Here is a 72,089-nt window from a genome sequence, read left to right on the forward strand (position 1 = left end):
GCCGTGTCGGACATGGACGGTAATTTTATGATCGCGGTTTTCTCTAATAAAGAAAGTATCTTGATTGAAGAGAATATCTTGAAGAAAATAAATATCATGAATAGAGAAGTATGATTGATTAAAATTTAAAATTTTTAATAAAAAAGAGAAAACGCGAGAGGTTCTGATCATTTTTAAATTTTATATAAACTAAAGAAACAACTGTTTTTTGACATGAAGCATTCAAAAGTTTAATTAGCAAAATTATAGAAATATTTCAACGATGATTTAATTGATAACAGATGGATAAAAGTATGATTGATCGAGGTTTACAATTTTAGATAAAAGAAAAAAATGCGGTAGGAATCTCGATTGTTTTGAAAATTTTACATAAATTAATGAAACAGCTGTTTTTGACATAAAAACATTGAAAAATGCAATTACCAAAATCGTAAAAATATTTCAACAGCTGATTTAATTGATTTTGTGTGAACGAGGAGAATTTTTCTTTAATTTTTCTTTAATTAACGCAATTCATTCGAGACTAATTCTTTAAGAAATAATCAAACGAGTGAGTTTCTCCGCATCTCCTTTTTTTGCGAAAAAACGCTATGCAAAGTTTCGCACGAAAAAAGGAATACGACAGCTTCTTCGGGAATTCTGCGATTGCCTCCGCATCTTCGCGATGTTATAATGGCAGAAACGACAACTTATTCGCTCACGGAAACACGAAAACCCGACAAGAAACATCACTATGATTCTGCCACGACATAATCTTACGATTCAAGTAGGTTTTATTGAAAACTTGTCGCAAGTTTCGATCCTCAATGATTTAAGATAAAACTAAGATATGAATGAGACTATATAAATAATGGTATCTACGATTTCATTAATTTTTGTCGAGTATCGAATCAACATGGAAACAACATAGATATAATAGATATATCCTAGTATAAAAGAGATATTAAATTGTCAAATCACAGTATAAGAGAGATATTAACTTGTCAAATTGTCGAGAATATAATAATCATTTCCCGATAAAGCATGAATGTTAAGAGATAATAAAAATTTCCCAATTATCTTAGCTGTCTTTCGAAATATAGAAACGTGTCGAAATTACTTTGCTTGTAAATTCCAGGGTGTGTTAAAATAGAGACGATTCTCAAATATTCGTCGCGGTTAAACCGATAAAGAGGAGAAAATCTCCGTCGCTTTTTGGCAAGGAAGACGACGCAGAGAGGAGGGAGAAGAGAAAAAAAGGAGAAGAAAAAGAATGCCGCCGCGGGGAGAAGGGGGGAGGGGGAGGGCAAGCTGAATGCGGGGTTTTCGATCTCGTGCCATTCTATCATTGACAATTTCGCGCAAATGGGATGATGGCGGGCGATTGGCGCCGGTGATCGTCGAGGCGTGCGTCGCGCGCTCACATTGGCGTTAAATAAGAGTAAGCCACCCGCGCCATCCGGTCCATGACGACGCGGCATAATTGCCTGTGAAATCACCAGATGGATTTTGCCTCCTTGTTCTGCTCCGCCCCCGCCGGGCTCTTCGTCGGCGCAACAAACTTCGTAATTGTGGACGAGATTGTCGGCCTAAACGGATTGTTTCGGCGCGACTAAGGTAGCGACTATCATTCGGCGCATCGTCGACGACTGATGATCGGGGTTCCGACAATATCTGGCGGATCGATAGATCTTGGTGTACGATACGACTGTAATCGTTAAGTATCTATAACAATGGATCTGTTAAAATAAATAAATAAAAAATGAGAGAAATACTTTTATCTTAAAAATGTTAATTTTAATAAAAATGATATTCGATTAAATCCGATAATAAAATTGATCCTCGAGCGGCAGCTTCTTCTGTTCTCTTTATTGTATCGAGAGAAAATAATATATCAATTGCGCTCTCTCGTGATTAGATTCTCGGAGATACGTCGAGGTATCGATGCGAATCGAACTCGTTAGCGGGTGAGACGTCGTTCGCAAACACGCGGAATTCCCACGATAAATTGCACCGGGAGTGTTCCATTTCTCGAAAGTATCCGCCGCGCGTCCCTCGACAATCGAATCGAATGGAAAGAAAGCAGAATCATCCGTACGATAACTCAATTATCAGAAATGCTAGATAAATACACGCGAGCTCTTCCCTTTCCGGAATGATCTCGTTTCTTCGAGCCACCGGATCTTTTCCAAGTGCACCTGCGGAACAAGATGCCCTTCTTTTCCATCTCTTTATACTTATAATAGCAACATTCTTGATTTTATTCATTTCATTCTTACGTAAATTTCTAGTACAAAGTTGTCCCTGTTATCCTACGCTATCTCTCATTACTTAATTTTCGTATCATAAGTTATATACGCTCTTACAAATTGTTTATTTCTGTTACATTTCCATTAGAGTGTTTTAAGATATTCCAGCTTGTTAAATCAGAAATTCTTTTCAGCAATTGCGTCACAAACAATTACGTCAAAAGGGCAAGTCTCAGCGACCTACGGCGTGACGATGACTCGTCGGTACTCACCGAAGCGTCTCTCTTTGAGAACCTCGCAAGGAGAGGAGAGGCGAGGCGCCCCGCGCCGTTGGCGACGACGACGACTTTATCCCCACAGCCAGCCGACGTGGTTGCTGCGATATTTACAGGGCGTCGAGGCGTGGGTAACGCAGTTTGCCGCAATTTCTTGTTTCCATTAGGTTGGCCGGCCTGCGGGGTAAATTCCACCCTGCCCCTTTCCCGGGGTGAGAAGGGTGCGCAACTTCGATGCTCTTTCTCGCTCGCTCTTCGGGACGCCCTAGAGATGGGTCAGGGAGAGAGACAGAGACCCGGTCGTCGTCATCATCGCCGTAGCTTGGGAAACGGTGCACATACAACCGCGGCTCTTCCTCCCACTGTGCCAGATCAAATGACGCGCGCCAGCGCCCACAATAACGGCCTCTTCACGCTTCAACCCCTATCCCATTCCGGCCGAGGCCCGGGACCTCTGTCTACCGATCACGATAGTTTGCTGAAAGCGCGTCTGAGGGTGCGAATTCGATATCGAAGCTTAGACATCAAAAGTTCCGAGCTTGAAGCTTGAGAATTGGAGAACGTGAATTTAAACCGAAACTAGAACTTTTAAACATTGACAGATCTTTATCAAATTATTCTTTTATTGTTTCGCTCTAGTCGATTTGTATTTATATTGCATACAGAATCTGTCCTAAAAATATATTGAAAAAATTATAATGTAACGAAAATATAATAAAAATTTAAAATTTAAATTAATCACAAAATGGTCAATTCTATATTACTAGAATTAAGCCTTGCTAATTCTGTATCAGTAGAAATAGCAATAACATAACAGCATAACAAGAATAAAGGAAAATCGTAAAAAATAAAAATATTAAAGTAAAAAATCTTAGCAATTCTAACAAAAATTTGGAAAAAATTTAACGTTTCAAGTTTTGAATCGATGTAAATCTCAGTGAGAAACTTTGCATTCGAAAGTTCAAAGTATCAAGTTTAATATTAAAAAATTAATATCAAGTTTAATATGAATAAATTCTAATATAAATGAAATATCTAAATTTTTAGAAGGCATAAGCAAACGTGAAACTTGTCGCTTCCGGCAGACGAGACGATGAGACGGAACGCGATGCGAAACGATAGAATTATTAGTTCGAAAAGGGATGCGGTGCCCGCGCGCGGGGTTTCCATCCCGGGTACGACATCCGGATTAAGCGCGTCCCTTTTTTTTTCCCTGCTCGGGGAAATGATTTGCCCGGTCGGTCTAAGAGGACACGGGCCCGACGATGTGATTCGGATTCGCGAGTGCTATTCGGATGCAGACGTGCGGATAAGCCCCTCAAAGGTCTCCCGTGTCCCCTTCTTCAAAGGTATATCAACTTCTCCCTGGTTATACTTCGCGTACCACCTCCATGCCATCGCCGCTACCCATATCGGAGAACACTTCTCCATCTCCCCGCCACCCTATTTGTATTCAAACCACTCCGGACACGTCCTCGTGCATTTTGCACATCCCGATTGCGCGACTCTCTCCGCGCTGATAAGCGTCCCTTTTATATTCCCGGGCTGGGAATGGAAGAAATAATTGCGTAACGCGCGGCCAATTGTCAATGTGTATTCTGAAATGATTGGACACGATCGTCCCGCTAGAAAACAGCCGTGGGTTCTCAATTTCCCTCGCGAATAAGGGGTGAGATGAGAAGAGAAAAGTAGAGACTCAATTAATTGGAATAAATAGGTGGTGATCGAGTCAAATCTAATAGAGTCCGATGCTCTAAGATTTCTGATTTTTAAAGCAAAGTTAAAATTAACCGGATGTGTTGTTAAGAAGATAAGACACTCTGAAACACGCAAAACTTGAGGAATTTAATAAACGGACTCGGGAGACTCTCTATGAGATCGCATGCATTATTAATCGCATACGCGTGCACAAGTATACACGTACACGTTCACGTGCTCGCGAATCGCTTTACTTTAACTTTTCAAACTATCTGACACAGTTGGAGAGCCGTTAATTTGCGCGATCTTGGATAAGACGTGATGAATTAATGAAAGACTTGGACAATTAAAAGCCGAGTTAATTTGTTGCGCGCAATCAGATAAACCGAATTAAAAATCTTAAAAATTAATTTCAAAAGACTATAAAAGATATGAAATATGTGTTAAATAAAAGATATCAAATATATTGTATGTCGAATAAAAAATATCAAATATGTGTTAAAATTTTACTCGATTTCCAATGAGATGAGCCAACACGACGTTCTTCAGGAATTTGAAGAAGATTCGAATCGTGCGGAGAACACGCTTCTTTTTCGCGCAGGGATGCGAGATCGCGCTAATACGCGAATCACGGCGAGCATAATTTCTGTTTTTAAATCTCACTCGCTCTCGCACTCAGTAATTGAATCCTTCGTCGAGATTACTTCAGGATTCGTCTGGCGTTTAGGCGAGGCGGCGAGTCAGGAGCGTCTCTTCTTCAGCCCGCGGGTTATTTAAGATGGATTATTATTCTGCTGGTCTGCGGGGGCGGGTATCAGCGAAAATGAAAATGCTCTCGTTTGCAAGCAGATTAATTGCCGCGAATCAGCTTAGTTGACGACGTTTCTCTTCGACGACGTTGAGAGGCTTGACTCTCTCGACCGGTCCATAATAAAGCGTTTTATAAATGCTTTAAACAGTGCGACTAATCGCTATATTGTACCTGTCTTATTTTAGATATAAATAAAACATGTAATCTGTAGTGAATTTTATATTGAAAATTTGCAGTTAAACACATGTTACTTGCTCTCTTCTATATTTCCAAGTTTAGATACAAAATACAAAGAGAGGATGTCTTTTTTTAAAATTTTTAAAAAATTTCTGCAAAATTCCTGAATCGAGAGAGAAAATAAGAGCTCGATTATCGATTTAAATTAGAGCTTAAATTAATTATAAAGCTTCTAAAAATGATACGAGAAGACAAAAAGAGAAGGATTGCACATTTATAACCGGGAGGATTGCGAGTGAAAAGATATGAAACAACAGACAGGTTTCCCTTGAATTTTCTTTTCGCTTTTCGAGCGAATCGATGACACAAAATCGACGAAATACGAAATCCGTCGCGACGACAATGGCGTTCGCAGAACGGTGTTACATCGTTGACGAATCGCACGTTCACGCACGCGTTTATAACATTCTGAAAGCTCGGCGAGGCGTCGATGGCGGTGATGGTGGCGGTGATAGAGAGGACGGTAGTGGAGAGGGTGTAAGGTTTTGTCGAGCTTCGCCTCGCGACAAATCCTCCCTTTGTCGCGCTCGAAAATGGCGAGAGCAGAGAAAAAGTGAGAAAGAGAGAAAAAGAGGAAAACGGGGGAGGAAGAAGTGCATTATATTTACCTTGTGGATGCATATCCGGTGGTGCATGGATTCCTAAACCTGTATCGGGGTTCGCTGTTACGTGAAAAATAATTTACACACGCGCGGATATCAATGCGTTCCCCTTCCCTTCCTTACATATACGTACCACGTATAATACACAGATGCATATTTCATGCTACGCATTACACAAGGGACGCATTACATCGGACGCGTGCGACGAAAGGGTGTGGCTTGCGAAATCGCACGCATCTTGAGATGGGCAATTTTTGAATTCTCGAATAGAATCGTCGTCATGAATTGTTGCTGTAATATTCATGCAAAATTTTGAAGAACAGAGCCGTCTAATTTTCACGGGCGGCAAAAAAATTGGCCATCCGGTCCCGAGGCGACGCGATAAGCTCCGAAGAGCGGTGAGGATCGGCGAAAGGAAATAAAATCAATTTTCCGGCTCGGCCAGGCCACAGATTTGATGCGAATAGACTGTCAGTTAGAGAGAAGGAAGGAAAGCGAAGGAGATGAAGAATGAGAAGGCGGAAAGTGCGCAAAAAAAAAAATGAAAAAAATGAAGCCAAAATGATGGAAAAAATGAAGTCAAAAGGAGAAAAAAATTAAAATGAGCTAAATAAAAAAATACGAAAAGATAAAAGATAAAAAAGAGATAAAAAATGATATGTTACAAAGCAGAAAAAAATAATTATAGATAAGATAGGTTAAAAAATGTTAAAAATGAGGAAAATAAAAAGAAACAAAGAAACGAGGAATCAAAGATGCGAGGAAAAGAAGATAAGGAAAGAAACCGAGCAGAGAAACATTACAAAAGAGAGGAGTAGATATTGCTGTAGTATCGTTTGACAGTACGAAAGCGCGAAAAGGCGGACTCGTGATAAACGTCTAACGTACGTATGTGTGCGCAAAGAGGGTGTATGTGAAGGCACTTTCGAAATATCAATTTGAAACAGCCACGACTGTAGGTATGCGTCATGCTTTCCACCGGCCATTACGGCCGGCTTTCCATTTTTATTTGTATTTACCGGGGGGCGTCGGTCCCTCCTCTCGTCGCATTCCGATGTCCCCGGGTCACCCCCGTACGTGATAGAAAAGGGGTGTCGCGACGGTGCGCTCTCTTCATATTTTACGACATTTTGTTTCCAATCCGCAGCAGGAGCGCGCAGGAGGGCATCACGTGGCATCTCGGACCTTATTCCACTTTTATGGCGTTAAATCGTGATGAAGTGTCTCGCGAATGGACCAACCTCGCCACCAATTCTCTTCTTTTTCTCTCTCTCTCTCCCTTTTTCTTTTTTATTCCGATTCTAACTTGCGAAGGATTCACTTGGAAGGTCAAAAGCGAGAATTTCATCGCAGCTGGTACTCGTGACTATCGGCATTTTATACCTTTTTTACTATTTTAGGCAGATTTCTATCAAAATCTATATCTTTTTTTATATATAAATTTGTTCTATATATATATATATATATATATATATATATATATATATATTATTTTTTAAATCGCTCAAAAATTTTCTTTACCCTTATATAAAGCTCTGTTAAAACAAATCTGTGTTTGTCGACGCCACGAGTCGCGTAAAAAAATATGAAAGAAATATTTCTACGCAAAATGTGCGACGATTCTACTGGCCTCCTCTGTCGTTCCCCCCATGAGATGACTTATCCGCGAATTCGATCTCTAGTTCCCTCTCGAGAGAGCGAGAGCCACCATTGCCGGTCGCCGGCCGGTTGACCGGAAGTCCGGCGCTTCTCAGGTCAGCGAAAAGAAGTTCCTCAGGTTTTTCAATCTCCCATAATGTCTAGAGCATGGTCTCTCTATCGGCGCCTTCCAAACCGCGGACGTGATAAGATAGCGCCCGAAACCCGGGCTGAATTTACGCTCGGCATAAGTTCGCCTTATATATGAGCGTCCACGGGAAATGCGACGATCGTATCGCGCGATCCATCCGTGAAATGTTGCCCCGGCCAGTATTTTACTGGTCTCGCTCGCTTTTCGAGCTTTTTCGAGAGCGATTCCCGGGGATCGACGATCGCGAGACGCGAATGACGGCTCGGATATGTCAGGCCAGGAAGACATACAGCCCGATTCTATCGGTGCATTTGTATTCGCACAACAGATTCAGAGATTTAAGACTCTGACTAGTTTCGTGTTACACAAAATGTCTTAAGATTGTTCCTATTTAATCGCAAGTCGATTAAATAATCAAGATTGTCAGGATTGTCGGAGTTTCTGAAGAATTTCAAGTCTAAAATTTTTACAATCTTGACTCTCGATTTTTAAGTCAAACTCGATATTTTTTTAAATTGACAATTAAAATCATTTATTAGTTAATTATTTTTTACTTTTTCTAGAGAAGTGATAGAGAAATTACCGGCAACATCGTGTCAATCCCCAATACTACAGAATATTCGCAGCAAGACCGGCAGTCAGTTCCACCCTAAGAAGAGTGCGAAAAAATAATAACTATATGTATCGCATCCCTAATAAAAATATCGCGCGTGGAGAGAAAGGGCAGCTCGATGAAAGTCGCGCTTCGGATGTCGGTCTCGGCGCGAACCCTGAAAATCCCGAGAATTGTCTGCGGCGCGGCCTGAAACAACAATAACCCCATTCAGGCCGGTGGCATTTGACAGTGGGGTCGGAAACAATGAAACAATCAGTCCTCGCGACCCCTCTCTCTCCAGTAAGGGAAGGAAGAGGGGATGAAGAGCAGGGAGGTGCCAGAGAGGAGGGAAGTGAGACAGGCGGGCGTGAAGGCCGGAAGTCAACAGCGCCGGACAATAGCAGGCAGCGTCTGACTACCGTTCCTAATTAACCAAGTTCGCTAACTTCGGGCAGACTTGACGATCCCCCACGTAATGCATAATTACGCGTCGCTCACGACCGTTTCTGCGACGGGACCGTAACACATAAGTCGTTTATAAACAATAATCCATCACTTGACAGATGTCACACGATCAGCTGATTTTCAGATAGGCACAACAATATCGTGGTTCTCGAGTGTTGATGAAAAATTTCAATCTTTGGATTCCTCTGTCCATGAATTTCTTGTTGTATCTTTATAAAAAAAGGAGTTAATTGTAAATTTGTCGAGAAATGTTTCGGTATCTCGCGACGCAATGCGAGGAGTATACGAGGCACGATAAAGCCGGTGTTTGTTGCAAGACGATAAAAGGAGGCGTCAGCCACGCGGCATCGCTATTATTAACCTTTAGTGCGCCCTATCTCTCGTTCTCCACCCCTTCCCTCATTCTCTCTCTCTCTCTCTCTCTCTCTCTCTCTGTCATCACGCTTTTTATTATTCACATAATCGGATCTGGAGCGGCGATAGCGCCGGTGATTTCGGGTTTGTCTAGGGTAACGCAGTTGTCGGTCGGCACAATGTCGCGCCTGAATGCCTCATTGTCTACTAGGACCGACGCCCACTCAAAACTTCCACTCGCGCCCACCGCCGCCCGTCATTTTCCGCAATCAAACGATCGCGTCCTCCTCTCACCGTCGCGCATAAAAGCGCGGCTGATATCACCGAGCGGTCGCGCGCGCGCGCACAATTAAAACGTCCTCCATCCTTTCTCCTCGGGCGAGGGAGCGAGAGAGAAAGACGGAAACGGAGATACGCGAGACTCCTGGGGGTCGGGCTAATTTTAGTAAATGATATATTATTACTTATATGGACGTCAAACTTGATTCTCGCACGAAAATTGTAAATACTTGAAACATTATCATGAAGATTATCTTCTAAATCCGCATCCCGATAGGGAATATAAAGATTAGCTTGGATAAATAAAAAAAAATTGGCGTGAAGAGCTCGATGAAATTTTGCGAGAAGTTTTGAATCGAAAGAATAGGAAACAACGCGACGTTATTAGTTACATCAACCCTTTTCTGCGCGTCGGATGAACTGTACTTCGGAATCCCTCAGCAGTTCTCCCTCCCCCTCTTTCGGGGAGTGATTACATTTCACTCGAATTCGCTTTACGTCTCCTTACGGGAGCCGTCCGGAGCTGCGGAGGTACGCGCAACGAGGACATTCTTCGACGACAATACCCGCCACAATCGAGCACGGCATACTTCCGCGCATACTAATGGAGAGAGGCACGTAGACTTCTCCCTCTGGTCAGAGGGTAGTCGCTGCTGCTGCTCCCAGCCGCTCGTCCTCTTTCCATGCTTTTGTGTACGTCACCCGTAAAACTTACCAGCTCGCTTCGTCGTCGTCTTCGAGCAACCCAACAGAAGTTACTCCGAATGATACTCCGCGATTCTGGACGGAATTGAATAGGTTCTATGAATAGAATGGATTTTGGATAGAGATGGATTCGATTTATCCCGCGGTATATATTTTCAAGTTTTCGATAGAGAATAAAAACGCGTCGTAATTATATAATTTTTCGTCGGGAAGAGAGCTTGCAATGTTTACGCATGTACAGTATTTTCATTTTATGTATTTTTTTTTTTTTGAAGAATCTCTACGAATTATCAATTTCTTCGCGAGATCGATCGCGAGCAACGGCAAAATTCTACTGATTGTCAAGGGGGAAGGAGGAAACGTGCCCCGCCTGGGCTGGAAACGTCTCCCGGCCGCCATTCTCGTCGTTATCTCGCCGCGGAGAAAGCATGATTGCCTTTATGGGGGAAGAAAGGGTCCTTTGCGGTGGCGATAATGTCTTCGTGGCGGCGACGGAGGCGTCGCTATCAGAAATAAAACACGACGAGCCGAGGGGGAAGAGAAGTACGGAGGAAACTTTACCTTGCCCTCGAGATTTTCCTCGCCCTCTCCGATTAATTTCGCGGCTTTCCTCGCAACTTGGAGAATAACGCAAGACACACGCTCGTATCTGCTCGCATGAGATGTAAGCCTCGCGATAATAGAACTTATTAGATATAAATATTATGTATAAACTTTATGTTAATAAAGATTTCGTTTGATAAAAAAGTATGCAAAGATGATTCGACTTAATAAAAAAATATCTTATTAATGAAGAAAAATTTTGTATTATATATTGATAAACAATCATAGTCCCTTGAAAGATGCGAGGAAATGGAGGCACAATATTTCTGAATTCGGATCAAGATTTATTTACAAACGTTGCATTATATATTACAGCAATAATTAACAATAGTATCGTAATCGTCGAGGCGATGATTAATGCGACGCATCCGCGTCATTAATCCAAATTAATCGAAGCGCTATGCGTTCGTCAAATGTGTATCGCGTGGGAGAGAAAGAAAATAGAGAAGGAGGAGAGACGGAAGATATGTTTCTATGTGTTTCTATAGATATGATTTACGTTTACTTGTATCTTACTCCCGTTTTCAGGGTAAACGCTAATGCGAAACTCGTGCTCGCAAGGGTCGTTAGAGATACTTAGCGGGAATTTCTACAAGAAGGAGTAATCGACGGATTTCTCTCTCGACGAATGAGCGATAATATATATTACAACTCACCTTAACAATCAACAATAATCACGTGTAACAAAACGAAATTGTGCGCATCTAATATTCTACGTGCCTTAATTTTCATGTAAATTAAACTATCGAGAAGTACTAAATAAAAATCGAAATATTAACGAAGTTGAGTAAACAACATTATAAATAACGCTCGACGAAGTAATCTGGAGGAATAAAATTCATGTCTATTTACACTATATTCGGGATAATCTAATCAATATTGACGAAATAAATTTTTAGCGAAATAGAGCGAGATATATTTGACAACCTTCGGGGAAATGTCTTCCTAGCTTCTTCCTGTATATAATATATTATAAAAGAATTCAGCTACTGCCTGCAACCAACCAAGCACGCGTCTCCCATTTCATCGTATCGATGCTTTCGTCGCGAAAACCGGGGCGTCGTCGGGGGTACGTCGCGTCTCGTACGTTAGCATTCAGAACGTTTGGCTTATTTCGCACGGCCGCGTCCCAAAGAAGAGATTTGCCTCCGCCAGAAGAGCTTTTTTTCTTCTTTCCTACCCCACCGTGTCCATCTCCCTCCGTCCCGGTAATATGTGGCATGCAAGAGAGGGTTGGTTATCTCATCAAAATTGGACTTCTCTAGTATCCAGCTTCGCGTACACGATCCGGTCGAAGGGACCCTTTGCGGCCACCCTTTGTGGGATTTCGGGGCCGTAGCGAGTTATCGATTCCTGTCTCTCGTTCGCCAGAATGCGGCTCCGGCGATCGCGCAAGTTATTTTCCGTTTCGCGAAATTTATTTATACGATTAATGTATGTATTTTTTCGGAGAGCACTTCAATTATATACACAATTATTCTCACTAGTTTTAGATGATGTTCGAGAGATGCCCAAGCTATAGAAACCGACTGGTTCCCTCATTGAAATGAAATGGCTATCGGACCACAATCTTTTTTTATATCTTGGACGTTTCTCAAACATAATCTACAACTATAATTGAAGGGAAATGACTCACGTTCAAAACAGAAGGACGTTCATTTTCGAAATTGTAGAGATACCGAAGAAATATTCATCGGGGATTTGAAGTACGTCACCCCGATTATCGAATCATTGCACGTTGGCGACGTGGACGCCGCTCCTCGGCGATCTCGACACGATCGTCGCGTTCATCTGCTGCTCATCCTGAAAGTGTACAACGTCCTCCTTGGCAACGCCAGCGTTCAGATTAGCGACTGTCGTCTGGGGAATCGGCGAGAGCATCGGAGCCACTCTCCACCAATCGGCGGTCGGCCACGTGGCCGGCACCAGGCTCCCCCGGAAGTTGAGATCCGGGAGAACCGGAAGCGGTCTTCATATGATGTGTCCGCGCTGCGAGCCCGAATTCGAACTGCCGGTGCTCGAAGTCAGACTCTGAACGGAGAACGGAGCGTTGTCGACCCTGCTGCTCGAGGTCGAGGACGTTGTCGTCGTCGAAGATTTTTCCGGTTGCTCCGTGGGCGGTGAAGAGGAAGAAGACGAAGAGAATCGATCCTGAGAACGATCTTCTTGATGAAGATGATGATGATGATGATGATGCCTGTCTAAGGCGGTGAAGTCTTCCTCGTACTTTCGATACCGGGATTCCTCCCGTTCCGCGATGACAGCGTTGTCATCGGCTCTAGCTGGGCTCGGAAAGGGCGGATCGTCCATCTTGGATGGCGGAAACGGCCTCTTGGACTCTTTTGGCGGGCTCGGACAACTGCAGTTGGGCTGCAAGCAAGCTGCTGCCGATAAGCCCGTCGGCCAGGACGCTATTGCCTGATGACTCGGGTAGAAAGTGCCGCCGGTATAGAGAGCCTGAAGAGCCAAATCGGCGGCCAGTTTGCCACCGTTAAAATCATCCCCTAGCTTGTGCTGCAGCGGATAGAGCGGATAGGGGAACGGTGGAAAGAAGCGCGGGATCTTCAAGTCCTCGTGCGACATCAATGGGTGATGCGTGGGTGGTGCCAATGGCGGCAGGAGACCACGTGGTAGATTAGACAGACCATCGCCAGGCGATATCAACGGCGCTATCGCGAAGCCAAATTTGTTTTCTTTCTTCACCAGAGACTTCGGCTTTCGGCGTGGCCGATATTTGTAGTCGGGATGCTCCTTCATGTGAAGAGCTCTGAAAGATGAACGGTAACATTGCACTAAATTAACCGATATTTCTGTATTGTGTGTTGTGTTGTTACTCTGTACTTGTGTTGTCATTCTGTAATGTCATTAAATATGAATTAATATAATAATATATAAAATATTTAAGAATATTGAGATAAAAAAATATATTTAAAATTTATTTAAATATATTTAAAAATATATTTAAGAATGAAAGTAAACAAATATACAGAAGACTTTCACATTGTTCTCATAAAGAAAAAAAGAGTTCGTTTCTCTAGTGCTAATTTCGATTTTTAATTTTGCTCTGTCCAATTCTCCCAATGTGAATTTCGCGGATGTTCGTCGTTACGGCAGATAACGCCGCTGAATCCGACATCGAATTATACATTAAAGGGTAAGGGATAGTTGAAAAGGGGTCCAGAAGCGCTTTTCGGAAGACGGCTTAATTGAATAGTTTCGCAACTGAAAACGCGGCGATAGTTTAGCCTGCGTTGGGTCTACAACATAATGCCGTGACCATCCCGTGATGGTAAGAGTTGTTAAATCCTGAAACGAAACTTTGTCCTTAACGTCCTAATTTTAATGATTTTAACAATTTCAATGAAAAAACTTCAGCCAAAATTCTGTGCATTTTTATTATATCATTTAATCAAACTTTATAAAGATATTAAATTTGTTTATTTTTCAAAATTTTTAACATCGATAAGCTGCGTAAGAGACCAGGGTAAACACCATTTCTTTTAAGATTATAAAATCAAATAAATTGTCTCGAAGAGTGAAACTACCCGAGGTGTTAGAATATCTCTATCTAGGTCTCTATATTGGCTTCATTCACGAAATATAATACGGATACCCACGTCATTTTTTTATCATGTTTACGTTGACTATCGATTATCGTGGAAATATAACCACCTTTTCACAATTTTAGTAAACTGTGCTCGCCGTCTTTCACACAATGGGACGTATTATCGCAGCCCCGGATACGACACGGGGCACCATAGATATTTGCACTAAGGTAAGGTATCTTGTACACACACATCTCGTCCTCCTCTTCGCGCGATGGAGAAAGAGAGGAAGGAGCAGCGATATCTCCGACACATAATACTCCATTATATACTCAAGAGGCGCACAAACGCAGTGCTTATTTATGTCTCACCTCGTGGAGATAAAAAAAGAGAGCGAGAAGGGGCGAGAGGAGGATTGTCGAGATACGTGGGCTTTTTTCTAACAACGAGTCGCGAAAAAATTCAGGAACTACCGAGGACAATAACGTCAGAGAAACGTCGAAGAATTTCGCGCACATTATAATAATATATTTCGCGAAAGCAAAGTTTTTTCATTGTTGTTATATTAATTTTGAGGCGCAAAACGAGATACATGCATTATTTTTATTAGAATTTCGGAATTTTAACTTCGATATTGCTTCTCGAAAACGTTATTATGCGATAAAATTAGAAGAACAATGATTAATTATCGCGGAATTCTTTCAGAATCCGCGCTGATTATCCGATTGACGGGGAAAGTGCGGGATGGAGAAATTTTTTCGGGCACGAAAATTCAAAATTTCGAAGGGGATGCTGCGGCGGGAGGAAAGTGGGGGGGAGGGGGAGGGCGCGAACGCCGTCGCGACCGCGGAATAATAATTCCGGGGACAATGTGTCCCGGCAGATAGCACAAAGCGTAAATCAGCATAAACATCGGTAAAGCCGCGCCGACAATAACTCAGCATAAATGCATAAACATCGGCCGTAATCTTTACAATTCCGACCACCGCCCACCTGGCGACCGATAAACAACGCGCTATATCATCCCCCATAGCGACATAAGCTCGCCGCGTCGCGACAAGGAACAATAACAATTAGTTACGATTGTCAACGGAATGCCGTGCGACCGAAAGCGCTATTCGCGGAGACGGACACTTAATCGAGTTTCATCGAGTTGCCAAAGTTTATTTCCGGAGAATATTAATCGAAGATATACGGCTCCTATATTTACCCTTTTGTTACAGAAATAACAATCTGTTATTTTACAATTAATTGGGTTCTTCATTCCCTTCAAATTTTCCCTTTAAATTTTTATACTTTCAAACAATATCGAATAATTGCTATCGATCACGAGCAATTTTCATCTCGCTCTCTTGTATCTCCAACGAGTAATCGATATGAAATCCACTCGCTTAATGAAATCAGAGTTAATCATAATTCAAGCATATCGATAGATTGTTCGGCGCGATATTAAAAGAACGTTCACATGCGACAGAGCGCGTAAAAGCCACGGCGAGAGAGAAGCGAGAAATCGGGAAGAGGCTGCGGGATACATGTAGGGGGTTGAAACGCGAAAGCGGGGAACGAGGGAGTGAGAAAGAAAGAGAAAGAGAGAGAGAGAGAGACAGAGGAAGAGAGAGAAAGGAATAGGTGAACGCGGTGGCGGCGGCGGCGGCGGCGGGGGTGCGGAGAAGCCGAGCAAATCCTTTTAAATCCACACAATTGCGACAATGGGGCTTTATTTGTTATCTCGGGGGCCACATTGTGAGTCGCCGTGAACGAACGGACAGATTACGTCGGGCCAGTGACGGCGCGGGTCCAAGGGAACCCGCTCCTACCGACGACGCCCGCTCCAAGGGAACGACTTTATCCCGTCCCCCGTTCCCACCTCACCCCCTTCCGCGCACCCCTTTCACGTTTTCCCCCTTTTATTTTACGACCGCCGCCCTCCTCGTCGCCGACGTCGCTGCCATCCGCCAGAAAAGCGGATTCGCCGTTACACGTCCGCGTCGAAATTTCCCTCGGATTGCCCATACCCCTCCTCCTCCGTCTCCCTTCCCCCGTCCACTCGTCCGTTCACACCTACTGGTCCTTCTCATTTTCTTTCTTTTCCAGAAATTTTGCGATGGAAAAATATGGCCTTTTGTTTGCGTTTTTGTACACCAGCGAAACGTGCGGGGGATGAACATCGCTAGAAAATTTATTATTAACTTTGATATCTAATGCTGAATATATGACAACCCCATCATATGTACATCAAAAAGATAAAAATTGAAAAAGATTAAAATTAAACTAAACAATAATGTGTAAATATTAAAAAAAAATAAACTAAATAATATTTAAAAAATGCGATATGCTAATTAATACAAATTATATCAGATCAAAAATTAATTAAAGTCGAAGAATTAATCGAGACGTAATCATTTGTGCCGTATACGAAGAAAGAACGTCATTGCATTTATTGTATTTAATTATCGTTTATCGACGCGATTGCGTGATTGCTATATTTCGAGCACGAACGCAACGGCAACTTATTTACGGATGGGTTAAGACGATGTCGTGTCGTATATTCGCAGTCTCGCCAAAAAATTTCAACGGCTTCGCAAAACATCCCGCCCGTGTGACTCCCTCGCTTTCTTCCATTTCCTCCTTTTTTCTCCCGACGGGGAGGAATGTAAATCGAGGTCGGGATATTTTGCAACGCGGGCACGGGGTTAGAGCGTGGAATCAGTTTAAATCTTGTTCCCCGGGACGAGATCGAGAAGCGAGAGAGCGGGAGAGATCGTTCTCAAATTTAATCTTCACGTACCTTGCGCAAACCTATTCCTTTCCCGCTCCTTTAACCACGAGAGATTTTTATTTCAATTATTGAATACTATTATCAAGAGATTCGTCGCCATAAATCTCTCCAGAGACAATGATACGCATACTTAGCGCTATCGTCAAGAAATCTGTTTAGTTAAAACGGATAAAATAAATTTATTTAAAAATAATAAAAAATAATTAATAATATATATTAAAAATAACATGTATAAAATAAGAATATTATCAAATATTTAACGTATCTTATAAATATTATTCATGCGATATTTAAATTATTTACCAAAAAGTCAAAGTCGTAAATTAATTAATCAGAGAATATTCAAGTTATTTTAATATAAAAATAATCGTCAAATATTGAGTAGTATTTCCGATTCTGAAAAGTTAATCAATCGCGAGAGGAAAATCGAGATAATAAAATAACAAAATATTTTTCAAAATTTATTTACGGATAAAATATTTTCCAAAATTTCCGTGAAATAATTGTTGCATGTACTAATTGTTCTCGTAAAATTAATATCTCCTCTTTGACGAGATTGCAAAATGTTATTCAATAAGGCTTACAAAATTACAAGACGTTACGAGGACTCTTAGAGCAAGGTTCTCGCGAGATTGCGGGATCTCTTTTAAAAGGGAGAAAGGAGAGAGGGGAAAGGGGGAAAGGGCTGTTTTAAGAGCGCGTCGGGTTCGAAAAATCGGCAGCGCGCGGCTCCAGCGAGCTAAATAAACTCATAACAGTGATTAAATATTCAGGGTCCGTAATAAAGAGAGCTCGTCTCCCCCGCTCTATAAATACCGGCCCCGTCTCACCCTATTTCAGCGTAGCACGCCCCTAAGATCCTCGGCAACAATGTACCGTATTATGAAGTACGAGATGATCGCGTGGCGCGCTTTCCCGCCGTTTTCGATCCCCACAACTCTGCTGATACGGACCCCCCGATCAACGCAATCATCCCGCTCGAGTATTTGCGACTAAAAAGCAATTAGCGTCACCACGAAAAAAAAGCCGTCCGTCGATCCAAAGACTGCAAAATATTACCCCATTTTCTACATTTTATATTTATCTTTTATATACTGTTATAGAATAGAAAAGAGAAGAAAAGAGAAGAGAGAGAAAGAGCGCTCTCAATATATATTATAATAATATGAATTTATTATATCACGATTTATTCCATAAAGTAAATACACTAGCAGTATATTTCTCGCAAAATTATTTTGTAGTATAAAATAGAAATATTTTAGTAAGATACTTTCTCTCTGATAATGAAGCATATTAAAAAAATAAGCTTGAATAAAATATTTTTACATAATTAGAATAAAAATGTGTGTACTGTATAGACTTGTTTTAAGTGTTTTATGAATTTATGTTTACAAGCAGTTTGTATCGCAAAAGTGATTTTCCAGTTTTAAATATATAATTTATGAATTTTACATAAAAATATGTATATTATTTTTTAAATACTAGCTTATTAAAGTTTTAGCTTGTACGAAGGATATTATTATGTGTGACTCACTTTTATCATTTTTTACATTTTAAATGAGAAAAGTGGCACAATTAGTGACTAAATAGACACAACGTATTCAAGTCAAATCTGCTTGATTTAGAAAAGAAAGGCATTACTGATATTTGCGAAACAAACTGCGTGTATTCAATAATAACTTTGACGTATTTCGTGAGCTCACCTCAATCTTTTTGCCTCGTCGATGAAAGGGCGCTTTTCGCTCTCGGTCAGCAACTTCCACTCGGCGCCGAGTCTCTTCGAGATCTCTGAATTATGCATTTTCGGGTTCTCCTGTGCCATCTTGCGACGTTGACCACGCGACCACACCATAAAGGCGTTCATCGGCCGCTTAATGTGTTCGTTATGTAGAGTTTTCGACGACATATCCATGAGTCGTTTTCTTCTGGTCACGTTGCGCTTGATCTTTAATTGCCCTCCTCGAGCATACACAACATTTTTGATAAATTGATTGATAAATCGTGCCTATCTTGCGTGGATAAGGTAACTTTCTGTGAATTGCATTCTGTGGACAATCTTTTTCTCAACAATCCCAAATATGTGTTTTTTTTAGATTCTTTGCTTATTTCAGGAATTTAGATTCTTTGCTTATACTAAAAATTTTTGTTAGAGGTCGAAGGCTCGTGGGATCTTCTGAATTTATCGTTCCTTTAGATAGAAATCGTTTCGATATTTTAATAGATTGTTGAATATTTTTATCATCACTCTAGTGACAATTGATTCTGAGTAATCATGATCAATTAATTGATTTTATTCTCCAATTTTCTTAATTGATTCACATTCACTGCACGAAAGTGACGCTGATAATTAAGAGATAGCTTGAATAAGCTTAATAATAATTTGAGATATTTTTAAATATCTCAGGGGTCCGATGCATCTGAGAAAAACCAAACGAGTATTTCTCAAAAATAATTCTATTTTTTCGGATATTCAATAGAATCCTGCGCAAAGACTAGACTATTTTCTTAATTAATAAACAAACTTGTATGCCACAATCGTAACCGACGGCAACGTTCTTAAAATCTTTTCGAGCGACAATCCAAGCAATAAATATTTCTCAAAAAAATCGTGCATTTTTCAAAAGTCCAGGATGTTTTTAAAAATATTGCGCACATCTTAGACGAACATCAGCTGTTTTAGGAAGAACATTTAAATCCTCCAATTGTCGGACTCCCTTTCGAGGAAATTTTACGGTTGCCTATTAATCACTGCATCTTCATGCGTAAATCATTTGGTTGGCTTCTCGATCTAGCGATCTTTGAAGACTCTCATTCTCACGTGAATTAAAAATAAATTCGATTCTTTTAATTGTGAAGAAAAAATCTCTCGTGTCTTCCGTGTTTCAATTGTCACAAATCTTGAATCCGGGAAGAGATTCTGCACTCCTGCTCGGACTTGATGTCTGACGAACACGAGTCCTGTTGGTATACTGACTCCCACAGAAACTTTTCGTAACATGGATCGCACATCTGGGACGAACCCGTGGGACAACGACGGCTCTTCTGCCGGCGTTTCACGGCTCCTGTAGGATGCGGGGGAGAAAAGATTGGCTGCGGACCAATCGGACGCGGTATCGCAGCTCCCACTATTCCGCAGGGCCAATGGGCGATTGTCGATTGGCGGGTGAGTCGGCATGGCGGTTCCACGGATACGAGGGTTCGTGCAACAGGTGGAGAGATACCTGTCTCGCTCTCTCTCTCTCTTTTCTCTTTCTCTTTTCCTCCCCTCCTGATCGAAACGCTCACGAAGACAACGAGGTCGCGAGGCGTGGGTGCGTTTGACGCGCGGATTATCGCCGCCGTTGCCTTTCTGATCTCTCCGCCTTCCGTTGGCGGTCAGCTGAGCACATCCGATTCATTGATACACTCCCGAAGACAATGTAATTAGGGGAAGCAGGAAAATTTCCAATGTATGTAATTACAGGACTTCAAATATTTCTATACGGAAATAAACATTTTTGATAAATAGTTTAGTCATACATACAAATAGTCAATTTGTTTTCTCAGTATACAAAAAGACATTACTCAATGTCGACAATAATACACACATGGTACGATATGTATAATATATTGTACAACAAAATATATAAATATGATAACTTTTATAAAAAAATGAAAAATATTTCATTTTTTATAAAAAAATTTAATTAAAAACTAAAGCAATGAAAAAATAATTATATATTAATATGAATTCTATAGAATTTCATATATCGATCGAACCAAGAGCTCCGAAAAATCTAAGAAAAATAAAAAATTGAGACCAAAATAACACGAAATAATATTGCTTGATGCGTTCATCGATCAGTCGCTATTTTTGTCGTCAGGTGAAGAATTTCTTTTCTCGCTTTGTCCACTGCAAGAATACAAGCGTGGAGAGAGCGAACATAAGGGACAAATCTTATAATAAACCTTATCATCTGCGGTAGTCTTTTCGCAGACCGAATAAGAAAGAGGAAGAAAAAGCTAGTCGGGATGCAACGAGGGAAAAAAGTTGTATGACGTCTCGAATGATAAAAGCGATAAAGAGAGAAGGCATAAAATGAGACAGGGCTGGTGTGCAAGCGACAACATCTCTTGGTTGTCATAAAGTGGGAACTGCGTCGTCTCCATTGAATTTCCGGGACGCGCAAAAATATTCATCTGCTGCAGAAAAGTGAATTTGCGTCATACCAAAGAAATAAATTTTTCAAACATATAGAAAACATTTTTTTTGTCGAACGAAATAAAAATGTTCTACTTTGTTCGAAAAAATGAGACCTTTATGTTAAGAAAACTGATGTTTTTTCGTATTTAAAATATCACATGTTGTAATATATTTTGCTAATCTGGAAAAATATTAGACATAAAACTAGTATTTAATACTCATAACGTAATATAATATATTCAGTTAATTCATTACAACACTTTCTTAATTATAAAGAGAAAAATTTTTTAATTATATTGAAATAATCGAGCATCGCTTTCTGCAAAAAACGCACGTATGTTAGAGAGATTTATGACAGTATTCTCTCTTACACAATATAATGTATACTTAAAAGAGATTGTGTGCGCAAATAACAAAATTTTGCATAAGCTCTATTAAACGAAAGTTGCTAATTAACAATAGATGGGAGGGGAATCTAAGGAGCCGACGATGGGATCGTCGAATTGTTTCATTGATGAGCGAGCATTCAGGATCGAAGAACGAGCGGGGAAAATATGGAAGGAGAGAGAAACGGGTATATTAGATGTTACGGCGTTTACGCGCTCGCAACCCTCTTTCGGACCGTGCCAGTCGATGAATGGTATAATCAGCGGTCGCGTGGCACCCCCGTGCTCGACGAAAGAGGCAGAGGCCGTGAAACCCGTCCGCCCACTATTATTCCCCTCATACGTGACGTTGGAATCGCGAAAAATCACTTAGTCCACCTCGTCGTGTTTTGTACTTTGAAAGTGTTCTCTTTCTCGATTGTCCTCGCAGATCTTATTTTTAGCCGCAGAATTTTATTCTTTCCATGAAATGATCCAATTCACATGATTCTGAGAAGTTAGGAAATTAGGAAAAGTAAGCAAATATATATTAAATAAATAATTGCAAAATTTGATTAATTAAAATTTATGAAAGAATAATTCGAATTATTTCAATTGCGAATTAATCATTTCTGTGCGACTAATTTTCTCTTAAGAAATTTCACAAACATCATCGACTTATTAAATGACGAAATGATTAGCTAATTATTTTGGACAGTACACACGAGCGTGGAATTTCGTGTCGATTTGGACGTTAAATTGCTCGAAAAGAGACACACGTCGTCCCTCGCATCGATTCTTATCGGCGACGTGCGATAAAAGGCGTTCACGCCCCGTGAATGGCAGAATGTGTGACGAAGAGACGAGGGCTGATAAAGGGGACCTCGAACGACAGCCGATCGCTGTATCTCGCTCATTGACGGACACGCTGAAGAGCGAATTATTTGTGCGGTTAATAATGGGACAGCGTGACAGCCGATCGCGCTCGCTTATCTACTCCAGAGTAGATGATCCTTCATTATACTATCCCGAGATAACGGTATTTGTTCTCCTTGTCACGCGAAGAGGGAGAGAAATCGATTACAAATTGACGAGTGATACTTTAAAAAGAATCTAAGCAGAATATACACGGATTCGAAAATCTAATCTTAATAAAATTTTGTGTGAAATTTTGAAAACCCAATTATTTTTTTTATATTTTTATAGAGTGCAATTAATGCGTTTGTCTTTGGTCACAATATTTTGTTCTGAAATTCGAAAATCATATTTACATTTTCCGACAAAGATAAAACTTGAGTCATTCAAATGTATTTATCTTTTTCTTATCTTTCAGAATGCATACAATAAATAATGATAAATTTACATAATTTGTACAAATATTTTACAACCTTCTTTTATTTCGTTCAACAAAAAAGACCTTTTTATTTAATGACTTAAATTTCATCTAATTACAGAATGCAAAAATCAGTGCGTGACAGCGAAAACAATACAATATCACAGAGCAGGACATGATCGTAGTGATTGCTGAAGCGACAACAAACGCGCCCCGCGAGGAAGGGATTGCCAGAAGCCGGGAGGGGTTGGGGCGGCAAGAGGGTAGTCGAGAGGAGGCGACAGTGGCGTCGAAAAGCTCGCTGATTACTCCATTGTCGAGTCGGTTGTTTCAGTTAATCGCAACGCGCCGTGGACTTTTGTCGTCCCTTTTACGCGCCTGCAGCTTGTATTCAGGCTGATGCGTCCATCTTTATACTTAATGCCGTTAATATATTTGAGTTATAGTTTCTCAGACACAGAAAGTGTGTGATTCTTGTGATGGTAAACTTGATTTGCTTAAAATTCAGAAGTCATTCTTGACATACGCTCAATTTTTTAAATGTGTAAATACTAATAAAAATTATGCATCTAATTTAGAAAAAGAAATTTCAATTATAAATCGAGATTAAAATAAAGTCTAGGAATCAACCCTTATTTTTTTCTCATTAGCTTTACTATTGTGCACGCTATGCGTCTAACAAATTTATAAAAGCATTTCGCGAAAGTAAGAATCGTATTTTAAAAAGCATCATCTCTATAGCTTTGTCAAAAAGAAAAGAAAAATAATCCCGCAACGCGTTGTGGGACATTCTGTACGCGACGTCAAGGAGTTCCGCGGTGGGATCGCGTCATAAATCTCGTCATAAACGAGACTCGATTGTCTCTGTCTCTCTCTCTCTCTTTCTATGTATCGTTTCTCCAGCGGCCGGGCGAAAATCGAATTCCGTTTTGTTTGGAACGAATCTATACCGGCATTCGGTATTCAGTGCGCGGCCCTCGACATATCAAAATAGAGCGCGCACAATAAGTTATTCGGCCGAACAAAATCGTGGGGAAGGAGGAAGGGGGGATGCGAGGGCGATGGGTGGGTAGTATTTTATAGAGTCCCGTTCCCGGTTACATACCGTGAATACATCGCGCGGAAAAAGGATGGCGCGGGACGGAGTGGGACGCGCGTGTGACTGGAATACGTCATCGGGAGAGCTTGCGGGGGTGAACTACCCCCGGCGACGCACGTATACTAATCTTTATTCGCTGTTTGACCGAGTGCACTTCTAAGTGTCCCTTGACGTTGTCAGGATTTTTCGGTTTCGATTTTACCTTGAGATTTCCTCGGAATAACGGAAAGGAAAAGCTTGTAAGATATCCCTAAAAAAAAAAAAAATATCGAAGAAATTTCATTCAGCAATTTTACTTGGAAGACTTATTGATTCGGATTTCATTCGTCTTAATTAGAAAAAATTAAGGAAGGATGCGAGCGTGAAGTGTAGGCAGAGGCATATTCACTTTAGAACACATTATGCGAACGTGACGCGGCGGTACATCGGCAGGGATATCATTCAAGACGTCCATTATGTACAGGATGTCTCGCGCGCACGAATGCCCGGCGATATAAAAGAGTCGGGACATCGGACGAACCGGAGGCCGCGACCTCGCGGCTCGAGTCCTGTCAGAGGGATCGTCTTCGCTCCCCTTCCTCCGCGCTAGATATCCCCGCGATTATGGCCGCACGGTCGTCCCTCTCTCGTACTATTAATAATAATCGGAAAATAATTATCCGCGCGGGCCGGTGTGTGGGTGGCAAACCGTGTGCGGCTGTGAATCGCCGCTAATTGTGAGGAATGGACTCGCGTGTCGACCGATCGCTGATTCGACGTACGAACGCTCTCGTGACGGACAAGGCCGCGTACTAACGATCCCGGGGATCCTTTCTTACGATATCGAGACGACGGATCCGCCGATTGCAAAGCCGAGCCGAAATCGGGAACTATGCCTCTTGGAAGACCACCTACGACGAGTTTTCCCTGTCGCTTTTGGAAATTGCCCTCGTTAATTATCGTTACACAAAACTGTCGTCTGTCGTCTGTCGTTGATATTTCAATTATTCGGAGAAGCGATAAGAATAAAATGAAACGAAATGCTGATTTTTCGAGTGATTGACAGACGGAAAAAATCGGACCGATCGGAACGAGTTAAAAATGGAATAATGCAGAGAAAAAAGGGCCGCACCGTTTTGTCCTTTAAGGACCCTGTCGCGTAATTGCCGCACTCCTGTGCACGCGACCCGGCACAGATACACTCTCTCCGGGCAATAGAGGACAATGGCGGACTGTCGACATTACGGGGGACATTGTCGTGGCTCGATATGAGCCCGGTTGCCTCGGGTATACAAGCAGCAATATCGAGATCCTGCCAACCGCCCCTTCGAGATCGAACAAACCTCCCCCGGCTACCACCTTTCACCCGCTTCCTAGTCCGGAAAGTAGCGACGCCTCGAAAAAGCGAGCATTCGTTTGCCTCAGTCTGTATTCTTCGTACACTAACAATAAAAATCTGCTCGTCGTACTTTGAGGTCGCGATTACACGTATATATGCGATTTAATTTTTATCGAAAATACTGATTTCACGGGTCATTGTTTTGCATTTTATTTCATTAATTCGTAACAACTGCTTCTGCGGGTTGTTCTAGTTTTTTATATCCATCTCTTCGTTTTCTAAACTTTGTTTTTTTTTTTTTTTTTTAAATTAACGCGCTATTTTAGTCTTCAATTTGTGCGACGAATTTTTCGCACTCGTTCGATCGAACGTATGCGTTCATAAACGCGCCCATTGTGATGGCCGAGTTTTTCGCAAAGGGCCCAAATAAGCCCTTTATCAGTCTAATCCTGTATATACGCGCGAATGGCTGTCTGTGACAACGGCCCTTTTTCCAATTATCAACTCGATCGACCCTTTCCAGTTGACTCTCGTGCCAAACTCGACCCACGATACAAGGTGAACCAGTTCGATAAACGCTTTCTCTATCTTCTAAATGAAAGTAATAGTGACTCGCGATATTGTAACGGAAGTTTCTCATTCTTCTATTGTCTTCCTCGTTTTTCATTCGTACAATATTTTATTTTGCACAATTATTTCGGTTAAAAAGATAGTATTTTAGGAAAGAAAAAAAGAGAAAGCGAATGATACACAACACATTATTAAAATTATTAATAAAACTTTCAAAAGTCATCGATTCTCGACCGATGATTGACCTGTGATCTACCTTTTGATATCTGTCAATCGATTTGCGGAAGTATCGATAATAGTTATCGCAGGTTTATCTTGGGAAAGATAAACGGAGGAACAGCTTGTACGCTTAGAAAGAAAGAAAACGATTATTTGACTTTTGAGCAAGCATTTCTAACGTGATCAATAATGTAACCTTCTAGAAAGTATCGTGTTGAGTTTTCTTTTTTTACATTTCACATGAACAAATATGTGAAAACTATATTTATTTTAAAAATGTATAATAATTAAAATAAAATTCTTTATACAAGTCAATTATGTAAATTAAAATAGACATAGATAAATAAAAGATATTTATTATGCGTTGTATTACGCGAGAATATATATTAATTAAAATATAATATTTATTTAATTTAATTATATTTATAATAATATATTCAGCAATTAAGATTTATATATTAATTCATGAATTAGTTAACAATTTGAAAATATTTATTTTGTTGCGATAATTGTACCGGATTCATCTCAAAATTAACTGCAAAAAATTTTCTTTTATCTATTCTCTAGCATTAATCGTCATTTATATAACCACGTATTTGCACAACGAATCATCTTTCCGGCCAATCTTCTTAGATAATTCTCATTCGAATCCGCGCCTTTCAGTCTTCCACGAGAATAACGTGTTTCTTTACGCCGCGATAAGCCACTAGCGAACGTTATTGGGAGAACTTTCCTTTTCCTCGGTCGAGAGGAAAGAAAGGACAATTCTATATTATTGTATTATATCCGAAAAGAGTTCGGTGCCTCCCTATGCGAAAATTGCCTCTTCCGCGGATTACCGAATTATCTCGCACGCGATTGAGGAAACTCTCCCTCTTGGAACTACAGAAAAAAATATTGCTCCTCTATTTAATTTGTAAAAAAATTTCCTAAATTTTAATAAACATAATTTTTTAACAGATTGTAATTTAAAACAAATATTCGACATCTTAATGTAAAGTGCTGACATTTGGAAAATGTTTAAAGGGGGTTTGGAATTTAACTGTTCGAAATTTTTCATCAGCGAGACTTTTAATCGATGCAGTGCGTTTGAATTATTGCACAAGATGTGCGCAAATGAACTCGGCGGCTCCATTTCCGTTATCCTCGGGCGAGAGCCCGAGTTATGATAATGGTGTGCGTTTAATATAAGAATCAGTCGTTGCTATTGCAATCTACGGCAGACATAGGTAATTGCTTGCCGAGTTCTCGTTATTGCGATCGCTATCAGCTCGCCTTCCGAAATACTGGTGCCTTACTCTCTCCCGCGAGAATACAATATTATGCGATGCAATTATGCAGGATAATCGGTAATAGCCGCAATTGGTGAGCTTTCGAAAATGGAATGAAAATTGAAATTTCATTTTTGAAAAAAATGTCGAAATGCAATCAATTATAGACGCATTAATTATACAAACATTTTCACAATCAATTAGATGTTTAAAAAATCAAGTAGTTTCATTTCTTTCAATACTTTTTGCATATCTTCTTTTATCTCAAATGCCCAACCTCAAGAATTGAGAGCTCTTTATAACATATTATTAATAATAAATAAAGTAGCATATCTTGTGATAAGTTATAAATAAAGTAGGTAATATGATGATTACTATCGAAAGTAAAGATAAATCGGATAAGAGGGAGGGGCCCTTGACTCTGTCTCTTTCGCGACAGATAAAGTCGCGATATATCGAAGTCGAGAAACTGACGACGTGCATAAATGCTTCATAGACGTTTCATCGCGGAAATGAAGCGAATCGGCAGATACCGCATAGGAACATTAGAGACGCTATCTGATACGGCCAAGAGGTTCAGGAATTACAAGATAGTCGTTTGCTCCCATTATGAATTTCTACGTTCGCGTGTCGCGATTCTTCGCCGCCCTTTATACGATTTTTTGACAACAAAAATCGCGATCGCAATCGAAATGCCTCGGTCAAATTTACCTGTTGCGATTTCATTAGAATTCATTCAGATGTATAAGAATTTATTGTATCATTTCAAATTATCACATTATAATGCATACTTTTTTTTATTTTCTCTCTCTCTCCCTCTCTCCTTGATTTATTATATTTAAGTGTAAAAAATTATGTAAATATGTGTATTTCAAGAAATAAAAATTTTCACATCATTTTATTTAATACATCCTAATATTTTAAAATTAATAGATTAATAATAATATATAAATATAAAATAATAATCGCTCATCGATTGTTTTGATACCTCTAAGCAATAGCAACCGATCAGCTACTGCATCTTAACTCGGTCCTGATAGCCGAGGATGCGATCGGATTTGCTACCTTTTGTGCCTTTGTAACTAATACGGATCCAATTCGAATCCGCCATACGGTGCTATCGGAATCCTTAAATCCTGTTTCCATCCATTGTCCAGCCACTGACCGGTCTTTCGTCCTTTCAAAACACCAACTATTCGCCTCTATAGCAGAATGTGATTCAACCTATCTTTACGTTAGTTTGCCAATTTATATCTTTTCCTTCATACCTTCTAATATTCGATTTTATTTTATCGATTTTAATTAATCTTATTTTGCTTACGGAGTATTTAATATTTCTGTGTTTTGATTATTTCTGTTTCCATGAAAAATAAAATTTAAAAGGAAGATATGAAATGAAAACATTTCTTTTTTTAATTTTATTATATTTTTCCGAAATCATTTTACTTTATGGCATTTAATCAACTATATTGATTTTAATTGAGAATTAAATTTCATTCCTAATGGAGATTTATCGAAAAGTATCTCTCTTATCGACAGTCGTGTTAGTTCATCGACATATGGGAAGTATACTCGACGGTGGATACAGCAACAGCTGCAGACAATTGCGACGAATTTAAATTGATTTCCAGCAACGCTGATTCATGAATTCTGCAAATTATTTATTGTAGTCTAATGTTATCGAAACAACAAAGAAATGCTTATAAAAATATACAATATTCTTACAAATTATTTCGCTGATGTCAAAGTTATCGATCTTAACCGAAGCATCCAGCTTTGAAGATTTTCTTCAAGATGGCAACTGTTCAATTTAAAGCTTAAATTACAAATAATAATATATACATTATTATAATTTTCATTAGTTTCTCGATATATTAATTTTGACACATTAATATATATTACTGACAATTAATAATTTATTAAGATTTCACCAAAGTTATAATTTAATAATTTAATTTTATGATTTGATAAATTGTCTCTAAATAGTTATAGTTAACAGAAAGATAATAATAATGGTAATAAATATATATATTTTGCCAATAATTAAGTTGCAAAATTGCGAGAAGAATTTAATTATCACTGTTGCATTTACTTTATTAATATCGGCCTTTCCCCTCGTTATCATTATCATTGCCGTCGTTATTCGCGCGGCTATTATCGCGCAGCGAGCAAAAGTTTTCGAAAACAGAGGGAAATTTGTCGGCGAATTAATTATTCGATTTGAGGCGCGGCGAATTTTCTACATTTGTGAATCGCGCCGAATTAAAGAGACACAAGCATGCCACGTCGTGTGTGCCAACGTGAGGGAATTCCCTCTCTTTTTTTCCTTCTCACGCGCCAGACCACCGTGTCAGTGTGTCGACGCGCTTAATTGGCTCGTTATATTAATTGAATTTCATTATTCGTCGGCGCGACAATGAACAGCGTCGTTCAACGAGCGAGAATAAACCGAAAGGGGGAGAGAAGGGGTGAGAGCGGGGGCGAGCGAGGGGGGAGAGAGGGGGTGGGATCGGCCGAGCAGCCGCATTTTCCGCGCTTGATTACCGAAAAACGCTTCACGCGCGTTTGCAGAGCCGGCAATTCAAAAAACGCAGACAATCCGAGCGGCACAAATCGCACCGAGCACGCTCGCTGTCCGTTGCGAAAATGTTTTCCGGCATGTGTAAACGAGTAAAATATCCCGCGTACCGCTGATTAAACTCGGCTAATTTTTTTTCCTATCGACGATCAAGCGCGATCGATACAAATGAACCTTGCACCAAACTGATGATGTAAATGGAATTTTTAAGAGCAGGAAATTTTTAATTGATATTTGATAAAAGTTAGGAAGAAGGTAAAAATTTCTCCAGACTTCATTTTACGCTCTTTTTTAAGGACGAATGACTCTGTTAAATTCTTTTGTATCCGAGGTAAGACAAATTAGTGAAAATATTTAAATCTTAAGGATCCGCGATACGAATTGCTTCTCTTTTATAATTTCCATGAAAAAATTATACATAACTCGGAGGAAAATTCTCAGTTAATTGATCATTCGTGCGTTTCCGGGTCGATGTCGCATTTTGCAAGTTTGATACATCTATGGTAGTCGCCTTCGGCATCTCTGGCAGCGGCCGATTTATGCGACTGACAGCAAAGCTATTGTGCGCGTCTGGGATACTGTCATTGTCCATTCAAACAAATTGACCACCGGCCGGCGGGTCGGTCCATTGAGCAATCTGCACAGGGAAAAGGGAGAAAAATGCGCCGGCAGATGCGGTGGAAAAACTCTCGCGTCAGAAATTCCCCCCCTTAGTGTCTTATTATGGGACCTTGGCCGCGGATCGTAAATCTCTCGCCCAAGATCGCCGAATCTCGTGCACGCACGAATAAACAGCGACGAACAAAACGTGTTTCCGATAGATTTACAAAATATCGCCCTTTGCACCGCGCGATCGGGGAGGAAAAATTTCATTGTATGAAATCAAGCCACGAATTGATTCTTTGACGTTTGATCGCTATCGGTATTTTTTAATTTTCCCCAGACTGTTCTTTCTATCTGACAAACAAAATTAAACGAGATAAGCGCGTATAAAAAGCTGATGATTAAGTTCTTTGATATATTCAGCCTTTGAGAAGATGCGCGAATTAGTGAAATAGTGCGCGAGAGTAAATGTTGTGTTCATTATATTATATAACTGAAGCACATTCATAGTTATATAATTGAATGATTAACTTGAGATTAAATCTTCAATCTTGGATATGGAATAATAATATTCTCGACATGTAAAATTTTCCAGGAAACGCTCTTAATTCGCCAATTGCGAGAAAATAAGACGGTTAATTAATTCTGCAGGCTGACATCGCACATATCGAGCATCAGTTTTGCAATCGATGACTTTAAAATATTTTTTCCTCTCCAAAGATTTCCGAAGTCTCCTCTCAAAGACTTTAATCTTAACCGAGTAATAGCAACCGGCAGGAGGTACTGATACATTTTTTTACTCCGATCTGCCATTCGTTTCCGCTCGAAGGAATCCGCGAGAAGCAGAGTTTTTGTTCTTCGAGAAAGATGATTCGAATAGAAGATTAGTTGCGGACGCGATTGAATCGGCAATATGTAAAAAAAAAATTACCGACCGCCCAGAGTGTACAAGGAATTATTAGCAAGTGATTGTCATGTAGTTATGCGTTCTCCTCGAGAAAATCAAATCATGGTATACCATCGATTATTAAAAAAATATATATATATCTATAATATTATGTATTAAAGATATAATTTTCACAAAACTCTGTTATCTCGGCTTTTTTCTCGGAGTAATTGATTATCCAATATTGGTTCCGATACGTTCGATCACGAAGAAATTGGAGTTGAATTTGTTCGATAATTCGTTTGGATCTAGATTTTTTTAAAAATTGATTTCGTAAAACATTCTCAGATTCGATAATGATGTACAGATCAATAAATATTTTTCGTTCGTAAATTATATTTCAGAAATTTAGATAGAGAAAAATAACAAATGTCTCGTATAATAAAAAATTTTTACTTTTTCATCCGCATCACTTTATATCTACCTCTTTGTTCGAGGAATTTATCAATATTAAAGAGAAAAGAGAGAGAGAGAGAGAGGCGAGGAAGGAGATGTGTAGTTAATAACCCGTTGCTTGTGACTCTAATATTATGGATATCGTTGTTTGCTCAGCCGCCGAGAAGGGACGAGTGCGATTCGAGAGGAAACGCGAGAGCGCGATCGATGCATTTATGCATGACGCGCGAATCGAGCAATAATATTTTCCTTCTCCTTTCGTCCTGTTCGACGAAATACACTGTACGCACCCCGTCGAGGAATGTGCCTGGTCCTTGCCAAGGATCAAGATTGTGGCAAAGTGCGATTCGCAGAAAGTGATACACAAGTAGATGTACCGATAAATACTGGATAAACGGATAAATGTACGGGGGATTTGAGAAAAAAAGTCCTTAAAGTCCTTATAAAATTAACATTAATATATATACTATTGTGTATAAATCATAACGTAATCTTTTAGTTCCGTTCGTCAACTTGCCGAACAATATCCATTCTCGCTATCCGAGCATTTGTTCGGTCAATCTCGAAGATTAAGTAACACCCGCCGTTTAATTCAATCCAACCCTCACTAGCCGCGACCGCCTTTACCCCTTTCAATGACGGATAAGAAATACCGGTTCTTCCGAGCGCGGCTTTTTTCCGTTTTCCGCGACGAGGCAAAGTTAGCGAGGAGGGACACGAGACAGATGTGGGAAGGCAAGGCTCGAGGGGAGGAGGAATTCGCGGGACGGCGGGAAAAGGAGATAGCGGGAGTCTCCTGCGAGGAAGACAAAAGGCCAGCGGAGAATTAAAAGTATCGCGGACAAAGCCGCGGGACAAGATGCGGGAGCTCATTTGGTGTCTCCCGGTGAATGGGCGTTCATTATGATGCCGCCCGGCACTAACAATCGGGTTCATTTTGTCTCTCCTGCTCGCGGCAACAATGGCGCGGATGGGAGTTGGAGGAGAAGGGAGGAGGAAAAGAAGGAGCAAGGGGGTGGGTTACGAGAGACCGCGTCGGAACCCCACCGCCATCTTGACTCTCTGCCGCGATGTTCTTTTGTCGTCTTATAAAGCAGCCCCGGGGAAGAAAAAGACGTCGGCTTCCTCGAGAAAGGGAGGAAGCGCGGGAGAAGGAGAAGGAGAAGGAGGAAGAGGAGGAAAACCTCGGTGAGGGAAGAGGTGAGGGAGAAGGGGGAGGAGGATGGGAGAAGGAGAACTCGTGCTTGGAGGTGGAGTGACTACGAGGAGAGAAAGGGAACAGCGGGAGGAACGACTGGGAAAAAGAGGAGGTGGATGAGGAAAGCCGCGCTTCTTGGCGAACGAAGAGGTCGAGTCAAAATGGCGGTGAGGGAAAGGGTCAAACTCGATAATCGGCGTGCGCGATGAGAAATCCCGCCCTTCTCTTGTCTCGTCGGAGTGATTAACCGATATCTGCGACTATGCACATGAACATTTTTTATCATGTAATTCGCGCCATTTTTTTTATCTTCGGAAAATTAATATCAGATTAAATGCACGTGAGTTTGATTGAAGTTTAATATAAATCCCATTGTGAATAGAAATCAAAAAATGCTGCTCCTCGATCTATCTCTGTATAAATCTTCAGGTACTATAAAATATTCATACGAGAGAGGTTGAACTTGATTAAATCCAACTTAACGTATCGGGATTCGTAATGCGAGTTAATCCGATGCTCTTCTATGTTTCACAGCGAACATGTGATCGACGGTTAATCAATCATCGATCAAATCCATCGCGATTCACGGCGGCGATCCTATCCCTTCTCGCCACGTTTTTCCACCGATTTCCTTTGTTGCGACTGCGGGGTTGAAGGATGCGCGTCGTCGAAAAAAAGCGTCATGAATCCAAGAGTTTTGCGCAACGAAAGCTACCACCTTTTCCTAGACGCGCCGTGGCTAATCGCACGAAATCGAATCGAAAGTGATCGATACCGCGGTCCCTTGTATACCGCCGCAAATGACCATGAATTATCCGCGTCAATGTTACCTGAGGGTGACACTCGCGCGGAAAGGGAGACGCCCCGAGAGACTCCAACAAATTGGTATCGTTCCCGCAATCATTAATAAATAGTTTTTTGTCCGCGATGTGGCATCAAAGACATTTCGTCCCATTCAGTCATTTAGTTTCCGTCGTCCATGGGCGCGAGAGTGAAATCTGACTCGATAAAAATTTTAATGCTCTGCTTCCGATATGCTTCTTGTCGCTCTCGCAACATGTCTCGTTCTTCACCGTGCCGTAAAAATGTTTTACATCAAGAATCTATAGTGCTTTGGAGAAAGATCGGATTGAATCGAAATAATACAAGCCGATGATTTTCCTTCAAAGTACAGGCTTATACAATCGTCTCATTACGTAAGCGTTTCACTCGAGATTTCCTAGTTCAACCCTTCCCGCGAACATCGGCGATATTCTTTTTATTCGCACCTGTCGGCGGAGAGTCCTATATGCAATTTCCATTAATTTCACCGATATCACAGAGACGGCAGGCCGCGGGCAACAAGGTAACTTCATTAGAGAAACCGAACGACCAATGAGGAGGAGGATGCCAACGCCGCGCGCTGTCAACGCCGTTCATCCTCTAAAATCGAGGCGGAAGGGGCAGCGGGGGAGGATCTGAGGGAAAAGAATGACGGGCCGTGAAAACCGTACAGTCACGTTGTTATATTGGCCGGTAGTCTCTCTTGCGAGCTCGTAGCCGCTTTCGATGCCGATGCCGATACAAGGAGGGAGAGGGAGAGAGCGAGAAGGGGAGGGAGGGAGGAAGAGGGGCTGCCGCTAGTACCGGTTGCTCGATGTGTACCCTCTATAGTGTGATTAATTCTATTTACCTGCGGCCGGTGCAGCGGCGGGTACACCCGTGCCGTAATTTATCAGTTTGTCGGGCCTCATTGTCGCCGGCATGGCTCGTTGCTAATAGTCGGCCATTCAGGAATCGAGAGGAGCCATCTATTCTTATTACGGGGGCCGTTGTCCGACGGTTCAAGACACCGCTGCACACAATTCCCCCCCGCCCTCCCGGCTTTACCTCACTCGGCCTCCTACCTCCTCGTTCTCCCTCCTGTGTTTCGCTTTTTTTCAGTACAATAAGCGCCTTTGTAAAATACACTTAGTATTGAATAATTAGTGTCGAAACCAGCCGGTTCTTTCTTCATCATACAGTGATTTAAATAGAAACAGGAATATAAAGAATATCGATTTATCAAAAATCACTGTCAATTATTTTCGATCGCGTCAACATGATTTCCAATTCAACTACTCATTTCTTATACTTTGACTCTCCTAGATTTTATTACACATAATTTTTTATTATAAATTAATAATAAATTTATAATTATAAATATAATTAATAAATTTCTGAATTAAAATTCTTTGTGTAAAAAAACGAAAAGAATCAAAACTCACTTTGGATAACAATCGTGGGACGCGATTCTCGGAGTGGGTTTGTCGCTTTCTCTTTCTTCCCTCTCCCCCTGAAATATTTTCACCGGAAGCAGGAAGACCCGCTAAGCTAGACGAGATATCCCGGGAGGGTGACTCGGCTACCATCCTCGATACTCTCGCCCCGTAATCGATTAGGTCGCGCGCGCACAGGCATGGGAAGATTTAGTAACTGAAACAGATGGGGAGTTTCGGACGGACGATGTCACCCCTTGTCTCCGGTAGTCATTAGCCCTGGCCATTGTGCGTACCTGACGAGGCCTCTCCCGTGAGAGACCGACCGGTATCGATGGGATATGCGAAGTTGGCAGCCCGTGTGCTTACAAAATCACATAGATTCTGAATTAATCGGAATAAAAGGAGGAGTCATCGATAATTTTTCAACATAATTTCGTCCATTATGACGATAAAAGTAGACCTCGATTCATAATACGAGTACTATAATGCCGTACTAAATAGCGCGTAAATTTTCATTGCGTAAATAAATGATAGCATCTGTTTCAATGACGGCTAAACGAATAGCAATCGACGCCGATATACGGAATGCAATACAATTTCATAGACACAGTTATGCCCGCACGTGATCGATGATTTATGTAGAAAGAGATCCGAGATACGACCGAAAGCATTCAAATGATTACGATCCGCGCCCACGCGCGTTGCAACCTATGTTACACGTGCGCGCTCTCTAATCAGAATACGCACGTTACATATAAACCGGAATAAGGATATATATACATATACATATATATATATATATATATATATATATATATATATATGCACATACAGTAGAGACACGTGCGCACGATTGTATAGATTGAATGCATTACAATTTACATGCCAGAAACCGTGAAGAATGTGAATATAACGTCTTTACAAAGTATAAAGCGTTAAATGGCATGATTTAAAATTAAGTCATACAATAAAATTGAGAGAATTAATATAGTCAATTTTATCCGGAAATTCTGGCTTCAAGGATTTTTTGGCTTTAAAATAATTTTATTAATTTTTTATTGCCTTCGTAATTGCTTGATAAATTAATATAATACAATCATTAATGAAGTAAAAAAAACTACAACTTTATTTATCAAAATCAAATGATTAATAAGAATGTATACATGTGAATGATATGGATTTAATTTGGAAATTATGATTCGATGACACGTTATAAATTGGAAAATAAAGTGTAGTTGAAAGAAAAATTTCATTCGTATGTTCATATTGCGTAAAAATTAGATTTTAATATTTTCTTTAAAAAAAATTATTTATTTAAAAAAAAGAAATAAATTAAAAGGTAAAATTCGATTTTAGCATGATTCAAAAGATATATATAATTAAAATATTACGATTGTGCAAGAAAAAAAAATATTATCCATCAATACCGAGTCTCTGACGGAAATGTCGTATCGAATACAAGTTCGAAATCGATTCCAAAGTGATGCGACTGAAGTTCTGAATTAGCTAAGCCATCTCATCGGAGGGTCATGTGCTTTTCATCGACCCTTCCTCCTCAACCCCCTCTCAGTTCAACTTCTTTCAGGGATGAGTCACTCTATCGCGATTAAGAATTTCTTCCTCTCTCCAGAACGATTCTCGATAACCGATAGTGTAAACATAAACAAGGAACCATTAAAATCATTGAAACTTTTCATCATTATTTTTTTCATTTCCGAGAAGGTGCAATGAAAGAAATTTCGATATAAGAAAACCGCTTATATTAATTGATAAAGTTATTTGGTGCGCAATAATCTCGGAAAGAATTGGTAAAAAAATATTGCACGTTACAAAAAATCTATAACTTTCTTATCCAATTATATATTATTTAGCCAATTCGTATAAGTGGATTCATCGTGTATTAATTTTGATTCCCACATTCGTGTTAATATTTTATTCTAAACAAGCCAAAGAAAAGACTCGACGGACTTTAAGACAAATATTAGTTCGACGTCGCTAAGTCAACATTGACAGATGACTTTTCGTTACAATAGTCGTGAAACCTCGTCTTAGGTCGAACACTGCTGCCGGAGAATTAAGATATGGGGAACGCGATCGGAGAAAATGGAATGGGGCAGAGAAGAGGACGGGGGGAAGGATAGAGTCGAAGAAACATCGTGGCATCGTGGAATGCAGCTGCACAATGCAGCAGGTCCTCCACCAACACCGATCCCGTATTATTGTAGCACGCGTATGTGGGATCCGACCGAGTCGGGCTCAGCGACGCGTATGTGGATCTCAACTATTCGACCAGGTCGACTTTTCTAGCTCGATCACCCTCGAGCGTTATGGCGCGAACTTGATTTAATGCCGGATTAAGTGGATATTTTATGGACGGCTTAATACATGGATCTGCGGATTTATGAATCACGGATGATCATGATGCCATTACTGTACCATTTTTAATTCAATGAACGCTATTGTGCTACTGTTCGGAATACTATACTATGAAAAACTCCTCGTATACGATTTAATATCTGACTTACAAGAGTTTATTAAGTTGATTCTCAGATTAAATAAATTCAGAAGAGACGTTATGCATTGATTTGCATGGCCAGTTGAAGAAATATAAAACATTTTTATTTCATTTTAGTATACAGTCTATATTCGTATATCATAATAAAAACATATTTTTTTTAGCAATTACTTAAGCCGAAAAGTCATTTTTTATATAAAATCAAAAGTATTACATTATGTAACAGTTAAATTTTATATTTCCTAATAATACTTTATATCCTGAAAATATGCATCCATGTTTAAAAGCAAAATACAAAAAAAACTGTATATTCTTATTATATTATAAGTAGAAAGTATAATACTATATATTTAAAATTTATAGATTTATACTTGAAAATTTTTCGGATTTTAAATTCTCTAATTTTTAAATATTTAAAATATATGATTTTATTATAAGTCTCAGATTCCTGAGATAAAACATCAATTTTGAAATTGTTAAAGCTTTGCTACATCATTAGATTTCTAAATATTTTTATTTTCCGAATTTAAGATTTTTAAATATTGGATTCCTCTTATTATTTTTAATATATAATAATAGAATTGTAAATTACAATTGGACCTAGTGCAGGGTACCTGACGTCCTAGTTACATGCAAAGCGTACATCCTCTGTCCTTTTCTCGCACCCCAATGCAAGAGTGTGCTATTCCACTTCAACGGTGACATTTATCATTCGACGTAGCCGACGTAGCTGTTGGCATCGTTGTCGTTCGATATTATGGCTGTTAACGGGGACGTAATGGCATTATCTAGCCATTGTCCGACATATGATATACCGTGCAAGCTACGAAGGGGTGTGGGGAATACTAATTCGCGAACACACCAGGCAGCCGTGTCTCATCAATAGGATTTTGGTATCCTAATTTGGTGAACGACGCTTTGCCCGATTTGCATAATATTCCTCTAATCTTCTCATTTCCGATATAGTCGTTACGCGTAAAAAGTATTTCCTGCTCTGTCGGTTAACGTATAATTCGTGATATAATTTCAATTTATATTGCTAAATATACGAGAGCGTTTCGATTAATTTAACACACGTTATATAAAAATTCTTTCATTTCGAATAAAGCTGCTAATCTGGCAGCATCGTATTTTTCGACCATTCTTGTTACTCCAATTCGTACAATTGTCCTGTGCGTTTAAAATCCTCGAAGGAGGAATCACGACGATCGTATTTCGCCTTAAGAACGCCCTTAATAACGTCGCACCCCATAGCATTGGACAACCCTCGCGTTTTTGTCGCGTCACGAGAAGGAGAACGCGACGATTTTATCTCAGGAATGATTCTTGTTATAGAGTAAACAAGACAGTAGCAAGTAGCAGCACAATTACGTTGTCAAGAAGTTATGGAAAATAAGAATCTATTTGTCTTTATTTAATAATTGAAGGAGGCAAATGCATATAAATGTATTTTTTCATTATGTGAAAATAGAATTCCGTTGTTTTTAGAATAAATTTATTATTTGTTCGATATATTATAGAGATAGGCTGATTTAAAATTTATCTATGCATTTTTTTTTTAACATTATCAACTATCTTATGATTTTTAATCAATATTGCCTGTAATTATTATATTTTATATCATTTAATCTTAAATATAATTAATTTAATATAATTATGTACTAAATATTATAATACTATTACTATCGTAGTGGTACTTATATACTATTTTAGTTTATAAAAAAAATCTAAGAGTCGAAAACGAACATTTTTTTTTTACTGTAACAAAGTTCTGGTAGTTGGGATGTTGCGCTTTTCTCGATGCGCAGCGGAAAGAATGACGAAAAGTCACGAGGGTGAGAGCTCGCGTTGATAGGGGGAGAGGAAAAATAAATGATAGCCAGTGGAGCGAACTAAATGCCACTAAACGGGGGAAACTGGGATAAAAACATACGTTTCCGCTTTTCTCCCATAATATATCATAAGCATGCGCGAAAACCGGTTCCCATTGTGCGGGCCATTGTGCAAGGATAACGAATGTTTATTCGTGATCCTTGGGAGCTTCTGACGATTATCGTACTACAGTGTTTTGACTCTGCGATTTTTCATGGTCCTATCTCCCTCAACCTCGACCCGGATTGTCCCCTGCTCGCGGGGGAGAGAGCGGGGTGGACAAGGTCCTGAATGGACCACTGACGAATCACCGATGTCGCTCACATTTATGCTAAACGCGGGAAAAACTTATCGGCGCGATCGTTCCTGGGATCCCGATCCTGATTTATCCGTCAATCTAAATTCGCATAAATCAATGAGAACACGAAAGAGTCTCGTGATATTTAAGAAATATATATCTTTAGTTATCAGCATTCGTTTACAAAATTAAAAAATGTAAATAAATATTAGATGTGCATCTCTCTCTGAAAAATCTTTAGTCGTTAAATGAATTTATTTCTTATGAATCCACAGAGACAATAGTCGTCGATTTTGGGATCATCGAGAGCGAAGGGTTCGTTTAACGCAATTCGTCGCTCGTAAGGAGGTCGAAAGTGGTTCCGCAGAAGAGAAGAGGGGACAAACACGCGAAAAATCGTCCACCGTATCTAAAAGCCACCCTCTCCGAAGTTTCCTCTCTCTCCCCTCCCTCGTCGTGTTGAGGATGGCGCGTGCTACCGCCGAGCCACCGCCCCGTAATGTGTATATTATGTTAACAAATAAGTGGTCGCGGTAATAAAAGCCTGCCATGCTACGACGGGCACCCCTTTCCTCCCCTCCCCCCTCTCGCTTGCGCACGTAATGTATGCGCGGGATGTCTTGAACAATATTCCCGCGACTCCCGGCTGACATATAATGGCGCGTATAAATAATAACGTCTCCGCTCGGCATCTCTCCCCTTCCTCCTTGCAACCCTCCACTCGCTCCCCACCCCTTCCGCCAGGGACGGTGTGTGCACGATGGATGCCCTATTTTGCCAGGCGCATTGTAAAACTTTTTAAAGCTATTAGTTTATTAGTTTTTGTTATTTTTTGTAATTTATTAGTTTCTTCAATTTTTTCTGTGATAATTTCATGAAATTTATAATCAATTACCAAGTATAATAATAATAATTAAAATTACATTTTATAATTAATTTTAACTTAATAACACACAAGTTTGCAAGAACATTGCCAACGTAGTTTTTTTTCTATATGTTCTATTTGCTACCTGAAAATTGAGTGGAAGGATAAGACGCCGGGAGGAGAGAGAAGGCAGCTAAAGCAAGGCAGAGAAGGAGGAGGAGGAAGAGGAGGAGAGGAGAATAACGGGGAAAACGAGAGCAGTGGGGTGGGTGGCTGCGGGACTGAAATATGTACAAACTTGCGGCTCCTTGTTATGAGCGGTGATAAATTACATCGGCAGAAAGAGAGCGGTCGGAAGACGGGAGCGAGGACAGAGAGATGGAAGGAGGTGGGCGAGGGCGGCGCGGGGGACCGGAGAAACGCTATTATAAGTATCGCGGATATAGCGATTTTGGCGTGCGTGAAGGGGATCCGCTATGTCGCGTGTCTCGGTGATTTTTCACGGACACCGTGTATCTTCTCGGGAAAATGTGTCGCCCCCATTTTCCCCCGGATTGGTGTCTCGGGAGAAAACGCCGGAATACGTTAATGTAAATATCGAGGAGCGCGGGTTGCTGACATTTTGTCCAAGTATTTGGACGATCGTCTTCAATTTTTAATTATACCTCGGTGATTGACAGGTTTCTTTATGGAATACAATAATAAAGAAATTGGCGCTGAATCTTAAATTAGCGGAATCATATAAACGAAACGAGATTAGATTAAGGATGAGGAAATATACAAACGTTCCAATTCTATGGAAATCCTTTTAAAGCCCTTCTAGAACTTTTCTTAATTTAAGTAGATTAAATATGACTGTCAGTCTAGATAAATAAAACTTAGGATCAGATGTTCCCATTTAGCGTAAAGTGCGTGATGCGATGATAGACGTTTTGACTTTCGAGTAACTTTAAGGCGTGGATAAGTGAATGTTTCTGACGCCAAGCTTAAGCTTCATTAACCACATGGTGTATCCGGCCGAGAATGTGATTTAAGATGCGAGTCGGTCAAGCGAATAGAAATTCAGTCTCGGGAATCCAACCGTGTGGATGTGGCATGATCGTGCGGATCGCCGCTACGATCATGAAGAGAGAGGATGATGACTAGAAGGAAAATCGACGCGTCTGATCTTCCTTGATGAAGAATTCGGCGCAGCCGAAGGCAGATGCGGATCGAAAGACTCGGTGAATCGATTTAGGTCTGAATCGATGTAATCAACAGTGCGTAAGAGGAGGGAATCGCTCGAAACGTCGTTTATTAGATTGATGCGCGTTCAAACGTCAGATTAGAACAATTCGAATTTGATTCCGACGCGAAACATTATTGAAATTGCGAAATTATTTGATATTATTATACGAGTCAATCATCATATTTATCATATAATGTCATCTTTCTCTTATTCTCCTCAATGTGTTTGCAATATTTTTTTACGTTTTCCAAAATAATAAAATTTTCTAATCGCTTATGAGTATAATTAGCCATCTTGTACTTTTCTATTTCTCCTAAAAAATTTTTATAACACTAATCAAAGTGTGTTGAAAAAGAAATCATGCATTAGCATTAGGAAATTTCGCATAGAATGTCGAGAATGGTTCTTGGCTGAAGATTAATATGTCTTCGATACACAATAATAATTCGCCATCTCAGAGACATCCCTCATCGAGAAAGACGAAGACAACAAAATTCGAGGGTGAATGCATGAAAGAATCTCGCTCGTACGGCACCATAGCGTAAGATTACCAGAGAATAAAATATTCTGCGACAATAAATATAATAAATTTGTCTCAAATTTTAGATGTATAATTTTTTTATATATACAAGATGTCTGAAAAGTTTCAAAATATGTGGAACCTTTCAAGATATTGCTTTCTAGTTTCACGACGGCAATATTATTTTTCCTCGGTTTACAAATTTCGTAAAAGTCGGGGTGGGGAAAGGATTACAATTATTCCCTAGTCGATCCTCGTCTGGACCCTTTGGGTGAAATCGGTGCTACTCGGACACGTGGCGCCGGCTGACTTTCGGGTCCCATTAGCGCGATCGCGTCGCGACGACGAGGCAGAGCGCGTGCACGCCGTCATCCGTGAAACGCCGGCATCGTCGTTGAACCTCCTCGCGATGAGTGGGCGAGGGTAAGACCGAGTGCCTCGTAATGGATGACGGCGGCGCGGAAGGGTGGACGAGCGATATATCGTCGGGCTTGTCATCGTGCGGTTCGTAGCCTTGCCAACAATTACGCGCATCGGACGGCGAGCACTCATAAGTTAACTCGAAACATCGGCGGGATGGCAACGAGATTAATGGCATTAGAGAATAACTCGATGAGCGTTAGGTTTTTTTAATGGCACGAAACGCAAATTGAAACGGCCAAGTACGTGAGAAGACGCGACGCGATCGAGTAGAATGAAGTAAAATTAAAGAACAACAAAGTCATCTTGTATAATGTCATTCCATTCGATGAGAAATATTTTTATTATCCTGCCATTTTAAACATTGACAATATTATCTTCGTATAGGAAAATTCTCTAAAATATTTTGTTTTAATTTTTAATTAAATGCATGCTGCTAAAAAATTCTCTAAAATACTTTGTTTTAATTTTTAATTAAATGCATGCTGCTAAAATAATCACGTTATTATTGCAAATCGAAAGAGAGACGTTAGATCCTAAAAACGGGAGCTGTTGTGGAAGGAAGATTCTCGGGACGAAGACACTTTGTGGAGAGACTCCTTAAAGCCGGAGGACACTTTAATTCGTGCGATAATAAATGTTTGCGTTTTGCATGTATCCGGGATGTGTTGGATGCGTGGCATGTGGCAGGACCAGTATTTGTTCAGGCACGAATGGCAAATAGAACTCGGAGCCTGAAACGCGTATCCCCCGGTTTTGTCATACGTATATACGACTGCATTGTACCCGATGCACTCATCCGACTCGCGCCAATGACATAAGAATGTTTTCTACTCGAGAAGGTTTAGCGAGGCGGATATAGGGGCGATTTTTTCCCACATTTAAGACGTGTACGTTGAAAAGAGTCTAGATGTCAAGGTATAAAATACAGATTTTTGTATGAAATAAAAAAGGACGAAGGAGAATATAAGATTCCAAGCATAGGACTTTGTTAATAAGCTCCTAGAAATCTCTCCCTGATCGAAGGTACCTAATTGTCCTCGAAATCCGAGAGACAAATACTTTGAATGTTTAGAAAGAAAAACACGCGTTATAAGGAACGAAGTGAGGGGGAAAGGTTCTTCACGAGCTGCGAACTCGGAATGTACCCGTTCATTTCCATACATGCCAGCGACACGCATCACCCTTCCACCTCACGTTCCTAGCACCCTCCTACGTCGCCTGCATTCCCAGCTTCGTACACGTCGGAGACGTAACACAGTAGCTGCAGGTGCTTCAGATCGGAGGCGTCTGGGTACAACTGGAAGCGAAATCGTCTTTGCCGGTTTTAACAACGATTTTGCCAACCCAGAGGATCCGAGACTTCCATGTGTTGCGACTTTGCTAGATCGATCACAATTGACAAAACTATGACATATTAATACATAAATCTGTAGTACAAAGATCTTAAGTTCCAAGGCTTGAAGAAGAATAAAAAAAAATCACGGCTTAACAAATCGATTAATTTAAGAATTTGAAAATTCAAAAAGCTAAAGAAAACAGCGTTTAAATGATTTTACAAATTAATAATTTTGCTCTTTGCGATGGATCATCAATTAAGATCATCTTATCTATCATTTTGACTTGCAACATCTCTCTCGTCGCATTTTAATGACGAGAAACAAACGGCCTTTTGATATGCAAGATTAGCAGAGACGGACGATAGAATTAGAAGTGCTCGGCCGTGTGTCCCTATTCGAGCAAATAGCACTCGACCCGCGTTCCTTTTCACGAACAATGGAAATGTTAAGCTAACAGTGCGCCCGGCAATTGACACAAGTGCCGGCCGCGGACTCGTTCGTTTTACTCGTGGAAAACTCCCCCCGGCGCCTGTTTTTCCACTACGTCCCTCGTCTCATCCTCGTCTGCCATATCTCGCACTCTTCCTGATAACTTTGTTTCTTATTCGTTTTCTCTCTTTTTATTTCTCTCTGTCTCTTATTTCTCTGTCTTCCTTCTTGTTACACAGTGCATTGAGATGCACTTGAAGTTCGATGCACCTTCATCATCGCTTTATTGTCGCAGGTGTGCGTATTATTTTCAGGCAAAAAAAACAAGCGAAGCAAAGAAGACAGGCACGCCACGAATAAAGGGAGAAAAAATGTGGTTAATGAGTTTTAAAGTTTCAAAGATTTCTACAAATACATAAAAAGTCTCTAAAATATATAATCTTTCTTAAATAATAAATAAAGAGATATAAATTTAAAGATGTTCCAAATTTTACAAAATTGAAATCATAAAAATTTCAACTTTTAAATATTAAATTTTTTTTTGGCATTTTCTCAAAAAGTCTCATAAATTTTAAATTTCAAAGATTTCAATGTAAAATTCTTTTTTGTAAAAATTCACTTCCGACTACTTCCGTTTTCAAACTGCTTTTCTTCAACTTGAAAACACGATAAGCGAAAAACTTATTAAAAATCGAATATAACGTTTCTCGGATATTTTTGTTTTCATTGACCATGAACTTTGTAATTTCTTATCATGAATCTCGTATCTATGAAGATATTTGAGTAGTATAAAATTGACATTTTTATATGGTTGTTACGATAGTTATAAGAGTTTTGAGTTATACAGAACAAAAGAAAATTAATGTTTCAAATGATAATTTTTTAAAATAGCTCCGTTCATTATAATAATGAAAATAGACTTCGAAAATGGAATGGTATCAATGTACAATTTTTTATCAGATTAAATAAAAAATAAAATTATTATTGAAAAACTTTTATTGTTACAATGAACAGAATTATTTTTAAAAATTATCAAGACCTTTTTTTGCTTTATTTTGTGAATAACTCTTAACAAAATTATCATAGGAGTACATACCCATCCAAATATTTTTATAGAGATTCGAGATTCATTGTAAGAAATCTAAAAGTTCACGGTCAATAAAAACGAAAAGGATCCATGATCGAAAAATGTACAAAAGCTAAAGAACGGGATAGCCGAAAAAAAAACGTGGAAAATGAATAAAATATTACATTCGATTTTTAACAACGTTTTCGCTTACCGAGTTTTCAAGCCGAAGAAAAGCCGGAGTAGTTTGAAAACGGAAGCAGTCGCAATCGCAAGCGAAAGTTTTCCGAAGAAATGGCGTGAAAAAAATGCGTTACGAGATTACAACGAATATTCGAGCTTTGATCTTCGAGAAATTGTGCGATGAGCGAGATAAAATCGTCTTATATGTAATTTATAAAACGTTAAAGGGTCGAGAAGAAGAGGAAAATGAAGATGCATATAATATTGTTTCCTCTTTCTCCAACGCTCTCTTTAATTCCGATTTATTACATCTTCAGGACGCGACAAGTTTACAGACGCGAGGGAAGTTTAGTTTCGCGTTATGAGTTTCTCAGAGTAAAATCGACGTGCTTGATTTTTATTTTTGCGTTATCGATGCGATCAGTAACACGAGTGTTATTGAGTCGGCGGGAAGAAAGGAATCTCGCGGAAGTTTTGTGAAGTGATATTCGAGGCCCTTTTGATTTTTCGGTCAGAGATCAAACGGATAATCGTCAAGGACGAGTAAATCCGCCTCTCTTAAGCCGAGTTCAGAAACATCAGCCGAGTGCCCCCGGGTATCATTTTATCCTTATTGTTCACCGAATGTTAAACAAGGATAAAATGATACCCGGGTACACTCGGGTGATGTTTTTGAACGCAGCCTTAGCAGTGTATCACACAAGAAGTGACCGCGTTCCGATACAGATATCCCCGGAATGTAGAGGCGCTCTCGAGATTCCCAAGCTGAAAAGCGAAACCGCGGTAAGCAAGCCGCTTTGTGGCCTCAACCCGCGGTCCGCTTAAGAGGGTGGAAGTATATTACGGGCCAATATTACGGATGAATGCCAGCCGGTGCGAGAAACAGCCACTTTGGCCGATAATCTCGTTACGCACTTCGCTAGCGATGGCGACGAGGCTCTCGCGCGAGCTGTCAAAAATTTGCGGAATATTTGCAGAATACGTATCGGTCTCTCGCGAATCGCGATCTTTTAGAATCGATTTGATCCGTTACACGTATCTACCAGTATCGATCTTAATACACCGAAATATATTTCGATTTTTTACAAAAGTTTGGTATCAGCTTGAAAGCCATTGCTACTTTGAAAGTGCGAGGAAGAGAAGAAATTATACATATATTTTGATCGCCAAATTTGAATGGAATAAATGTCGAATAAATTATTAGCTTATTCAATTAACCAAAGATGCCAAAGATGCACGACACAATTAACTTTTCGTTGTTGTTAATTATCGTACAGAAGTTCTGGAAATATATTTAGAAAACGTATGTATCATACGTTGTTACAAAAATATGTGTCAAAACCATTGAGGAGAAGAAGGAGGTAGAAGGAGGAGAAGCTAAGTATAATTGAATATCTTTGAAATAGGTTCATTTTGTGAGAGATAGAAGAGAAAAACAAGAAAAAGACAGCGAGCAAATGGGAGGACGGGGGGGGGGGGTAAACCGGAAGACAAAGACAGCTTGTTACGCGAAAGAGGACCTTTGTGGATGGGCTTTGTCTTCGCGCTTTATCGTGCGACAATGTCGCCACAATAGCGAGACAATGCCGGCATTACGACGGCTAGCAGGCGGCGAAGAGAATAGCGGCTCCGTCTCTTTCCATCTCTCTCTCCGTCTCGTTCTCCCTCTCTCGTTTCTTGCGCCTTCTAGGAGCGGGCAGAAGTGACGTCGGGCGAAAAAATAAGCGTAACAATGGATTTATAATTAGTGGTCTGCAGCGCCGTGTTCGCGGCGTCGCTATTGTCCGCTGCCTTTTCCGGCCGCGACGCGAAGCGCTTACCAAAGTCGATTCGAACGAGACGAATCCCCGTTTGCTTTGAACGGCGCAAGTAATTTATGTGGAATTATGTGTCGCCTATAATCCTCTTGTTCCATTTATTTTTAAACACTGCGCGTCATTATCTGCCAGCAGAAGTCAATTGGCTATTGAAACCAAAATAGTTCCGCGGTTTGTTCGAAGAAAAATTAAACACAACGAGCCTTCGTATTTGCACCTTTTGAAAATTCATAAATTTAAATTTTCTTTAAGATAAAAATCTTCTAATTTATTATCAATAAACACAATAAAGATATCAAAAATGAAGCCTTAATGAGGCATTTCCTATTGTAATAAATGAATTATTTGGTGCACTTTGATACAAAAAATAAAAAATTGACAAATAAATTGACAGATAATTTTAATAAAGATCACGTATTTTTCTATTTCTTAATCTGCTTAGGATTAAAAGTTTTTAGAATTTTTTATTTTTGTTTATGGATAAATTTTAAGGGCCTTAGAATTGTCTGATTTTTGTTATATTTCAAGTTTTCAGAGTTTGATATCTGATATTCGAATATCGCAATAATACTATTTACAAATCTTAATATTTATTATATAAGAATTACGCTTGTCGCAGACGAAACATACGTAACAGATATATAACAGCGCGATATAGAGCAATATGGTAATAGAACTTATGCAATTCTCGTTGGGCCGACGCAACAACGCATCCCTTTGCTTACCCCGAGAGCACGAACTGCCAATAAATCGCTGCTCGGGACGGTTACATAATAAGCGCGCACGAGATCGCGACGGGTGTGAGAGGGGAGCAAAGCACATAAATCGGTTATAAATTTCGATCCTAAAAATGTCCGTAGTCTTGTCAGAAACGGGGTGAAAATGGGCCCGGATTTGCGGGACCTCGGTATATATAGCAGCCGGTGCAACGACACGACCCGTCTATTATCTATGCCAATTTACGACTTTTTTTTTCAAATCATGCCTCACTCCTTCTCCGACAGTGAGATCTCTATTCTGTCAGGCCCCCGAATCCTCAAATTGCAATATGACGGTAAAGTAACGTTACTCCAAGAACTCCACTTTTATTAATCAAATATTAATATTTAATCTTTATTTAAGAATTATATTAATCTCTTTCTTCCAAAAATGTGTGCGAGTTGTATACAATATCGAGGACTTTCAAATTAAATTGAAAAAATGGAATCTTTTGAAATCCATTTAATAACAAATGTCAAATCGTCGAGCGGCGAAAGAAATCGATGTTACGGCAACCGATTTGTCCGACGGTACTCGAAGGTGGAGGACGGCGAAGGCGGGAACGCAGGAAACAGGTACACGATTCCGACGTAAAAAGGAATGGAAACTGACGGAGTAACACATTGTGCTCGGTACAATACTTGTTTACTGTCTCCATTCCGCGTCCAACAATACAACGTCGTGTTTTTGTCGTCTATCGTCGCGCATCACATATATTTATGTACAAATATATTACGAGACAGCGTAGGGTTGGAGTCGTCCGAGAAGCTCCCGCATAATTTATCACGTTTATTCGAATCGACCGGCCAAAAGAAACGCATTACGGATCGCTGTTGTAGAAATTCTCCTTTAATCCCGATCTTTATAGTTTGCCCATCGTGCAACCCAAGTGTCGCGACTCCCAGTTTTAGATGAGTCCAAGTTTCTAATCTCCTCGAGGAGAGTTTCTTTGCCGCGCTTACCTCGAGACGACTTAACACGGCAGTCGCTTATGTCACTCATGCGCACCCGGACGCAACCCCCGATCGATTTCGAATTACGTTATCGACATTAAACAGCTTTCAACGGATCCGCGACATGCCGTTTCAGTTTGCGTAAATCTCGTGCGTCGTACAACCATTGCTGCCCCCCTGCTGCTCTCCTCTCTCCCTTCCCCGGAGAAGAAGAAACGAAAAAGGCGGGAGGGGAGGGGATTGGTAAAAGGGTGTGCGCTTCGAAATCGAGCCAATATTTATGTAACAGAATCGCATCGCCCTACGAAGAAAGTCTTTTCTGGGTAAGCGAGAAGAAAAAATCCAAACGCGGAAGGAGAGAGAGAAAGCGCGCGGTTCCAAGAGAAAGATGGAGGGGGGAAAGGGGGCATCAGGGGGACGAGAGGGGAAGCGTAGACGCATTATGAAAACTACAATGGGGAGAGAGAGAGAGGCCCCATTCAAACTAGTGCAGTTCTGCTCACGCAAAAGGGCGAGGACGACGACAACGACCATGGCGGTGGTGGCGGCACAATACCGCGTTTAAATTAAATTTAAAGTGTCATCCCCCGGTGTCATATAAGACGGCCATTGTATCGCCGAAGGCTCGCCGTACCCTTGGGGAGGAATGGGAGGGGAGGGGGAGAGAGACAAACCTCGATAGTCGAACATTTTCGATCGAGGAAAACGTAAACAATTTCGATAAATACATTTTTTATGAGGGTGGAAAGAAAATTTACGCGCATGAGATATATAATCTCGCCAGCATCGCGATTAAAATATATAAAAGAATCATAATTAGCGTGAATAATAATAAATCATCGCTTACTTTTAACTCCCCGAAATTGCATACAATTTTAGCGGATGAGATATATATTCAAGTCGCGGATTATTATGATTACGATAATTTTTTATACAATTTCGATTTTTCAAGCACTTTTGATTGTGTGTAAAATTTGAAATATGCAAACATCCGAAATTCTGAAAGTTTCCGGGATTTTAATACGTGAAATTTAAAGCTCTTGAAATACCGAATGCTTTTTGGAATTTGTCGCGCTGGCAGCCCCGGGTAGACGATGCCGTTGCTAGGTAGGACGGGTAGGGTACCTCACGTTCTCCCTATCAGGCCGATAACGAGTTAGCGTTCGCAGTGTTGTACGGTTGGCTTGAATGTGCCGCTACAATGTACCCAACGTTCAGGCATTCAGCGGTAGACAATGCTGCGAACATAATGTCATAATGGAGCGGGGTGCTCGCCAGGACCCACCAAGAACACAGCGGATAGAGAGAAAGAGAGAGACGATGGGAGATGAAGGGAGAGCGAAAGAGGATAGAAAAGAGAGGAAGCTAGAGATAGAGAGCGATGGATTGACGTATAACATACTCGAAACGCGGAAACAAGAGCGATAGTCGACGAAACATTTCCTTTTTTCCTTCAAAACGATAAAATTCTGAGCAGATAAACGAATCATTATGCGCGAAAAAAAAACTGAAATACTTATGAATTTTATTTCTCTTTAATAATTAATAAATTTAATTTCGTGCATTTCTATCTTGTATTAATCAAAATTATTTTTTATCGATAAAGAATACGTCTTTTGCGTATCATTTGATTGCAGTTGATAACGTTAGAGAATCTACGATAGGATCTCAAACCAACCGACGAAATGCCTCGACTAAATCTCGCTCATCGGGGCGGCAACCCTCTCCGTCCCCCCGGACCTTCTTTCGCGAGATGCGAAGCCCTCGACCCTTCCGCGCACCGGACACAGGAAAGAGAGAAAGCCTCCGCCATCCATCTTCGTAGAACAAAGTGCGGCGATCCACTTTCGTGGCCGAATGCGAATCCAATGCAAATCCTACGCCGGATCTCGACAATGGGCGACCTAGCGATATGGTAATGTCCTCCCACGTCGATCTTGACGAACACACGTACGCTACTCCTCCTTCCACGTATACATTGGTGTGTGTCGAGTACACACGTGTTCGAAACGTTGTAACTGTTACCTACACCGGTAAGTGTTCGTGCCACGGAGAAACTCCGAATACATGTACTGTCAGTACCGTAAGAAGGGCAAATATCACCCTGTTGCACGAAATGACGCTTTTCATTAACGAAAATATTGATTGAAGAGATAGATGCTTCTAATTTTTTCATATTAATTATCGCCAATTAATATCTAGAAAAATCATATGTAGAATTTTTAAAGATTTTTATTTCGACGATAATTTATATATCATTAGCATTGTAAAAAGATTTAATAGATTTATTAAATTATTACAAATTAATATCGATATTAAATTGCACATTGAATTTGATGTAAAGATAAAAGTCAAGTTGAATAATCGAAATTATTTTTAAAATTGTGCAAATCAGAAATTACAATATTATTTATATAAAGAGACGCATCCGAAAAACCAGGACACGTACAATATAATCGGTACTAACAATGCGTGCATCTCTGTTACTGTAAAACTGGCTCGTGGCCGCTCATAGTTTCTCGTAGTATTTCCGGAGTTCGATGGAGCTTCTACAGCTTTTTTCTCCTTCTCTCTCTTTTGCTCTATACATCTTTCTCTCTTTTAGTATATATTTTTTCGCGACGATATAGAACCGCGCGCTCGCGCGTCCGCGCTCTCGCGTGGAGGGAGGAGGGGGTGAAGAGCGAGAAGGGGGTGGATAGAAGGCCGATACAATGCCGGTCTCTCCCGCGAGTCGACTTTCCTTGATACATCGCCATTGAGCCATTGTCCGCCTCCCAATGCCCGAACGAAGGACTCCGAGGACGAAAAATTCAATTCAGCTTTTAAATTATTCTCTCCCCCTCCTCCCCTTCCGACTGTGGGGCCGGCTTTCGAGGACGGAAAAAAAATAACGTCGGTTACGTCGCTCGTCGTACACTCCGCGTCGACGGGGACGATCTCTCCCCTCCCCTCATAATCGTAACGAGATCCATTCGTTTCCGCGAGTGTAATGAGACGTTCCGGAAGAGAAATGGAAGACGAACGAGAGAGAGAGAGAGAGACAGGGGGAACGTCGTGTTTATCCCGCTCTTAAAGTTTCGGAACATTCGGATCGATGAATGACAGTGTCATTAGGAACATTATACATTCATATGTATTTTCGTTCTTTTAGGCATTAAATAAACTTTAAATATAATTACATCTCTATAAAAAAATGAAAACTCGGCTTACAAATTCAATGTGGTTAATATAAGAAAAGCAAATTATTCCCAATGTTTGGCGAATTATCGATTCGAATAAAGAAGCCGCTAATTGAATGCCATTAACGATCGCGATCGCGGGAAGACGCGCGAGGGGACCGCGATATCAGGGTGTTGCGGGCATAAAATGATTAAAATAACGAGACTAGGCGCGCGGAGGGTGTCCTTCAGAAATCCCCCGGTAACCGGGAGGGGAACACGAGGAGCAGAGCGACGCCGAGGGCCGGGGGTGAACATTGTGCTGAAACAATGTGGCGGCCGACGCCCCTGGTACCTACGGCACGACATCAATTGACGCGCCCGCACCCCCGAACCATCCCTCCAGCCCGGCTACATCTACCCCCTCCGTAGATCGGGGATGAAATTCCCGCAGGAATCCGGGTAAGAACGGTGACGATGACGTCGTGGCCATCTTGCTGAGCGTCGATGATCCGTAGACAAACAAGCGGGCTAAAATGCGACGACGTGTGCAATCGATGTAAAGAATCGATTAATAATAGATTAGTTAATATTTTTTGTATATCGATATATTTTTTTTGTTAAATTTAATATACTTGTCAATCGTAAAATAAAATAAAATAATGATTCAACAGTCTCTAGTTTCTTGAAACTTTTTAATCCACTTTTAGTCTCTGCTGCCTTTTATCAGTGTCGCCGCACTTGTACCCCGAATTTAATTAACGAAGCGGCGCGTCCCGATTTTAGGATCGCGCATTCCCGCGGGACAATGGAAGGGAAAAAATTACAGAAGCGTGACGTTCCGTCCGATTTGAGACCAGCCGTCTCTTACCCTTTTCCGGAATCCCTTTTACCCGCGTTTGTACTCCACCCCTTTCCACCCCAACCCCGTCTATCTTCTTCTCTCTCTCTCTCTCTCTTTCTCTCGATCTCTCGCCCGGCATCATCGTCCTCTCGCGCTGGCGCGAGGAGGCGAGAGATCCGGCCACGGAAAGGTACAAAGGGTGGAGACAAAGGGAAGCGCCGCCCTCGAGATACTAGAACAATGGAGACCGAACAATGGGCAGCTGCTGGAAATTCAACTGACGATGAAAAGCCGCCCTCTTCGAACGAACTACTTTCCAACGTGCGCGTTTCATCGAATTCTCTTCCGTTCCTCTCGTTAAACTAATTACCTCGGAATTAACAAACGCCTCCTTAGATGGTGTAACTAACGGAATATATTCTTTGAAGAGAAGAAGGCGAAGAGGTGATTAGTCTGTTTATTGTTTTTTAACTATCATCAAAGGAATGTTTCGCGTTATCTGATAATGAAAGAAATCTCGAGAAATATACAAGCTCGATTTATGTCACAAATCCAATGTATGTGATAAATTTTGTATTTTCTTATTAATTGTATGAAATAATTAGGAAAAAAGTAATTAGGAAAAAGGCGAAGTGCAAGAAAAAGGAGGAATAATATTCAGAGGGTTCGACATCATTCTTCAAAATCAGAAAATAACAATTTTAAAGAAATTTAAAAAATAATTACTTAATAATTTTGATAAGATTAGATATTTTAATCATTTAAAGATCCAAGTAAATAAAAATCCAAGGATCCCAAAATTAAAAATCTTAAATATAATAAAACTATAAAGACGAAAAAGAGCGAGAGAATATAGAAAGTCGTGTCCTGTATCGAAGATTTAACAATGCGAGGATGCTGTTTAAAGGTTTATGAAAATGATTTATAAATCTGATTGATCACAGAGAAGATACAAAGTCAAACAAGAGAAAGGGAGGGAGAGGGACAGGGATTTCTCGCTCTCCTGATCCGCGCGAGAGTCCGAGCAGAAATTCGATGCCGATCGTCACAAATCGACGGAAGGTGAGCAACAATGAAGCCGAGGATGAAGACGAGGATAAGGACGAGGACGAGGACGAGCCCGAAGGGCGAAACGCCCATGACGTCGGGGGCACAATGGCCGATGTTCGCCGTACGGGCGCGCTTGTACAAATGCAAAAGCGGGCCGAACACGTGAAATCGATTTCGAGCAAATAATCGGATACTTGGTTCAGGGGCGAACGAGACGGTGTCGCCGTCGCAGAACGGGGAAGGGGGAAGGGGAATGGCGGGGAAAGGGGATGAAGGAAGAGGAACGCAACGCGCGGGAAGGGAAAGAAGGCGGGGGTGGGGAGGAGCGTAGTCGCATAATTCAGAATCGACAAAGCGGCAGATTATGGAAATAGAGTCCCTGAGTCGGAGGCTTCTCTCTCCCTTTCTCCCTCGGTTGTCTCTCCTCTCTCTCTCTTTCTCTCCCTCCCTCCCTCTCTCTCTCTTTCTCTCGGAGCGTTAGCGCGGCGTTACCATAGCGACCATTGTGACACTCTCTCTCCCACCTCCATCGTCATTCCACTTCCTCGTCCTCCTCCTCCTCCTCCTCCTCCTCTCTTGCGCGCTGCACTCCCTCCCCTTTCCACGTCGCTCCGGGTTCCACCACCCTCCGCGTAGGCGAACAGCTTCGACATCGCCTCCTGTGCGACTCGCAACCCCCTGCTTTCTCCTCCTCCCCTTCCTTCTCCTCCTACGTGTTATCCGTTACTCGCGTCTCCACAGCCACCACCTACATGTCCCCTTTTCCCGCTCTTCCCTTCCTACACTCAACAGCAAACCCCGGTGCGTACCTCATCTATCTAACGACTTGTTGTTAATGTTGTATCAACTCAACCCTGCAAACAGGCTCTGCGTCTGTAACTCGGTGGAATGGTTGCTGGCTTTTTGCGAGTGTATCAATGTGTGGATGTGTATACGCGGGTGTGCGGGTGTATGCACGTACGTCCGAACGACTTCATTCGCGGGCATGTATGAGTGTCGGAGCGAATACACGTACCTGCCGCACGAACGTCGGATTGCGGGTGAGGTGAGACGAGGTGAGACGAGGGGAGGGAGCACGCGTGCACGCGCGCGTGACGCGTTCTCTGCCAGATTATGTGTTGTACGCGTTGTAACTATTGTCACGAAACTGCCGGTACTTTAACGGCTTCGTCGAATCATATTTGACATTTTTCGTCACCGAGAGTCGTCTGTCGGATTTATTAGTCCTTTAGATTTATCGCGCTACTTTTTATCCTCGACACACCTCCGAGAGGATTTAGTAGATTTGCATTTAATACGATTGGTTACAAACAAAAAATCGTGCGAGAAACTTTAAAGAGTTGTAAAAGCTTGAGAAAATATTTCCTCATTTTTCAACCCATTCAGACCCTATGTACACAATTATGCACAAAAACTTTAAAATCATGTGAAGTAGTTATTTTTTAGAATTAGTTTCTCTGCGATCTCTCGGTAGACTTGGAAACTAATTGCTAACAGTTATAAATCATTAAAAAAGCAATATAAACCTTTAGCAATGAATGAAAAATTAATTCAATAATTTTTTACATTACCCGAAAAAATTCAGATCTGAATGGGTTAATGTAATTAGAGAAATAAAAACTCATGCTCTATAAATTTCTATATCCATGAATATTTATTTTAAACGTATAATAATAATCTGCGTCCTCGAATGAAGCCACTTCATTTAAATAACACCAAGAGAGAAAGGGGAAGACGCGCGTAAATCGTCGGCGCATTTCCCGAAGTTGCTATGCGTCGCGCGAGGCGAGACGACCCCGGAGGAGAGCACGATTTATGCCCCTACGTAGGTATCGGCGATAAGCATAAAAGTCTGGGCAAAACGGCCGATACATAAGACGCGTAACGCCGCCGTGTCGGGGAGGATTAGGACGCTCTCTGAATGGGAGAAAATGCGAATTGATACGGTCGTTAAGAAGACCCTCCCAGGATCCTCGACGAGAGAAGATCCTTTCCGATTGCGGCGCGCCACCTCGATGCGCCTTCTATGCCTCTTGCGAACTCGCGGCGCGACCTTACGCGATTTATTATTCTCGGCGAGGCCTGTCGCTAGACCTTGTTGCGAACTTGGACTTTGACTTATTTTTTCGCGAGGCAAAAATGAATCGCGACTGTCAAGCGGAATAATTAAAGACCTCGCTCGTTTATTCCCTCGTAGTTTGGGCGTCCGAGATATGGATTCGGAGAGAATGCAGACTGTCGAGGAATCATAATCATAAAAATTGTTTGAAGGTATAATGTCGTGAATGCTCGGATGAAGACCCTTCTCACTTTTGACATTTCTCCCGCCGTTTCTTCTCTTAACCGAGAAATATGCTTGTGATGCAATAATGCGCGATGCCCGGAGCATCCTCCTCCAGGAGCAACGCCTTTCGCAGCCGGTATTGTAAAGTGGGACACCCTCGGATCTTCATGAACCTCTGTCTCCGATCGCGCGCCGCGCTTCTCCGTATCCGGTAGGGAAAAAAGTCTGAAAAGCGGGCCGATGTGCGCGTCTCGCGAGACGGAGGTGGGGGATAAGGGGTAGAAACGAACTCGGGGAGAAAGAGAAAAGCATTCGCCCGACTTTATATTCTCGGCGGACTCGCATAATGCTCGCGGTGTTCCGCGTTTTCTTGCGAGGCGCGGCGGCCATTACGAATACGCGAAACAAAGAAAAAGCATATCTATTATCCCGGACCGAGTTGGTTGCCACCGCGTCGCGTCGCCCGGTGGAGGATTAATCCATTCCGTGTCATTATATAATGCAGGCGCACCGACATTCGCATCTCCCCCTCCTCCCCCCACCCCCCAGTTGTGCATCGGACGTTGTACGCTAACTGTGTCGCATTGTCGCGAGCGCATCTCGCAAGGGCTCGTTGCTCGCGAGAACTGAACTCGTGTTTGTCCGTCATAGCTCGTATTTGCGAGAACATCGCGGGATAAATTGCATTCATCACTCGCGCGATATATCTATTCAAAGGATCAAGATAAATAGAGAGATTAGAGAGAGAGACAGAGAGAGAGAGAGAGATCGCGTTGATAATGAAGATGTTTGATTTTTCAGATTTTAATTCTGAAATCTGGATGTGAAAAACTGCTGACGCAATATAAATCAAAATTTCCAAATTTCAAAATCTTCAGATGCTCTGATTTTGAAATTCGTAGCATCCTGCTCCAATTATATGTATCTTTGACACGAATTAATTATTAGATTATTAAGAAATTAAAAATATTCCATGTAAAATAGAAATTAATTATAAACCTAAAATAAAACATAAATAATGAAATAAATAAAATGAACTAATATAAATAAATAAATATATAAATAAAATAAATAAATAAAATAAATATATCAATATAAAATAAATTAAAAAACATAAATAAAATTAATCAACTATAAATCTAAAATAAAACGTATATTTTTTTTCCAAGTTTTTCACATTGTACGCTCTAGAAGTGACTAATCGATCTTTCTGTGTACACGCATTAAGCGCATCCGGATAGGACGATCTCGATCCACGTGTCGCCGGTGCCGATTCATGCTGGTAAACGATGTTTTTCCGCGGAACGCGCAAACGCGGGCAAGAAGCGGCCCTGAAGAGCCATCTTCCCTCGGCTGGGGACTGAAACAACCGGTCGGATCATTAATTACGCTGACGTACCGTGACCTTTTTTTTGACGCCGATTTTCTGGAACTAATCCCCGCGGAGCGCAGAATCATGCAGATTCGGCCTTTACCATCGTCGGTCGCTTGAAGCGATCTAATCGATATAACACGCCTCGTGTACCCGCGACTCTACCCTTTAAATATCAAATTTTTGAATAAATAAACTATTAATGCTACTATTTTAAAAGTAATAGATATGATACATAGAGTACATCTAAACTATTAAAATTATTAAAATGCTGAGGGAGATAGATAAAAGTTATTACACGTATCGACTCCGATCAAAATGATTTCAATGGGATTACTTTTCTACTTTTTGCGATAATTCTGAGACTCGTGGAATTCGTCGGGCGCGTCGACAGGGTGAATGGTAACCGGTTGTGTGCCAAGTCACAGAGATGGCAAGCCTCGAGAGAGTCGCTTCGCGGTTAACTCGCGGAAATGATCCGGAAGAACGCGTCCTCTCTTTCTCTCTCTTTCCCAACGAGAGCTCGTTTGCGATCGGGAGTTCTCTCGGTCGTTATGTCGAAGAAGCACCGAAGTTTCCGCTTTCGACAAGCGCTCTCGAGGAGCAAAGTGGAGAATCGAGACGTCGCCGTCATTGAGGATACAGCGGGGCAAATGGAACGTTTTGTCGCAAAAATCGCGTCGTAAAGCCGACCAAGAGAGCACCGCCGCTAGCTCGCTTCCTATAACTTCCACGAGATCTGATAAATGCGTTTACTGCAGAATGATAGAGCCGAATAATCGAGGGACTGTATCGAATAGGAGATCTCGGAGGAGATCTTGGCCGAGAGCGTCGATTTTAAAAAATTCGTCGGCTAAAAACGATCACTTGCTCTTTATTAAATTAATTGAGCAAGTGTTACAAGTGTCGTAACGAAGTGTATTACTCGAGTCTGTAAGCAAAATTAAATACAAGCTGGTACGTGCAAAGGAAATGATTGATAATTGCGATTCTCCCTGGTTGCCTTCGCTGCTCGACAAGGGGGATTAGGCTGCACACGTGCCAGTTTTCGATGGGCGCGTTTAAACGCGGAAAATATGTAAATCCGCCATTTATAAAGCTATACATCAAGCTCAACGCTACTCCACTCGTGGAAAAGGAAGGAAGGAAGGAAGGACGATAATGCGACCTGTCTCGCGTCTACGAGAACATTGAGCGAGTGCACCTGCGGTGTTTAATCTCCTAAACAGTTATTTAGTTAGGACTCGGGATATTCAAATGTACTATTATACTAACGTGACTCTAACGGGATCACTTTCGTAAGTGCTTTCGATTTATCTCTTAAATTTTTAACTCTTTCTCTCGTGCTCATTTTTTTACTACATCTATATCGCGTACGATATTAATTTTTCGTCGCAGCGAACAATGAAAGCTATCTTCGAGATCCGAGAATACGTGTTATAAATAACACAATCATCTCAAAACGTGTCCTCGTGTAGGACACTGTATTAGAAATCAAACTTGGATTTAAATTTTCCTTGTCCACCCTTTCAATATCCGTGTTCATGAGCTGATTGCTGATTGCGTTGCGTATCGAACGGCGACAAAATCGCCGTGGAAACCCACGCGATCGAACGAAAAAAAAAAGAGGAAAAAAGAGAAAAAGGAAAATGAAATGAAAAAAAAAAAGAACCAACGTCACGATATATCCCGACGAATTCAAATGCCGCTGTATTACTCGAGCCAGTACTTGCACGCGTGTTACGTTACACGCCCACGGCCGTGCTACAAGCGAGACACGTCGCGGATTTCCGTGCGGGCGAGCTCGCATGCGAGTACAAAACACCTTGCATAGGGTCGCAAAAAGGGATGGGAGGCGGGGGTGGGAGGGGGAAGCAGGGAGACAGACTGGCTTCGAATCTGCATGCCAAAACCATTTCTCTTGATCGGCGGCGGCGGCGGCGGCGGCGGTCTCTCCGCCTTTAGTTAGACGCATTCAGGCGAGTATCGTGCGCAGGGACGCAGCTTATCGCTCGCTCGCTCCAGAATAATTCGATTAAGAGTGAATTTTCCGGGCGACCGACCGGCCGCAAGAATAGAATCCGACGAGAAAATAAAAAAAAAAGAGTCTCTCCGCGCGAATCGCGATACGCGGACAAACAAATGTCTATTAGCGAAGGAAATCTTGGGGGATTCAAAGTAGCTCTGCGAGGATAAAATTTGAAAAGCTAGATTCCAATCAATCGGGATCGCGCATAAAGAGATCGATACGTGCTACATTAAAATATAATAATTCGAAAAAGGCGCTTTCGAAATGAATCTTTAAATTCTTGAAGGTTCCACTTTGAAAGAGAAAAATAATCGCGCGGAGAAAAAAAGACAACGAGAGAACCCAATAAAATTATTGCATTGATAGCATTCCAAAAAAGAGATGTCATTCGTTTCGGATTAGTCCTGGGTTTTTTTATTCGTCCTATTGAAGCTCTACGCAAATAAAGGAAGGAATATTCTTGATTCGGAGATCCTCGGGGGACCTTCTCCTCCCTCCACCCCTCGCGAACCTAAAGGCGACACCTTAGCTCGGGAAAAAGCTGCGCTCTTTCGTGGCATTCAGGCAGCATTCGAAGGCAACCACCGCGTTCCCGGCTCCGCCTTATCGCTGCCTGGCTTTCAATTTATTACCACTTGGCGAATAATTACCGACAAGAGGCGAGCCAAGGGCTCCTCTCTCCCCTTCGAATAACGGTAAGCGCGCGCCTTATTGAGTACAGGGCACAGGCATTCAGGAACGACGAATCGAATCGTCGCGTAACGTAGGAGAAAGCAAAAAAAAAAAAGAGAAAGAAAGGAGAAAGAAGAGAAGGGAGAAAAAAAGGAAAATGTAATTAGGTGCACGCTAATAAAAAAAAACGACGAGAATGACATAGAAACCGTCTCAATCTTATGGTTCTATCTTCGGAGGGGCATTGCGACTGCATCGAAAACAAAAGGAACGACAAAAGAGCCACCTTCGTGATTAGAAATGCCAGATTGGCTGCCAAAGGGACATCCCTGTCGGTGGAATCAATATTTTTTTTTTCCATAAAAATAGTATCAGATTGTATTAAAGTTTTTTTTATTGAACTTATTATGAAACGAATGATTCGATAACTCGATAAAAAAAGTTAATAGAGCTAGCAATTAAATGATCAATAATAAATCATCTCTCTCCGATTACGCGCCTAATTTGTTTAACAAACGCAAACTAGCCGTTTCGAAAATTGATGAATTTTATTCCCGCAGAAAAATGAATGCTCCAGTCATGATCACAAAAGTCGGGACATTTAGCGTCACGTAAAAGTGGGCCTTTAAGCAGCGAGAAATTAATTCTTCTTTCTTGGTCGAGGCGGCGCGCGCTCGCATTTTCAAAGGAGGTCTTTCGCCGACTCGGGAATCTGTGAATTTTCTTTAAAGCACGCGAAAAGTCGAGCAACCTTCGTTCGACGCGGCGAAAAAGCCAGGGAAAGAAAAGAAACGGGGCGGGAAAGGGAGAGAGGAGCGGAGGGAGAGAAAGGAGAAAGGAAAGGGGAATTGCGCGAGTCGAGGAAAACGGAGAGAAGGAATTCTCGGCGTCCCGGAAAAATGTGCATTGTGTGCACGCACGAGGGCAACTACTCCCCCCCCTCCCGCCCCTCCTTTTCCCCTTGCCATCCCTTGTCCTTTCCCTATTTTTTCCGTTTCGAGAGGAGAAGGAGGAACGAAAAAAGAGAGGGAGGGAGAGAGAGAGAGAGAGAAGGGGAGGACAAAATTCCGAATTTTCGCGGACGTTTCGCCGTGAAAGGATCGCGGAGTCGGTTGCTCGCGTTTTCCGATGAAAGGATTTTTCAGCGGAATCCTACATAATAGACCGAGATTCTCGTATTCGTAAATAACGCGTTTACGTTAAATAAATCGCCGGCAAATTTCAGTCCCGAATTTAGAAATGAACGAAATTTTCTCCCACATATTGGGTATACGTGTTTCAAATTGCATCCATTTTTACGTGTTTCAAATTTCATCCATTTTTCTTTCCTTATCCCTAGGGGAGGATCTTCTCTATTTAATTTGAAATAAGTTACAGTACACTGTAAAAAATTTTTGTGTAAATTTACAACCATTATAGTGGGTAATATTGAGACCAACTATTAAAGGTGTATATTTACATGCATTAGTAAATTTACGTTTCATAAAATTATTATCTTAAATGGTAAGTAAGCATTTTGTACTAATAAATTTATATGTTAGAGGTAGATTTCTAGAGATGTTTATGTAATAATACATTTTGTATATGTATTTATAGAATTTCACATCATATTAAATTTAACATATTAACATATTAAATTTAATTTGAAATTACATACATAATTAGTGTAACAATTACGCTATTTATAACGAAAATATATAAATTCATGTACTTTTATAAAAATTAATTATTTTACTCTTTATTCGTTTATATTTGATAAGAAATTACAAGGTTAAAAGTGTAATTTCTCATCAAATATAAACGAATATTTACACAATAAAGAGTGAAAAAACTAATTTTTGTAAAAGTATATGAATTTATTTCCGTTATAAATAGCGTAATTGTTACACTGATTATATGTGTAATTTTACATACTTTTTTTATAGTGTATCTCGTAACAATAATATCTGAGACAGCTTCTAAATTATAAGTAAACGATTAAGGACACGGAAAATTTTACGAAAAAGGAATCTCTAAATTTCTCCTTTACCTTCTAAAAGAAAGACGCTAAACTACCCTAAATTATAATTTCGTTACAATATCTACTTTATAGAAGAATAGCTGTGGTCACGCAGCTTTTCACAGCGAATGGTTGTTCCATTTCCAACACGATAAATTATCCCGGGAGAAATAACTCTTGAAAGAGGGAAAGAGAGAGAGAAATAATTACACATACTAGTATTAATAATAACAATGCAGGGACAACGGGCGCATCGCGATAGATAAATTCTCGCTGAATGTAACGCGCGTTTCGAATGCAACGCCCGCGAGCTTAACCCGATCATCATCCCCGTGAAACGCGTAATGCACCCGCGTGCGCGCGTGTATTAGGCGCGTACAATGGGGTTGCATGTGTAAACGCGACAAATAAATTTCCGACGAGCGCGGACGAGAGCGGGATCCACGAGCGAATTTAACGCGACGCGTCACCGTCGCATAATGTCGCGATACGGTTGCGCCTCGACACGCGGTATATACGTATGTACACTGGACATACGGGTGCGGGTGCGGGTGCGTGGGTGTGCGTGCGTGCGCGAATTTATATCGCGTCCACGCGTGCACGCACCCGTGCACGTATACGCGCACAATTGTCGACAATCGCACGTGCGTGCCGGCAATTTACAAGCTATACGCACGCTGTAATCGCTCGTATAAACAATTTAATTACGTATATGCGCCCGAGATAACGCCTCTCAATAAACGGCATTACAACATGGCGGACTCTACGGTCGCCGCGTCGTGTAATCACGTGTGCAAACAACAAAATTGGATATCTCCTCGCGTACGTGACTCATTACAGCTTTTAAACGGGTATCCCTTGAAATATGCGCGGTGCAAATTAGCGCGAGCACGTGCCACCTATCTCTTAATAAATCGCGACGCGCTTCGTTACCGGAAATACGAGTCCTCGAGTCCTCTAATCTTGGCGATACGGTCGGCAGTTTCGTTGCCCTCTATTCCTGAAGCGCCGATTATTATTTGTGCAAAAGTGACCTCTCGATTAAAGGAACGAAGACAAAAATCGCGGGGCCAGCGAGATAAAGAGAGACGCGAGGGAACGGGTTTCTAGCGAGCATCCTAATCCACGTTTTTATCGGATGATTCGCTCGCCACCGGCTCGACACCAGTGCACAATGTGCCTCCTTAATTCTCCGCTTTCGTGGCCGCGCCGCGCCGGAATCCCATAAATCGCCCAAAAATTCCCACCGGAGAGCACCCGCCCCGTCCGTGAACGTAAATTACCGGCTTATTTCCGCGGCCCGGCGCGTCATTCGGATAAATAAAAATATTTATACCGAGGCCGCATGCACTCGGACACTAAATTAAACTCCAGTGCCCAGTGTCCCCCGATCTTCCCTTTCTATCTCGCTCTTTCTCTCTCTCTCTCTTTCTCTTTCTCCCCTGGGGCGATGAGCAGGGCAAAAGGTGATTATGCACGCCCTCGTCGAATACAAGCTCGATTAACTCTTTATTTGTTGGTGTATTTTAAAATCGAGTGCTTATGCGTTAGTGAATTTAGTTTAGAATGTGTTACACCATTAAATTTCCGAGAGAGAATGTATTCTTAAATATATTGTAATGTTGCTGAAAAAATTTTTTACGCATCATTTTATTTGTTCAAAAATAAATTTAAATCGAAATTGGCACGTAGGAGCTTGCTAAATCTTCGCGGGATGCAATTTAGCGTCATCTGCGCGTCGAGAAATAAAATTTTACAATGTAATGTGCGTCATAATTTATAATTTATATTGTTAATATCGCGCTGAAAAAGGATCAAAAGATGATCTGAAACGTTCTTTTTTTATTACTGTAATTTTAATTTTGAAATAAATCAATAATAAAAAAAGGAAGTGTTGTTTCTTCCGAACTACTGGCTTTTATGCCAATTTCGATTTAATTTTTAATTATTCCAACCAAAACCGAAATTATTAAAAATTATTTACTAAAAAGTAAACGAAATAAAAAGTAGGCTCGAGTGACAAATCGCGGATGTACGTGCAATATAATGGCACTCATAAATTTAACAGTCGCGAAATTCTTATTGAATCCACATTTATGACTAAAGAGTACAAACGTTTCGCTTCACGAATCGTTTATAAAATAATGACAAATGGGGTAAAAATAAAAAAATTACAAAATTCCTATCTTGGTTAAGATTAAGTCAACTTATGTGACAAGAAGAATTTTTTTTCATACAATTTAAATGAATTGTTAATTGAAGAAATTCTTTTTCCGTGAGCAAGCGAAATATAATCCGACAGTCTCGATTTGAATCCTCGACAGAGTGAAATCGATGAACGGTGGTATCGCTGGTAGCGATTCGCGGCAAAATCGCGGATATTAGTCGCGCCGGTAGCCGCTTTTGGCAACCATATGCCATGCGTTCTTTTCGGTAGCCCGGACGTTCATTATCGAGAAGAAAGGCGGGAATAAAAGGAGGACGAGAAGGTAGGAGGGAGGAGACGCGCCTTCGCTTCCTTCTGTCTCGATACCCTGTATATCGGGTGCGTACGCGCTCGTATCGTTTGTAGTCGTATCGACCACCTGGGAACGCGGATGATCGAAAGAGATCGAACAATCATAGCGCACAGTCACGATTGCCTCGAAAGAGCGGCGGCGAACGAAGAAAATGAGAAAATTGAACGCGGGAAGGAAGGCGAGGAGAGAATGGCGTTGTTGTTATTATTATCGCGAGTGAGGCCCACAAAACGGGCCGCTTCCATTCGCGTCGAAGAAACGGAACTCTGCTGATCGGTGGATCGATCGACTTGTTGTTTAAACGATACTCTCGATTATGAGGCCGCCATCGGTCCCGCCGAAATTGCCGGCGTGGACCACCTATTACGATCGCGGAACTAATCACGCCACCGGGTAGAATTTTCGACGAAACATTTTGCAGTCGCATTCATTGACTTTACAGCCAATTTGTGTAGCGAGTTAAAGTTTGATATTTTTCAAATGTCATAAATTTTCATGGATCCATGAAAACAAGAGTGTAAAATGTGCAATGCATGATGTAATTTTTTACGAAATCGAAAAGATTAATTATTAATTAATGGTTGCCACGTGAATAGAATGTCAGTCGGATATTTTTAAACCGGAACGCGTGATATTAAAAACTATAAAAAGTCCACCACAAATTTTTACCCAAAATTTGCAGGATAAAAAATGAAACCAATTAGTCATTTAAAAATTAACACATAGTGGAATAATGAAAGTTAAAGCGCAAAAACAAAATTTAAAATAAACTACGTGATTGCTGTGACAAACTAGAAAAACATTTTATTTAAAAAATTTAATTGCTATGAAATTAATGAAAATAATTATAGAATATTATTTATTTTTATTTAGGTCCTCCTTTTATTTAGGTTCGAGAATATTTTTAATTCATATAATTTGATAAAGCAATATGACTTACAAGGCTCTCTTTTAATATAAAAAAAAATCGCGAGCTTAATATCTTATCGTCCCAAGATTCTTACTTATCAGTGATGGTTAAATTTGTTACTTGCCTCACAGCAAGTTCCAATTTATTTAGTTAAATAAGAAATCGTGGTTAGCGGCAACCGACATTGGTCCCAAAATCGTTCGTCAATCACTTCCGATGATGGAAACACGAAAAGGAAACAACGACGGGCATTACCTGCGCTTTTTGAGCCCTTCTGAGCGATCGACGCTCGTATTGTTGTCGCCGAAGAAAACGCACGTCGATGATTCCATTTCGATCAATGACACATCGGGAGTTCCTTCGAACCGTCGCGATCGATTGAGTTTCTTTTTTCTCATTCATTGCCCCGGATCTCCCATTCCCTCCGCCTTTACTCCTTTGTATTCTGAATGCGAAAAAAGGGAGATAAAGAGAGAGACGACCCGGAAGGGGCGCCAGGCGAAATATTATTTCCTTTTTTCTGAGTCAACCCTTTTCCCGACAGGAACAGGAATAAACAAATCCTGCGATAAACAATCGAGTGATCGATAAACTAAAACTTTTTCTGAACGGATACAATGAAAATTGTTACATAATTTGTTGTGCATTTATATAGTAGAGGAGACATACTTGAAGGGAAAATTGTATGTAAATTAAGTTTTATAAATGAAAAATATAATTTTATAATAAAAATTATTAGAAATTCACCAGCATATATAAAATAAAATTTGTACAATTTAATTTTAATTTACTTATAAAAAATTGAAAAAAATATTCTTTTTTAGAAAATTTTAAGATTATTTTTATATTTAAATATATTTAAATATATATCAAAAAACCGCGACTTGCGAAATATAGTTATTAAAAAAAATTATAAAAAAGTAATATCAATCATAATTAATCTCCAGAGTTATGAGAAATGTTTCACAATTTGTGACATCGTTCTAATATCGATATTTAAAAATATTTACATGTAAGATTCTATTCATGCAGCAACCGTTAATTCTTTCGATTTCGTAAAAGTTATATCATGAAACATGCATCGTATTCTCGTTTTCATAAGTCCACTAATTCATGAAAATTTATGACATTTGGAAAACATCAAGAAGAATATAGTTAAAATAAAATTTTAATCTGCTACATAATAGATTTCGTTAATATATATTGGAATTATAATCATTGACTAACAATAATCTTAATTTTCTCTTGATATTTTGGCTGTAAATATTTTAATTTTTTACGCTTATATATCACTGAAGAAAGATCAATTTCAGACAGAAATATATATGCGTTATATTTATATTTTTATTTTTATGCGATTTCTGACATTTCATTTTTAGTTTCAAGTTTATTATTTATGTGAATTTTAATTTACTAAAATTCTCGCGAATTGTTTAATTTTTAATTTACTGTAAAAATAATTCAACATGCATTAACAAAGTAAATAGAATAATAAACGGGCTCAAGAAAAAAAAATTAAAGTTATTGGAAGGCGATGATTCACACATCTCCTGCTGAGCCTATAAATAATCGGCTTTCGAAACATTTTCAAGCGCGATAATTTCGAGAGATGCCACGAACAAGACGATTTTCAAAAATAACCGATAATAACCGACATTGGCAATAAACGTAGAATTAACGGATATAGCACTAGTAACGTCGATATCGCGCGATGTTCGCGAAAGGATATTATCCCACGTGTGCATCACAGACGCACACACGCACGCACTTTCTCTTTGTTCATCGTCCGCGTTAATCCATAATGCGCGCGCACAATACATCCTTTTCTCCATTTTACGGCTGTCGCAGTCGAATTCGAGAATAGAACGTGTGTCCCCGCACCTTTCTTTCTTTCCCTGTCTCTCACCCTCCCCCGGTATCGAATTAAATTCTACCTGGAAATCGTCGTCGTCGTCGTCCTTCGGCGTCGCGATCCTTTCGTTCGAAATCGCACGGGCGAATTAGCTGGTAATTGTTGTCCTCGAAAAGAGAAAAAACGAATTACTCCCCTCCTTCTCGACTTCCTAGCGTGGAGAATTTATTCAGGTATACGCGGGACGCACACAAGTCGAAAGTCCACGGTGTATCATCTAACTGTCATCATTAATACGACGTTAATTCGATATTACGTCGCGCGTCGAATGAAACGAGAAACCTTGGCTAAAAGTGGCGCAAACGATTCGCGACCTTGCAATTTTGTTGTCGTTCGCAATAAGTTTGAATGGCAGAAATTCAAAATTTGTTTTTAAATTTTGAAATTTATAAACTTCGAGCTCCTATAAATTTCAAATTTAATTACGTAATTAATTTTATATTTCAAAGTTAAAAACTAACAATAAACTGAAAATTGTATTATTCGATCATTAGTGAGTGGTTTCTAAATCAAGAAAACAAAAATAATCTTTATAATAAATCGAGTTGAGTAATGACACGATATTAAAAATCATAAATAATTGACAGATTTTCTCTAAAGAGACACAAATTTCCGTAATTACGTATCACGTCTGCCGATGATTCTTATGCGCAAACGATTCGCGACCTTAGAATTTTGAAAGTTCGCAAAAAGTTTGAATGGCAGAACTTCAAAGTCTCCGCGATTTTATTTTTTTAAATCTTGAAATTTATAAACCTCAAATAATTTTGAAAGTGTCGTTGTCGATAAGTTTGAATGGCAAAACTTCAAAATCTCCACGACTTTATTTGTTAAACCTTGAAATTTATAAACTCGAGCTCCTATAAATTTCAAATTTAATCAACGTAATTAATTTTTATATTTCAAAGTTAAAAACTAACAATATTTAAACTGAAAATTGTATTATTCGATCATTGAGTGGTTACTAAATCGAGAGAACACAAAAATAATCTTTATAATAAATCGATGTTGAGTAAACGATATTAACAATCATAAATAATTGACAGATTTTCCCACGCTTAAAGAGACACAAATTTCCGTAATTACGTACCACGTCTACCGGTGATTCTTATGCGAAGTTATAAACAGAGAAAGAGAGAAAGAGAGAGAGAGAGAGACTCGTCAATTGCTTTGTTGATTGGTCCGTAGCGCGCGTATGATCGGCAGGTCTTATGAACCTGCGACGTGCGGAGAAGGAACACAAAGTGCAGAGTCGGCATTCAGCGAGAGAAAGGCCGGCGGAGATCTCGCGGCTCTCTCTATCATTGCAGCAAAGCATCCTTCGAGTCGAATTATCGCCCCACGAATTTGATTACGGCTTCTGAAGATGCCGGGGGCGCGCACGGATGCCGGGTAGAGATGGGTGACGCGGCAACAAGTATTGTAGGTCGTTTAATAACTCTCAGTGGGTGTCTACCGCAGGCCACTGGTGTTATTCGGCCCACCTTTTATTCCCGCTGAGGCCTCTCCTCGACCTCCCGTCTACCCCCGCTTCCCCCAGCGGAATCCGAAAACGGACCGGGCCGACTTCAAAGAGGCCACAATGCGACGGATCACCAGGTACTTTCACGTAAGGTGGCTTAATTGGAACGCGACTGGGGCCCCGTAAAGAGAGGTGAAGCGAGGTGCTTCGAGCTCAAACGGAGGAAGCGGACTACTTCGAGTCGATTAATTTGATTTATTCGTCCGATAATTCGCGCCGGAGGCGTCCAATTGCGATAGCCGTTACACGTTTCGTCAGACGTTAACCGATGATAGATAAATGATAATGTTTTGTATAGCTTGTGTTAACATTTAAATCGATATTCTTCAGTTTGTTAATTAACCAAGACGCTCCAATGGAAATAAATAAACTATTAAATGGACTCGAAAGGCATGGAAAAATCAGATATTCAATATATTAAATAAAAAATGAAACGTACAATTTGCAAAAATTTTAATAAATTAAATAAATAATTTATAAATTAAATAAATAATAAATTAAATAAGTAACTTAATAAAGTTTATGTATAAATAATAAAACTGAAAACAAAATGGCATAGAAATAATGACAAAAAATACAAATACAATGTAACACAAGCGCTTTTATTCCAGACTGGACTTCCAAACAACACGTATGTGAATCCAGAGAGAAAAGCTGTATCGTGACAACTGAAAGAAACGTAGTAAACTATACAATTCTATTACAAATTGTCGGCTTGTGTGAACATTGCTCGTGTGAATAAGTCCGCTACAGCTTTTATTCGGTCCTCCTCTCCCTCTCCCTCTCATTTTAATGCTACCGTATAAGGCGGGTCCCGCTTGACCGGCGGGCACTTAGCGTAGGGCGAAAAGGCGAGAAAAAGAGAGGAAACGGATCGACTAGGACGAGGTCAAAGCGATCCTCGACCAAGTTCGACCGGCGCATATTATATCGAGTCGATGGGGTATGCCGTCGTTTGTCATCCGCCCAGCTCTTACGGGGCCGTTCGTATTTTCGTGACGCAAAAAAAAGAACGCGGCAGAGAAGAAGATGAAGAAGAAGCGGCTAGACGGAGGAAGAGAGCTCCGGTCGCGCATTGTCGCGGTTCACAAAGGCCACAAAGGAGGACGTGTGAATCAGCAGTAATGGGGATAATGCAAAACTACGGACGCGAGAGCCGCGAGGGAGACACGCGGAGATACCTGAGGGCTATCGAATCGTAGGGTCCGAAGGAGGGAAGGAGAGAGGATCTCGCTGAACGGAACTTTGGACAGAATCAAGGACTTTGGCTAACGTTCTCTGAGATGTCGAGTGTTTTCCTGGGTCACCGAGAATGTCCGCAAAGATCGAATGACAAGCGAGACTACAAGTCTCATTGTCAGATAAATCTCGCGTGTATGTTTTCATAAAGTAGAGAAATATTGACGAGTAATGTCTTTTAAAATTAATCTTTGTCGCGAGATTTTCAATATTAGCTATGATGCAGCTAAGGATTTAACAAACATTGTATCTGAAATAATGTTGGGCTTTTGTCGAGATTTTTTTTAAAAACACGACGTTCTTTTGCAAGCACGATCTAAATTAATCGTTTTATAACTATATTTATAATTGTATTATTTAAAAAAATTCTTTCTCGATAAATTTATTCCTTTTTACGTATTGATTGTACAAAATGCAAAATGTATAAAATTACACTGACTTGCAAACAAGACGCTGACGAACATGGGCGGAATAATCCTACGCTGCAGATAATGTAAATGTTATCTCCTGAAGAAGTCATCGAAGGTAACGAGACCTTACAACGACAACATTACGTTAAGATTGTTGTTCAAAAAAAGAATAGAAAAAAAACACGTCGTATAATCTACCTCTGAGAAGACTTTATACGTGAAAATTTCCACAAGATAATGACCAACAAAAATTATTCCGAATCAAATAGATTATTTTCTAATAAATGAATAATACATAAAAATTATTGCTTTTAGATGAAACTGTAATGCAAATAATATTTTAACAATATTTTTATTGTTTAAAAATAAAAGTATAAATTATTAGTCTCTCATTTATGTACTTTTTAATTATCGAATTTTTTTTCCATTTCTCTATTTAGATTTAAAAAATTATAATTTATACTACTGTGTTTCACCTACTAAATATACATTTCATTTTCACGTTTAAGCAATTCATTTTCCAAAAACACGCTCTTCCAAGAAATAAAAATTTAGATGATCTTCTTATATTAATTCTATAATTTCGCGATTTTTATATTTACTTACACTTTTATATT

At 40.4% G+C, this 72,089-nt stretch overlaps 1 protein-coding gene across 1 annotated transcript; it reads right to left on the minus strand.

The window, feature by feature from the left end:
* Nucleotides 1–10,917: 10,917 nt before the first annotated feature.
* Nucleotides 10,918–19,951, minus strand: LOC105250613 (transcription factor SOX-9). Its single transcript, XM_011256799.3, has 2 exons — nucleotides 18,669–19,951; nucleotides 10,918–13,408 (listed from the first exon to the last, which is right to left on the minus strand). The coding sequence occupies exons 1-2, from the start codon at nucleotides 18,875–18,877 to the stop codon at nucleotides 12,613–12,615; spliced, it is 1,005 nt and encodes a 334-aa protein (XP_011255101.1). The 5' UTR covers nucleotides 18,878–19,951; the 3' UTR covers nucleotides 10,918–12,612.
* Between the last annotated feature and the right edge of the window lie 52,138 nt (nucleotides 19,952–72,089).

Source organism: Camponotus floridanus, unplaced genomic scaffold (assembly GCF_003227725.1).
Source record: "Camponotus floridanus strain SB8 unplaced genomic scaffold, Cflo_v7.5 scaffold58, whole genome shotgun sequence".
Taxonomy (NCBI): domain Eukaryota; kingdom Metazoa; phylum Arthropoda; class Insecta; order Hymenoptera; family Formicidae; genus Camponotus; species Camponotus floridanus.

Excerpts from the sequence above, each read along its gene's own strand:
- LOC105250613 (XM_011256799.3), bottom strand. The coding sequence starts at position 18,877 with ATGGATATGTCGTCGAAAACTCTACATAACGAACACATTAAGCGGCCG. Across the intron at positions 13,409-18,668 it reads GACGAGGCAAAAAGATTGAG|AGCTCTTCACATGAAGGAGC; the intron begins GTGAGCTCACGA and ends TTCATCTTTCAG.